Source organism: Pseudophryne corroboree, chromosome 5, assembly GCF_028390025.1.
Source record: "Pseudophryne corroboree isolate aPseCor3 chromosome 5, aPseCor3.hap2, whole genome shotgun sequence".
Classification (NCBI taxonomy): domain Eukaryota; kingdom Metazoa; phylum Chordata; class Amphibia; order Anura; family Myobatrachidae; genus Pseudophryne; species Pseudophryne corroboree.
Window position 1 is genome coordinate 529,982,354 of NC_086448.1, and position 72,089 is coordinate 530,054,442.

The 72,089-nt window shown below is 44.7% G+C and overlaps 1 protein-coding gene across 1 annotated transcript; it reads right to left on the bottom strand.

The window, feature by feature from the left end:
• Positions 1–932: 932 nt before the first annotated feature.
• On the bottom strand, positions 933–19,013 carry GCM2 (glial cells missing transcription factor 2). Its single transcript, XM_063924949.1, has 5 exons — positions 18,918–19,013; positions 12,700–12,952; positions 8,293–8,405; positions 6,935–7,060; positions 933–1,790 (listed from the first exon to the last, which is right to left on the bottom strand). The coding sequence occupies exons 1-5, from the start codon at positions 19,011–19,013 to the stop codon at positions 933–935; spliced, it is 1,446 nt and encodes a 481-aa protein (XP_063781019.1).
• Between the last annotated feature and the right edge of the window lie 53,076 nt (positions 19,014–72,089).

The following is a 72,089-nucleotide window of genomic DNA, read 5'->3' on the forward strand; positions in this document are numbered from 1 at the left end:
AGTTCAAGGAAAATCGCAAAGTCAAAATTGGCACTTAGTCAATATCTCACCATGAGTATGCACCTTGAGCCCTAGCCAATACCCCTGGTGTCTTAAGGCCCGTACACACTGGTCGATGTATCGGCCGTTCTCTTGAACGGCCGATACATCGCGGGACCGTCGGCCAGTGTGCACGGGCGATACGTCTGTGAACTCCGTCGTTCACAGACGTATCGCGTCGGCCGCGCAGCACAGCCGACAGCCAATATATCTAACGATATATTGGCCCGTCGCTGTGTGTGTACGGGGCGGTCGTCCGACCGCCCGTACACATGCTGCGGCGGCCGGCGGTGATTGACAGGTGAACTGGGCGGGCGCGAGCGCCCGCCCGCCCAGTTCATGACGTCAGTCCCCCGACGGATCGGGCTGTGTGTATGCACAGCACACTGCCCGATCCGTACATAGATATATCTGCAGATCAATTGATCTGCAGATATATCTAATAGTGTGTACCCACCTTTAGCCTTAGTAACCACCCCCACTATCTTACCCATAGCCGCCACTCCAGGTGGGTTAGGGCAGGGGGCAGGGGAGGGGTAAAATAATTACCCGGTCCCCTGTTGGCATTCTAAGGATCATGATCCTACTCACAGAGGAGAAATCCATTTGTAGACTGGACTAATGGTGAACCTATCTATTCTTGCGATGTCAACGGTGCCTACTGAAGTAATAGACTGAATATTGGTTCAGCCACAAAAATGACTGCTATCACTGTCTGTAGACAAATTCTAGGTATGCTTTAGTTACACACATCATTGGTTTGTATTGACTCAGAGCAACCCAAGATTATGCAAATTGATCTGATTAATGTTGAGATATCTGAAGGTTTCATATTTAGCGAAATGTTATATACATTTTAGTGGCCCTGTAATGTGTTTCCATTACCTTTCATTTTAATAGTCATTTTCATATCTATTAGACTGTCCGGAAAAGCTGTTACTCATACATGGACCATATCGATAAAAGTCTAGGTTGTCTCCTCGCTCAGACTTTGAGGGAATTTGATCCTGGTAGCCCAATGCCGTTTTGATGACAGTGAAATCATCTGTTGCTTTTACATCAGGAAAAACAGCGTCTGATAGGCTATCTTGCACATGTGGATAGTTTTGCAGAGCTTTCACGTCACATCGGTTGTCATTGTACTTTACCACAGGAGGTTTGTAGGCTTGGTATGAAACTTTGGTGGTTGTTGTAATAACAGTCTGTAAAGCTGGTGAAGGAGATCTGGCATATCGGCATGGGTACTCTGCATTATAATAAGCATGACCACTATTTGTCTGAATTTGGCCATAGTCATTTCTGTCCACATATCCTGTTTTCGCAAGTATCTGCTTCCAGCCGTGATGTTTAGCACCACCATCATAACTCCTTTCATGGGAGTTCAGCATGCCAAGGTTTGGTTGAGGCCCAGTTAACTGAACTCTATCACTTTCTGGCAGACTTCCTACTGAGTCCTTGTAAAGTGGTGGATATAAATTGGAGTTCATGTAGCCAGGGACATGCAAATCATAACTACATTGTGTTCTGGGCACAAAAATTCTATTAGGACATTTTGAAAAAGGTGTGACAGAGTCGCCCTGGTATACTACCGGATCATAGTTCGATTTGAAAGAGTCTGCATTCTGAAATGAAGAGTAGTGTTGAGATGGGAGTGGAAAACTTCCATCTGCAACAAGACTGAAGCGTTCTGGTCCTTCTAGGCAAGATATAGGATGAGGAAAATGCCCACCGCTATCATTGTATCTTCCCACCTGAAATGGAAGATTGCACATTTACTTTATAATCACTTTTCATGGATTGCAAAAAAAATACTGTATACAATGTATTATTGTATAGTTATATGTTTACTATATTTCCCTATTTTGCTAAATTCTCATTTCTGGGACCATTAATTAGAGCATCCATATTTTGATCATTGGAGCCAAATATATATTATATTTGATCGACAGACAGACTGATTGACTTAAGTCTGAAAAACAGGCAAAAATGGGTAATCAGACAAATTGGTTAAATCCATTTGATTTAACCAATTTGTCTGAATGACCGTGTTTGTCAGTTTTCCGGCATTTTGGAGCAAATGGTCAATTGTCATTTGCTCCCATCCATTACCAGATTTTTGTTCCAACCAGCAGATCGGACAATAAATCTTTAGGTGTGTGGGCAGCTTTTAGAAATATCTATAACTTAAAATGTAACAAATGGACAATTTTCTTTGTATTTAATAATAGCAGCCATTTACACGGGTTGGGTACTATATTCCGGCACTCAGCATGCACACAATCAGTATCCCAGCAGCGAGATCCCTACATTCAAAATCCCAATGGGTTTTGGTATTCTAACCCTAAGCCTAACTTCCCACAGCCTAACCCTAACAGTCCTTTCCCGCGGCCTGACCCTACTCGTCCCTTCCCGCAGCCTAACCCTAACAATCCCCTCCGGCAGCCTAACCCTAACTGTCCCCTGCTGCAGCCTAACCCTAACATTCCCCTCTCACAGTCTGACCCCAACCTGCCCTTCCGGCAGCCTAACTCTAACCATCCCCCTGGTGTAGCGAGAGCCATCCGAGCTGCATGCAGAGAAAGAAAGACCCGAATGCGGCTCGGTCGGCTCCCGCCTCCCACTGCCCGACAGCCCGGCACACTTCAGTGCCAGCCAGTGAGCCAATCAGTGCTCGCAGACCGGCAGCTCCTAATTGGCTGCGGGACGTGAGCTTTGATTGGCTCACAGACCGTGCCTAATTGGAGATAACTTGACACCGCCGCTGGAGACTGAGGGGCAGGAGAGGCGCACGCTGCACTCTCCTTCCCGCCCTCACAAACAGCGGCAGCACGGTGAGCAGCACTCAGGAGAGGTGGGGGGGTGGCACTGTTGGGACATGTGTATCTGGCCCGGGGGCATATCTGGCACTGTGGGGACATGTGTATCTGGCACTGGGGGCATATCTGGCACTGTGGGGACATATGTATCTAGCACTGTGGGGACATGTGTATCTGGCACTGTGGGGACATGTGTATCTGGCACTGGGGGGCATATATGTATCTGGCACTGTGGGGCATATATGTATCTGGCATTGTGGGGCATATGTATTCCTGGCACTGTGGGGCATACATGTATCTGGCACTGTGGGTAAATGTGTATCTGGCACTGTGGGGCATATATGTATGTGGCACTGTGGGGCAAATATGTAACTGGCACTGTGGGGACATGTGTATCTGGCACTGTGGGGCATATATGTATCTGGCACTGTGGGGACATGTGTATCTGGCATTGGGGGCATATATGTATCTGGCAGTGTGGGGGCATGTGTATCTGGCACTGGGGGCATATATGTATCTGGAACTGGGGGGGACATCTGTGTATCTGGCACTGTGGAGGCACCCATTTTTCAATGTTTTTATATGTATGTGGCACTGTACTGGGGCATTATATGTATGTGGCACTGTACAACATGACTAAAAACGTGGTTATGACACAAGGTCATACTCCTGCAAACGTCATACCAAAAGGTGTGCGCGCAAAAATGGGGTGTGGTTTTGTGACAACTAGGCCATGCCCCCATTTTTGCACTCACGTCTTATGATAGTGGCTCTTACCCTTGAGTACAGATCTTTTCTGGCTCTTCGCCTCTGACTGGTTGGCCACCCCTGACCTAGTGCCTATCTGTCTGGATTTTGAGCATCGGGATTCTGCTGCTGGGATTCTGACTATCGACATGCTGAGCACCGGGATATTGACCCCATCCCATTTACAATTATTGTTGCCAACTGTCCCTAAATTTCAGGAATAATCTCAGGTTTAAAAACATTTCACTAGCTATTTCTGCCTTTGTGTTTCCTTCTTTTTGATTAACTATCAATGTGATTTCTCATAATCTGTATGTAAGATGCAATTTTCCTATTCACAGACTGTTGTAAAGGAATATTTATTAATGGTAAACATTTATCATTTTAAAGCTGAAGATTACAAATATGTCACATGAATGGAATACTGGAGGCTGTAGCTTCACAAGATCAGATCAGACTGACTGTGTATGTTACTGTTTACACATACTGGACCAACAATCACATAACAAGTTCTGGAAATTATATTTGAGATGCTATTAATATATTTGTAATTAGAAAAAGTTATTTTTAATTGTGCTTATGTCCTATAATACACCCCTCAACAGCAGAAATAATAGGCAAGTGCTTGCTCCCACCCAAACTAGAGAGATCCAAAGTATCTAGAGGCAGCTCTATCGGCTAGAGTCTTCAAGTACCCGGAACAGGTCATGATTTCAGGTTTTTACCCAGAGACAACCTTAAACACAAGCTAATGAAAGTACTTGAGGAAGTTCCTCTGACTTATCTATATATAACTAGCTTGCGTTGCCATTTTAGAATATTGTAACCATTGTCTCCAAATCTCGGGGAAGCACTGTCTGGACTGCACTTACTTCCATTTCTTCTTTAGTAAAATCTCTTTTGCTCCCTCATTGGGGTAAATCCAAATTGGGTGCGAGTTTGCAAAAGTGAGTTTGTTTAAAGCAATGCACATACATAGTAAATATGTCCGGTTAAAAAAACTCACATACAGTACATAGCACATTGCCTGCACACAAGAAATGTGAGATCCATTAGGAAATGCCAATTCTACAAAGTGCAACCTTGAAGAAGTGCAGGAAAAAGTGTGGAAACCATCCTACACCGCAACTGAGATAGCAGTCCCATATAGAAGGCTGTTAGTGGCCATAAGGAAAGCAATGGAGCTTTTTAAAATGTGTCAAATGGCTGATTACTGCACTTTTTGTTAATGGTTGAAAAATGATAGCAAGCAAATGTTTTTCATCAAATTAAAGTGTTTAGAGCATTTTAGGGGAACAGAAAATTATGTATAGTAATTTTTCAGTGTTTTCATACAAGTTCGTAAAAAAAACGAATAAACGGTTATACCGCTAATATGCAAGTTGAAAGACGCCTTTCCTACAAGACAACGGCCCTCATTCCGAGTTGATCGCTTGCTAGCAGTTTTTAGCAGCCGTGCAAACGCATAGTCGCCGCCCCGCAGAAGTGCGAACGCCTGTGCAGCGGAGCGTCTGCAAAAATATTTTGTGCAAAACAAGACCAGCCCTGGACTTACTCTTCGTGTGCGTTGATTCTAACATTGGAGGGTTGGTTTTGACGTCACACACCCACCCAGCGAACGCCCAGCCACGCCTGCATTTTCCCTGGCACACCTGCGTTTTTCTAAGCACTCCCTGAAAACGGTCAGTTGACACCCAGAAATGCCCTCTTCCTGTCAATCTTCTTGCGGCCGCCTGTGCGAATGAAAACATCGCTAGAACCTGTGCAAAACCATAAAGGACTTTGTACTCGTACATCGCGCATGTGCATTGCGGTGACTACGCATGCGCAGAAATGCAGATTTTTAGCCTGATCGCTGCACTGCGAACAACGGCAGCTAGTGATCAACTCGGAATGACCCCCAACATCTCCACATAAGTGTGACACATCCATTTTACCCATTATTGAACTTTTTAGAGAAATTCATCTGAAAACTGACATGTCTTTATTGCCCAAATTATGTTATTTAAACCCCTCCAAGCGCATAATTAGGCATTAGGAGGGATGTACAGTACTAGAGGTTCTGCACTGTCTCCCAACATTTAGACCTTAAAATAAAAATATTTCCCCTACCCTTTCTCCTGCTCAGGAAGGTGCGCACAAAAAATATCACATTTCATTTTCAAAAGCAATGTAAGATTGGAATTAGATTGCAAATGCAATCTGCAGTATAAATTCACCGTGAGAACAACTTGCAGGACCCAACTCGCACCTACTTGGATTGACCTTCATGTTTCACATATTCCTTTATCCTGTAGAGCAGGCATTCCCAACCACGGTCCTCAAGGCACACCAACAGTGCAGGTTTTAGTGATATTCAGGCTTCAGCACAGATGGTTAAATAAAAATAACTGAGCTACTAATTAAGTCACCTGTGCTGAAGCCTGGAAATCACTAAATCCTGCACTGTTAGTGTGCCTTGAGGACCGTGGTTGGGAATGCCTGCTGTAGAGTGTAAGCTCATATGAGCAGAAATCACTAAGACTTATGTTTTAGTGTTTGTTTATTATTTTTATTTCATTGCAACGAAGATTTTTATAATACATATTTTTATAAATAAATATATATATATATATATATATATATATAATTCAGAACTCTTAATTTTAAATATATAAACACTATGGGCCAGTTTCAATTGTGTTTACCCCCCTCCCAGCCGCGATGGCAGCCGCCGGCAGTATTCTAATGCTACTGCCGACGAGCGCAACAAGTTAATTTCAGCTTGCTGAAATGCGCCTAAAAAGACCCGTTTGGGCGCCCAAATGGGTCTCTTCATGATCGCGCCCATTAGTTTAGTCGGGTTTAGATGCTTTTCACACCTAAACCCAACTGTACTGGGTGGGATCAGCGCGATAACTGGGGCCATTTGAATATCGCACCTCTACCTCCCGTCACTTTAGACGGGAGATAGGGGGCACGTGAACATTTAAATCCCCTCTATTAATAATATATAGCTAAGTGCGCCTACTACTTTTATACTGAAGAATTCTGTAACCATGCAAAGACACAGCTGAGACCACAAACTGGTCATGGAACTCCCAGATGAATTCCAACATATGAATGGAATGGTGTGTTATTCAACATAATATATGTGTTTTCCTAATAAACACTGATGTGATAACCTCAGTACTATTTACAGAGATGTATACAAATATTAGCATTGTTTTGTTCTAATAATAATAATAATAATAATAATAATAATAATTTCATGACAGACAGCATTAGAGAGACATCAGTCAGCTGCTGTACAGGAAGTAAAACCTGAGTGCAACTCAGAGGTTAGTCCTTACCTCAGATTCCAGAAGCTTCTTTTTCTGAGACAGGTGAGACGATGACATCTGTCTTTTGACAGCACTTCTCCGAGCTTCTGTCTCAGATTTACTTTCAGGTCTTGGATGATCATGAACTCCCTTTGCCTTAAAATAAATCAGAAAATTGTTATTATTGAGCAGATTCACTATAGATTAATGGTTACACTAGAAAATCAGGATGTTCCGTATGTCTTGCTTGACTGATTAGCCTGCGTGTTTGTGTTTGTAGTCTATGCTCTTCTGCATTCTTTTTGCTCAGGGAAGCTACAGCACAAGGCCGGATAAACTACTTTAGTTAAGTGATTACAAACGTACCTTTAATTATCCTAGAGGGAAGTGTGGGGGGCGTGGGGGTTGGGGCAAAGATGATGCAATTCGCCACTCATCATGTCATCAAGCCCACTGACTGGCCATGTTTCTTGAGAAGCTGGTGTGATCCTGGAGGCTGGTCTGTTCTTCAAGCTCCCTGGAAATCAGATGTCTCCAAGACATTTCGGGAGGGTATGCAAGTATGCTAATGTACACATATATTTATCTATAAATTGTTATTTTTTTATGATTTAGTATGTTTTATGTTGATTTTATGTTTTTTTGCTAAACTTCATAATACTTGAAATGACCAAAACTACAATCAGATCTACAAGCTTCAATATAAGTGTGGTTTTAAATGATGGTTATCCACAGCAAATCTCAGCTAAATGTGACTGTAGCAGAGCAAAAGCCCCAATGCCCTGGCCTGACAGTGTATCTTACAGCCCGGGGCACTAAAGGGGTAAAGGGGGCTAAAACAATGTACTGGGAACTGGGTCTGCCAAAAGGTACAGCCCTGCCGACCCACCAAAAAGGTGTGGGCACAAAGAGGGGGCCTGATATTCACACCATGACCATGCTCCTGCCTTAGTAATATTATTATTATTATTAGTAGTAGTAGTAGTAGTAGTAGTAGTAGAAGTAGTAACAGTTTCTTATATAGCACAGCAAATTCCGTTTACAATTGGAAACAACTGTGATAAAACCAAAGTGGGTAATAAGAGACAGTCACAGAGGTAGGAGGGCCCTGCTTGCAAACTTACACTCTATAGGACAGTGGCCAGTAATATCTCAGGGGCCCTTCTTACAGCCCCTGCCAAGTAAAAATAGTTTGGCATGTGAGATCAGCAATTACAATCACAAAGTGCAAATCAGGAGATTGAAATGTAAAGTTGGTGAGCAATCCTGATTTTCTGTATTACACAACTGGCAGATCCTCAGCCAAAACAGATACCGGCTAGGGTGATGGGCACTTTAGTAACATCTTCTACCTAGGTGGTTGTGCAGATTCACTCTCATAAACTTACCTGGAAGAAGATGGCTTTCCCATCTAGACGCCAAAAATTAGTGACAGGATAACCACTGTGACCTCGACACGGAATCAGCTCCAGAGCAGAGTTACAGTTACTGCACAGCTTTTCTGCAATGTAAACATAAAACTCATATTCAGCTTTCATTTCTATGGGAATTCATACATAGGGGGGTATCCAGTTACCCGCGGTTGATGATTGCGGGTAATTATATAGCCGGGGGCTATCCTATTAGCCCCTATGCGGCGTGCTGCTCATCCTGATGGTGGCACTTACCACGGATTATGCCCGAAGCATAATCCATGATAAGCGGCTGCCAGAGCCGCGATAACACATGGGATTGGGGATTTATCACCGATCCCATGTGTTATTGCGCAATCGCTGTCTGTTTTTGCCCAATAAAAATGACCTGTAGTAGGATACCGCAATAATGACCATCACCAATCATTAATCACGATATCCTGCCATTTTTACCAGGCAAAAATGGATCGTGGATAACTGGATACCCCCATAGAGATTTTGGAAAGACATTTAGAAAGCAGAGATTGCTGTCCCTTGCTTTATCTTCTTATGCAATTATGTTTTTCATGCTTTCACAATTTCTCATTAGTGCTTCATAATTTTATTGGATTCAGGTCATATGAATACTAATGCTGGGGCAGGGGCGCTGGTGTGTTGTTGTTGTTGTTGTTGTTGTTGTTGTTGTTGTTGTTGTTGTTGTTGCTGTTATACAATTACTTGCTCCCACATGCAAAAATCCAATACTGCTTAAAATATAGATAGGATGTATTGATCAGAGCCATAACTAGACTTTTTGGTGCCCTGTGCCAGAAAGAGAATTCGCACCAATAGGGACATAAGGCGCATGCCTCGCAGGGAGGGGGCATGATATAAATACACACATTTATAGAACAATGCAAGAAAATTGATTTGGACCCAAATCCGCTTTATACCACATTCATGCACTCAACCCGAGAGCTTGCCGCCATTCATCCAAAAATACCCCTCATTAAATAACACATTTCAATATACTGCCACACCCAGTACTCAAACCCACAACCTGCTGCATCTCAGCCAAACAACCCACCCACCAACCCACTTGATCCTGCATAAAAACTATAAGATTTATAACTATATGAAGCTACCTGTACCCCGTAAAAAAAATAACCAGCACCATAATCTAGCAGACCCATGCAGTGTGCAGTCACGCATCCAATCCCTTGCAGCTGCATACTACATACATTTGCCCAGTCATAATGCTGATCACTTCACAAAGTACATGCAGTATAGATATTAGTGACAAAAGGGGTGGGGGTAGGAGAAAGGGGCGGTCAGGAGAAAGGGGCTTCAAAATGGGGGGAAGCTGCAAGTGAAAGTAATTAGATAATTCATAATTGACAAGTGCTGCCAACAGCGCCGCCTACCCTGCAGCGCTATGTGCGGAGCACACTCTGCACATACCTAGTTACGACCCTGGTATTGATTTCTGGTTATGGCAGATCTCTAAATTAATTATTTTTGCTGTTGTCATTCATTTTTATAAGACAGTGTTTCTTTATGTAAAATATATATTTGTGCATAAAATATAAATACTATTTTACATATCATTTATATTTTTATCCTAACCCTGGAGTTCTTAATAGTATACATTAAATAGCATATGTTAATGATAGATAGATAGATAGATAGATAGATAGATAGATAGATAGATAGATAGATAGATAGATAGATAGATAGAAAGATAGACACCATTCTAAATAGTATACCTATATTTTCTACTAATCAGAATGCTGCAATATTATCACACTGAGTACTACATAGGACAGCACTCATTATACTCACTGTTTTCTAAAACTAATGGAAGTAACACCCCAATTTGGAGTCTTTGCCAAAATACCTTATCCCCATAGGGGTTACCTTTTTATAGATATCACAAGTAACATCAGTGATCTGTGCTTACTAATTAAATTCTCAGCTTAAAGCTTTGTGGCTTTAAATGATCATAGAATGGCTTAATCATATCTAACAGGGTCACGCAGCACATTGGATACTGCTATGCATGTGGTGGTTGTTTAAGTTTTGGTGATAGTGAGCTTCAGCAGCCAATAGGAATTTACTAAAGATAAAGCAAACACAGCACTAATAGCTAATGATGGAGTTGAATGTTAGATGCTTCTACAGAACAGTGTAGTAATGGGTCTATTCTAAATACTTGCATAAGGAAGTCCTCTGCTTTGTACACGTGCCACCTCGGTGTAGCTCTGTATTGTGCACTGGTCAGCAAAAGGCTTTTCTTTACTTTCTTGTAAAAAAAATGGGTCTCTCAATTTCTTACTGGTCACCATGAAAGGTTTTGTCTTTTTATGCTTGTCACCATACTGGGGTCTGCATTCATGGATGGTCATGCTCGCTACTAGAGTGGGCTCTGATTTGTACATCAGCCATTACTTATGGGGTTTACTTTCTAGACCAGTAGTTCTCAAACTGAGAGCCTTGGCACACTGGGTTGCTGCATGGCATTTGCAGGTGTGCCACTGGTTGGTGGTCCAGGACCAAATCAAATTATTTATGGTCATTGTAATAGGCAAATCCAGCGCTTGTGGCTGCAAATTATAAAATAAGAGGACAAACAGAAGCACAACCCTGTCCACCACCAAATAACTGACCTTAAGGATGACAGGTAATCAGTGGTGTCGGAACTGGGGGGGGGGGGGGGCAAGGGTGCAGCATGCCCCCCAAACATGTCAGAGATGCAGGCACTATGGAGGGGAAGCTCTTACCTTGGGAACCCTGCGGAGACTCCTACTTTAAAAAGTGTGCTCTGTGCTGCAGCAGCGTGCTGACCCCTGTCCTGTCCTAGTCGGCTCTTCACTGATGCATTACTGGGAGGAGGCGTGGCCATGCTGAGCCTGCTGGGACATCCCCGCCTCCACTCCTCTTACCCATGGTAAGCGCTCCCCGCACGGGTTATAATCGGGGGAGCACCAGAATGTATTTTTTTCATGCCCCCCCAACCACAAAACATTCTGGCGTCCCTGCAGGTAAGCACACTAAACCTAACTTAATATTTTGTTCTGAACGACTCTGTAATAAACTTTTGCCTAGTGGTGCTGCGACAAATAAAAATGATGATATTCAAGGATATCCTGATTCAAAAAAGTTTGGGAACCACTGTTCTAGAAGCTACATCAGAGGATTCTGTTTAACCATAGTGAGATCCCCTTTATTAATTGTGTGTGGTGGTCTGAGTTTACATTGATAAAGTCTTATTAAGTACACCAAACTAATTGTATTTTACTACATAACCATTCTGAACAGTATATGCATGTACTATTAAATTTTGGGCGGGATTCAAATGTTTTATTGCCCCCAATCTCCCATCTAAAGTGACGGAAGATTGCAGCGCAATATTCTAATGACCCCGATTATCGCTCTGATCGCACCTATAAGAGACTGGTTTAGCCATGTAAAGCAGCTAAACCCAACTAAAGACATGGGCACGATCATGAAAAGTCTTGTTTGGGCATCCAAACTGGTCCCTTTTCGCACATTTCAGCTCACCACCCCTGGGGGGTGGTGAGCTGAAATGCTGATATTGCACCTATCGGCAGCAACATTTGAATACTGCCGATGGGCGCGATGGGGGCAGGAGGGGGGGACAGTAGATTTGAATCCCACCCTTTGTGTGTAGTATATGTTGCTGTCAGTGTATATGTCTGTTGCTGGATCGGTAGTTTTTGGAAAGCCTGGCGAATAGGAAGAATTATAGATGGTGTATTTAGAATAAAGTGGGTATTATGTAGTTTGCTGGTTTTGGCTAGGTGTTGGTGCATTCACTGCATAGTTGCCTACCCTCCCGCATTCTGCAGGAGACTCCCTGAAATAGTAGCAATCTCCCTGACTCCCTGAATAGACCAGCAATCTCCCTGATTGCATCTTATCCCCATTATACAGCTGTTACATTATTGGGGGGGGAAATAAATCAGAGATACATACTGCACATTCAAATGGGCTCATCAGCCCCATGTCCCTGCATTGGTTATAAGGCCCAATGATCCCTATGGCTACATGCATTTCAAATAAGGTTTTTTGTGGCCACTTACAGTGTATGGAACTCTTGTAAAACACAATGTACGAACAAATTCTGCAAAATATAAGTCTTTTCTTCAACAAGTAAATCTTACTAACTTTGGGGCTCATTTACATTTGTCATGTCAGCGCTGATAAGTGTCACTTTCACAATCTCCCTGAAATGCTTTTTCAAAAATAGGCAAGTATGATTCATTATATCCCATCTAAGCTGTAATGTCTAATATACAGATGGTGTATTCTGCTTTACTGAGTATATAATTAGCTACTGTATAATATCTAGTATTGGCAGTATTGTGTTAAAGCATTACTTACTTTGCTGTTTTTGCCGTGCTTTATCGCAGATTGCTGGTCTGAGCTGCAATTTACCACCATCAGACAGTGTACAATTTCGGCTACACACCACCACACCCAGGCAAGACTTCTTCAAGATCTGACAGTTGTGGTTGTTGGTGTTCCTCATGGCCCATCCACTGAGGTGACGCTGAGCATTTTTGTCTTCTCCACCATATACAAATCGAACATAGCCGTCTGTCCACTCCTGGAAGGTGTCAAACTGCTTCAGATCCTGCAATATGAAAAATGATTACTTTCCCCAAAACTGTAATATATGTTTTAATAGTTTCCTTCAAGAAAGAAACTTAAATGTGAAGCTGGAAGCTGCTATTATAGCAACAGTTTACAATATGCCTCCTGTGTACAGTAATGTGATTATTTTGAATTAGTTCTAAATAAAAAAAAACGTCATCAATCAGAAAGTATAAAAAACAAACACTGACAACAAAGGGGGGGGTATCCAATTACAGGCAGTAAGTTTGCGGTGGGTGAAAACGGGCGGACATTGCGATTAATGGCGATAATCATTATCGCTACATCCTATTACAGGCCATTTTCATTGGCTGAAAACTGTCCAGCGATCGCGCAAAAACACATGGGATCAGGGATAAGTACCTGATAATTGTATATCCCCTAAAGGCTTGTTCATTGTGGGACTTCATACCCACTCACTGAAAGACATGGTTTTGTGTCTTTCCTACAGGTCATGAAAATCTGTTGCAAATCATATAGGTATAATACACAATAATGATATAATTTCAAGGCCTTATGTCTTATAACATTCTTTTTTCTTAAAACGTGCTATAATGATAGTTTACTTGATTTCCAAGTAATACAATATTACACATAATATAGGATATTTATGAAAATGGGGGACAACATGCTGAAATTTGTAAAAGTTGGTGACACAGTATATGTGTATGGATCTATTTTATAGAACTCTTCCTTTGCCCATTTATTAGTTCTCTTAGGACAGTGGTTCCCAAACTAGGTCCTCAAGGAGCTCTAATGGTTCAGGTTTTAAGCATATCCATGGCTCAACACAGATGGCTAAATCATATTGACTGTGGTACTAATTAAGTCACCTGCAGCCAAGCGTGGATATACTTAAAACCTGGACTGTTAGTGCTCCTTGAAGACTGAGTTCAGGAACCACAGTCTTAGGGTAATGCATAAGGGATGAAAACCAGAAATATACATACAGTATACTGTATACATACAGTATTATTAATTGCAATAAAGTTAAACGAAGGCTTACAATGTAAAGTCCACACAAAGAAACCTTTGAAAATCTTTACAGCGCCGTTAGAATCAGCTCCACATTACAACATCAGGAAACTTTTCATGAGACAAATTAATTAAAATGACTCTATAGTTAAATCAGGCCTGGTACCTCTTAATTTCATGTATAATTTCAAGAAACAAAGCTTAAAATTTCCACACTGTCCTCCAGAGGAAACTTCCGTAAGACAGGTCACACAATCTTAAACACGGTATCACCTTTTATTTCAGTTCCGAGTAAAGCAAATTTCCATCTCTCCAAGTCCAAAGAAAATTAAAAGTTTATTTATAATCCAAAGTTAAGAACATATAAAACTCTCTCTGGATTGCAGGCAGTAATAAGCGCTTACAGTTCGGTAATAAACTTATGATCTCACCGGACCTCCAGGCATGGCCGTCTTTTCGTATGGGCTCAATGGGCTCTTGCCCAAGGGCCCCAGGAGTAAAAGGGTCCGAGGCTGATAGCTGAGGGTCCCCTCTTTCCAGGGGTACCAGATTTTTGAAAATCGGCCTTGGGGAACCAGAGATATCCGACTTCAAAGCAGTGGTCCCCATCCAAGCCTATTAATTGTTATTCCCAGCCAGATATCTCGGGTTCTGTCTGACTTCGAGTTTTTCTGAGGATATTCTCCAAAAGCTGGGACTCTCTCCTTTTGCTGGACACTGGCAGCTTGTCTCTACTATGTCCAGAACCAGAGATATCATCCTTCAAGCAGCTGGTACCTGCTATAGCTCCACACGCTTAAGATGCAGTTTTATATTTTTGTTGGTGGATTGCTCTGGCTCCTGAACTCTGGTCCCCAAGTCCCCAGTACCTCGTGAAAGGTGGGACTCTCTAGTTTTTTTTTTATCCCATTAAAGCTAAGAAATCTATTTCCAGGAACTGGAGATATCTGCAGTAAAGCAAGCTGCCCTGGCCCCCAGAAAATGATGAATATTAAGCCCACTCCACTTTCCACCCCTCCTCTGTGTATTAAACACCCCCTACCACCATGGAAGTCATGTACCAGGGACCCTTCATTCAGCACAATGTCCCCTTCTACAGTTTAGTGTTCTCCTTCCTGTCCCATTTGTGCAGTAAAGGAGTAATTAGCAGAACTGATTTCTCCTGGTCCTATATGCTGAGCGAAAGATAGAACATTTGCAGAGAGTTGGATTTCGGTGGGTTATTTTATTTATGTGCAAAGTAAATACTGGCTGCTTTATTTTTACACTGCAATTTAGATTTCAGTTTGAACACATCCCACCAAGTCTAACTCTCTGCACATGTTACATCTGCCCCACCTGCAGTGCACATGGTTTTGCCCAACTGCTAACAAATCTGCTACTACGATCAGGTCTGAATTAGGCCCTAGGTCACTAAGCTATACAGTAATGAAAACGTGATCCAAATCCATCCAGTAGTTTTTGTGTGAAGGCAGAATGAACAGGCAGAGAAACAGAAAAAAAATCAGATTTTTTTTTCGTCTCCATGGTTCATAAACAGTCCCTAGAGTATATTTCTCAACAAAAAAAAATGCTATGTACAGACACAACCTTTACAGTTTTATAATATGTAGACATAAAAATTAGGGTGCGTAGGGTGTGAGTAAGCTGGTAATGTTGGAGCCTATAGATGTACAGCCACGATTTGGCCAGGCATGATATACTGTACAATAATAGGATTTTACACATAGAAAGAATAGGAAAGCAACTTTTTAAAAGACAATAGCACAATAGCACACAGCAAGGGACATGAGGGGTAAGACGAACATTACCTTTATATGAGATCCTATATACTGTTGGAAATGAGAGCTAGTACCCCAGACTCATCAAAACACAAGAAATACACATACACGCACATTCATTGCCTGCAGCTGAGTATTTCAAACTAATTACAATCATCATTAACAAATTACTAGTCTCATTAATTACAATTCTGTATAGCAGAGGTTCTCAACCTGGGGTTACTAGTGCTGCCAGGGGTAATCGCTGTGAAGGCAGGGGTATATGTTCTGTAATGGCAGCGCAGCACATAGTCAGTGTCTTGGGGCCTCTAGCGCCATGTATCACAGTACTTCACCGTATGACCCTGATAACACGAATTACTCTATCCCTGTATTGTTTATTTGAACTTTTTCATGAATTGTAATATGTGAGAAAATGATTGCGAACCATTGTTATATGGAAAACGGATCGTACATCAATAGTGCCACAGCATCGTTTGCTAATTTCAAGTAGCAACATATCTAGTGAAACCACAACGATAATTACATCTATAACCAACTCACAAGTTACTTTATATTCACAAAATGATTTCTACAGTCTTCTTCCTAATTTCTTGATGCGAAATAAGGCAAAAATAATACATTTATCCATGTTACTCATTGTAGGACTTGTGAATATATGTGTTTTGAGATGAGACTGTGTTTTGTAATAGATTAAGACAAAAGGCGCCTCACAATTGAGAATTAACAGTCTAGTAACAGCGATGACATTTTGTATTGATAGCACAGAATATTATGTTTGCAGATACTTTCATTGTGTATAGATAGACTGGAATTGGGAGAGGGTGCTTCACAAGTACTTACTGTCAGCTGATGTGCACTGCGCATCACTTACTGGTCCCGAATATGCGAATCAGTAGCGTTAGGCGATGAAACCATCATCAGCGACTGACTGTAATAATGTGTTTATATAACTAGTTCTACCAGAGCCTCAACCGTAGCATCAGTAAATGCACATAGCGTAAAAATCACATTACACAACGCCGTTACAGTAATAACAATAATAATATATTTTGCAATGAATTACAATAGTACTGTATGTACAAAAAGTGTACATCAAGGGGATATTTGACTGAGATCCTAATAACAAAATATGTATACAATATTATCTCTCTCTCTCTTTCCCTCTCTCTGTATGTGTGTGTGTGTGTGTGTGTGTGTGTGTGTGTGTGTGTGTGTGTGTGTGTGTGTGTGTGTGTGTCTCTATATGTATATATATATATATATATATATATATATATATATTAAGATCATTAGAGCACACAAAAGTAAAAGGTTAATGTAAATGAGAGCGGTTGTAGTTTAGGGACGTTTGATCTTGTCACAGTTAATGACTGAAGTACAGTATTTTGTTTTTGTAGGATATGATTACTGTTTGCTGATTTTTTCAGACAATACTAATAATAGGGCCGCTGATACATAAATGGTTACTTGTGCCTTATGCTAAAGGAAAACAAATATTCCGTATCGTTATTTTTCATTACAATTACTATAATATCCCATATCTTATCAAATCAATATAAATATCACTTTTACTTTTGCGTAGTGTGTGAATAAATTCTATTTTAAATAATATCATTATTTCTATATTGACTTTTTAATGTGTCCCTTTAATTTAACCTAAACTAATATTGTTAATAAAATCCCACGGCGGCAGATCCGGTTATTTAAATAATAATTTACAATTACTAGAAGATGACTGTTGCGCTGTGTTAGTACTATTGGTTCTACTTTATTGCAAGATTGTTATATTTGTCACCTAAACTATATCAGCTCTTTTGTCACAAAGACACAACTTATGCCTAGATGTTCCTGAGATTCCGATGTGTTATGTTTATTTACATTAAATGCCGTAAATTGCTGAGAAATGAACACACACAGTTACTATAGAAGAATTACACTAGTTGATGAGTTGTATTTAAATTAATTATCATACAATATATATATATATATATATATATATATATATATATTTATGTATTTGCAGTGCATGTTTTACTGTCCAGTAAATAGATATTGGCTACATATACAGCATTAGAAAGTTGTGCCGATATACTTTTTACATATTAGGTGTCTGTCTGTCTGTCTGTCTGTCTGTCTGTCTGTCTGTCAGACATTGCCTGGGGCTTTCCAGTGATGTCTGCTCCGCTCACCAATTACGATGCCATTGTCACCATTGTACACGTTTCTATAATTGTTCTATTCCTCTTGACAGCACACTGACTAGTCCATCATACACTGTATTTTAGATACTGACTTCCATTTTTCAAAATGAAATGTCCCATCAAAGAGAACTGTTGTTTTATTCACTTTAAATAACATGAAATAAAATGTATATACGTAAAATGTTGACTATTATTCTCTTTTTGACACTTTTATGGCCATAGAATATATGGAAAATATGCATTACTCTTTATCATTACATATTATTAATTATACTGTATACTATATTATTTGAGTAAGTTTGCAATGTAACCGGGATTACAAAGCTCACTTTAATATATATACATTATATTTGCTACTATACATTATATTTGCTACACTATTTAACGTCCTTCCTTCAAAGTTATTTTCGTTCTAACTTGTTTTTACATAGTTGACCTTGATATGCAATATCCGTCGGTAATTGCCGAATACAGAATGTGAGACATCAATATAATACTGTACATTGCACGCATTGGATAACTTAGGCTCAATTAGGATTGCATTATTTTGTACATTAGTACAATATACTATTCCAAACCCTTGACACTTGTCTATACTTAACATACAATTGTAACCTGCACATTATATATATAAGTTCCCTTTAATGCTGATCCCTATTAGCTGTATAAGTTTAGAATAATGCATTATTGTGTTTATATCCCTGTCCCCAGGTGTACTTTTGATCTGATGCATATTGCTGTGATGTTTTGTTTCTAGTCTGTAGATCAGGCATAATTACCTGTACTCCATGCATGCAGTGTGAAAGTTTTTGTTCGGCTCTGCTTATCCCAAAAGAACCTGACTCTTTGATCTTAAATACACATGTGCTGCGGTCTCATCTCAGTGGTGTTGCTTTAGCACACCACAAAAAAAGCAGGTGACTGCAGAAAGCAGTAAGTGTCAAATATTGGTGGCAGCGGGTGAGGCTGAAAGCACTGTGCTCACCTGCGGCAGTTTGGGGTCATTGATGTCCCAGGTTAGCTTCATTCCATAGGAACAAACACAGTCAGAGTCATCGTACATGTCACCAGCCTTAGACATAGTCAGTACCGGTACTGTGACAGAGAGAATGACAGTGTCAGCAAATCACATATATGTTACACACTTACCTACTCCTTAAACGAGATATACAGTAGATGCTTCTGCTTATGTTCTATATGTGCCAAATGCAGAATACCCCGAGGCACAGCAGAGTATCTAGCAGGCTGCAAGCACTGTTATCTGTGAAATAAGCCTCTACTTCCCTATACGCAGATACAAGTAGGGCAGCAGCAGATGTGACCTACCTGTGTGCAGCCTGGCAGTGTGTGCTGAGCCCGGTATCCGCAGCAAGTGTCAGGTAGAGTCCGGCACTTCCCCAGTTCCTCCTCCTCCCCCCTGCCTTATGTAGATGAAAGGGGCAGGTTCTGCACTACCTGCTGCTGTCTGTTCTGCAAGACCCACTAGTGACTGACCCCTCCTTCCTCACACATCTGACACAAGTGGGAGAAAGACACCGGCAGATCTCTGGGGCCCATTCATTCAGGGGTAAAAACAGCAACATCCAGGTGACAAGTGTAAAGAGGACTTTATACGGAGGTGACAAGTAGAGAGAGATCTGTAGCAGATAACTTCCACATTAATGGGTCAAGTGCTTCACCTAATCTGAGCAGTGGACAGCACAAAGGCAGCCAGTGATAAGTAACGGGTGGTCTTCTGTTTGCCGGCGGTCGGGCTCCCGGCGCTCAGTATACCGGCGCCGGGAGCCCGACAGCCGGCATACCGACACTTATTTTCCCTCGTGGACTGCAGAACATAGATTTGCAAGCGAGAAAGAAAAATGATGTTACATTATAGGGTGGTCATAAATTCATTTTAAGGTTTTTGATAATCCCCTGGATTTAATTTGAATTGAAGTACACACTTAAGGCTACGGGTTTTCACCAGGAAGCACCACTGTCTGTAGTCATGTAATACTGTATGTGTTCTCTGCCTGCACACACATATTAATATTAGTTTTCTAGCAATATAACAAACCATTATCATCACTACTGCAACTACCACTACTATCTGTATGATAAATTATTAATAGGAAAATATGCGATCGGTGCTAAAGATAAACATAATATAATGTAATATAATAATGTAATAATTATTATTAATAATAATAATAATATAATGTAATATAAGTCTATAGATACCTTCCATTAATTATTTCGTAGCTCATTGATTTGTAATTAATTAGCAACCTCCGTTAAGTCGGCCAAATAACCCGTCTGCCGATATAGGAAAACACGCAGAAACATTTTAACACCCCAATATATTATAATTCGTATTTATTAAATAATATATAAATATATGTATTTTTGTATATTTGTACATCTGTGGTGCGTTTCTTCTTGTATGGTGTACTGTATACGAATTATTATTATTATTATTATTATTATTATTATTATTATTATTAATAGTATTATTATTATTATTATTATTATTATTATTATTATTATTATTATTATTATTCATAAAAATAATAATAATAATAATAATAATAATAATAATAACAGCAACAAAAATAATAATAATAATAATAATAATAATGTACATTGCATAATAAATACATTATCGACGCTGTGTAAACATACAACATCACTGTTATGAAGAGTTGACATTATAAAACAATAGTAAATAGACGAACCTATCGTGTAGCTCACTACTGGTACCAGCTCCGGTTATCAGGTGTATTCCTGGGCTTGTCATTTACTATACAGCAGGTTTATGTAACATGCTGATCTTCGGCTGTAGTGGAGTTATAGTAGGAGGCTGCAGAACGTGCTGAGACTTGTAGTCCCACAAAATCTTACTTGACGTAACCTGAGTCCATTTATTTTAGACTCACATTTCTGTTTATAAGAAAATTATATTGTTTCTCAAATATTTGCAAATTTGAATTGATGTAAATGTAGTTTTTGAAACAAAGTGCGCTGCAGGGCGAGTTATATGTCCCTATCTGAATTTCAAGCAGCACAAAAGGGAGATGAAAATAATTAACTCACATTTAGTGTTGACAAATAATAAACTCATAATACAAATATGATGTAATATTAAAAGTAAACACTCAAGTATTATTTCATATTTATAAAAGCATATCAGCGTTCTGTCTTTTGAATACATATAAATGCTCCATATTATGTAGTAGAACAGGATCACATTCACTCTTTCTATCCTTTACACTTATAATCTAAATTACAGTATTGTTTCATTGATGCATTTTACATTTCCTTTATTGTGTCTGAGTTATTACTGTATCTTCTTTGTGGGGTAATGTTAACCATACACAGAGTATGAAGAAATAACTGACTGCTGTACTGTACATATTATTTTCATTTTCAATTCACATATATTACTGGCTGGAGTTGTGATATGTATGATTAGCTGGTGGACGGGATGCTGGCTGTCATGATCCCGAAAGCAGGATCCTGTCCGCCAGAATGCCAGCAAAAGGGCGAGCGCTAGAAAGCCCCTTGTGGGCTCACTGTGCTCGCTATGCTACCGGCATGGTGGCTCGTTGCATATGGCGCAGGTTATATTCTCCTTCTATGGGTTTTGTGGACACCCACAGAGGGAGAATAGTCTGTGTCGCCGGTATTTCACCTGTGTTATTTCACCCCATCGGGATTCCGTCGTCGGTATTGTGACCACCGGGATCCTGACTGGTGGTATTTTCAGTGGCGGAACAAGCAAGCGGTGGGCCCAGGTGCAACAAAATGCTTTGGGCCCCCCCCCCCCCCCATCCCATCCAAGTCCACCCCATGGGCAGTGCGCGCCGTAGGCGCGCGCAAAAATACATAGTGGCGTGGCTTCGTGGGGAAGGGGTGTGTCCACAAAATAATACCAATTCATAAAACGGTGCACAGTAGTCTCCATTCTTCAAATTACGCCGCACAGTAGCACCACTACACCAGGTAGAGACCCTTTTACTCCTTACAGCGAACAGATTCCCCTTTTTACACATAACGGCAGACAGTGTGCACTTTTTACACATAACGGCAGACAGCGTGCCCTCGTTACACATAGCGGCAGACAGCATACACTTTTTACACAATGGCAGACAGCGTGCCCTCGTTACACATAGCGGCAGACAGCGTGCCCTCGTTACACATAGCGGCAGACAGCGTGCACTTTTTACACATTACGGCAGACAGCGTCCCCATTTTACACATTACGGCAGACAGCGTCCCCATTTTACACATTACGGCAGACACCATACACTTTTACACATAACGGCAGATAGCGTGCCCTTTTTACACATTACGGCAGGCAGATTCTACCTTTTTACACATAGCGGCAGGCAGATTCCCCATTTTTATACATAGCGGCAGGCAGATTCCCCATTTTTATACATAGCGGCAGGCAGATTCCCCATTTTTACACATTGCGGCAGGCAGATTCCCCATTTTTACATTGCGGCAGGCAGATTCCCCATTTTTATACATAGCGGCAGGCAGTCCCCCCTTTTTACACATTGCGGCAGGCAGTCCCAACAAATAAAAAAAGAAAGAGACAGAAAGAAAGAAAGAAAGAAAGAAAGAAAGAAAGAAAGAAAGAAAGAAAGAAAGAAAGAAAGAAGAATTATACTTACCCTCTCTGTTGGCTCAGGCTCCTCGGTCACGGTGCAGCTTCCCGGGCAGTAGAGAAGAAGGAGGAGGGAGGTGAAGGAGGGAGCCGCAGCAGCGCTGTGTTACTGGTGGAGGCGCTGCTGCTGCTGCCCCTCTGCTTCCCTATAGGCTGTTCTCAGAGACAGCCTATAGTGAAGCAGAGGAGCAGCAGCAGCAGCGCCTCCACCAGTAACAAAGCGCTGCTGCGGCTCTCTCCTTCACTGAGAGACTGTGACCTGTTTGTATATGAGGGAGGGAGGGACGGACCCTCCTCCCTCCTTCGTGTGCGGGTGGCCAGAATCGTTCCTTATGACGGGCGGGTCACGGGAGCGCTGGTGTGCGGCTGCGGCATGACATACAATGAGTCATTGTGACTCATTCATGTAATGCCGGCCGGCGGCTGTGGGCCCTTGAGTGCGGCGGGGCCCCAGTGCAATGCACTGCCTGCCCCGCCAGTAGTTCCGCCCCTGGGTATTTTAACAGCTTCCCCTGGAAGAACCTACAGTAATTACTGATGTACACATACTGGGGGTAATTCCGAGTTGATCGCAGCAGCAAGTTTGTTAGCAGTTGGGCAAAACCATGTGCACTGCAGGTGGGGCAGATATAACATGTGTAGAGAGAGTTAAATTTGGGTGGGTTATTTTGTTTCTGTGCAGGGTAAATACTGGCTGCTTTATTTTTACACTGCAATTTAGATTTCAGTTTGAACACAACCCACCCAAATCTAACTCTCTCTGTACATGTTATATCAGCCCCACCCCCACCCCCCCCTGCACTGCACATGGTTTTGCCCAACTGCTAACAAATTTGCTGCTGCGATCAACTCGGAGTTAGGCCCACTGTACTGTAACTTTCAGAAATACATAGCAGTTTTTAATTATTGCAGTAAGTGATAGTGATACCTAAATGATAGTGTTCTTTCTTCACCTGCCCTAATGGTTTGTCACCTTTGTGTTACACAAATTGCCATTTGATTTGTTCAATCTGGGCTTAGATAGCCCCCAAAGGGGTTATTCAGCATCAGTAGCATAATCACAAAACTGCTACTGGTAAAAATTGCATGTTGCTGGCAGCTCAGCAGAGGGCAAGGCCGCCCAGTATGTGAAGCATCGCCCTGGGATGCAATCACATTTGAAATGCGATCACGTCACAGAAATTGAGAAACAGCGGGGATTACCAGTTGCCCCCAGTATATGCAGCCAGGCTGCATATGTAGGTGCACCTGCGCCATGTTTCCCTTCACAGGAAATTCAGGTGACGTCACCTGGTTGCCCTGAAAATGGCCATGGCGTGCCTGCGTTTCCTGTACCACTCCTCACCAACACTGCGTCGCTGCCCCGGATGCCCACCACCTGTCAATCACTATACAATCACATCATGCTGGGATGCGATTGCATTGTGAAACCCTGTGCACGCGCGATGTTGATGCAACGCATATGCAAACTGCTGATAATCGGCCAATCTGCGATTTTGGTAATTTGCATGTGATGCTGAATAGTCCCCAAAGTGCATACAGTAGGCTTGCGGAAGCCAAGGAAATAGTGCGGGCATTCCTTGCACAGTGCTGAATAGAGACATTGTTGCATTTTGTTCACAGAGCAGTTGAAAATGAAATTTATTTTGCATGGTCACTTTCACCAGAACAGAACAGAACAGAGCTGGCGCTCTTCAGATCTTGACCTATAATTTCAATGAAAATTGATAATTATTCAGTCAGATACAAGGACATTTGCAATTTAAAAAAAATGCATCTTTGTAACCTATTCTGAGACAGTCACATTTGCAAATATCAAGCTGTGACTTCCTCCCATTGTTGTATCTGGCTGAGGTGAGACTATGTTGCAACTGTGGGTTGCAATCACTGACAGTCCAGAAAATGGTGATAACCGCAGCACAAAATGGAAATATATTGCAGGTAATTGCAGGAGTGTGAAGATAATAAGTACTGAATGGGTTGGGTACAAAATCCTGACGCTCAGTATGCCGACGGCGGCATCCCGACAGTCAAAATCTTGTTGGATACTGTGTGTATTTAAATCCTACCCCTAACACATCCTTACCGCAGCGTAACGCTAGCTGTTCCCTCTTGCATGCTAACGCTAACCCCCTGTACATAACGGCAGGAATCTGACTATGGGGATCCCGACACATCTCCTGCAGGCTTCCTCTTCCACAATTATGCATGATTCATTTTTGTTTTTTTTTGTTTTTTTGAAAAATGAAGGTTTATTGCAATTTAAAGTGTCTTTTTAAAAACTGCCTCTGCTGTTTTCCTGTATTTCCTGTAAGTGGGTGTGTTATTCACATTGATGCCCAATCACATGGAGTCCTTATTAGCAGCTTCACAGTGATAATTATCAACTTTACACATAGACCAGGGCCTGAGTTGACAGAAGTCAGACCCCTTCAGGAGGCTACATATGTGGCTTTTTTTGGTGGTTACATGTCCAGAACACACCTTTGGTGTACTTTAGTTGCCGCTGCATGCGCACTGCAGTTGCATTCACACCCACTTACTGCGATTCATTCCATGCACATTCCAGTCCAATTCTCTGTCCCCTAAAATCTGAGAATGAAAAAGTCACATTTGAGACCTAAAAAGTTGTGCATTGCAAAAAGTCACACATGCACACTGGATTAAAAAATATCAAAACATAAAAAAAAATCTGAAATTGAGTTTCAGATTGACTTTGAATAAGGCTCTCTGTGTCTGCAAGTTTCCAAGTTGAAATGGAAGGCTAATTAAGTGAAGAAAGCATGATATACTGTACAGTACACCACAAGTGAGACCACAGTGGACTGTGGAGACCTCAGAATAATCTACTACTGGGTTTACAAGCAAAAAAGGAAAGAGAGCGCAAATAGACTTGAATTATTCCATATTTATTATATCTAAAATTGCACATACACCAAAATTAGTTTAAACTATACCAATTGGCAACTGGATTTAAAACAACTTAGTACTTTAAAAATATATTTCATAGCATAGGATCCCTAACACTCGAATATCCTTATGGTTCCACTCAAGTAATACCCTACTGATTACCAGATAATTTTCACAGGTGTCCTTTAGTGAAATCAATGTAGAAAGAGTCCAAGAATGGTGAAAGACCCTTATTTATATCCACCAGTCACGTCCTGTGTGATAATACATGTATTTATACCGTAATCATGGTTATTGTTTCTTTTAAGAAAGAATTGAAACAGTTAATGTAGCAAATATACTGATGCTTCAGGTAGCTAAAAGTCAGTTTGTAAAGCAGGCTTTATCTCATATTGCAGCCTCTCTAGAGCGTCTCCGTCTGCCGCTCTCTACCTTAATCACTTATTGTGTTCAGAGCGGTTAGGCTTCCCGCTTCCCGAGAGTTTTGGTCCACGGCGCCGGGTTTGCGCGCACCGCCTGGTGTGTCCAAGGTGATTGTATCTGCTGCGCCTGTGTTCACCTCTCAGTGCCCGACTGGACCGCTGGCTCCAGGCACGTGATCGGCAGCCACGGTCCCTGCTTTGCAAAGGGACCAATGCAGGTGGCTCCAAACCCAGGACCGGACTGTCCAATAAAGTGATTGATGCTGAAATCGGTGGCAACCAAATCCGTGAAGAGTGTTTGGATCCTAAAACACCCTGACGCGTTTCTCGACCGTTATAAGCTGGTCGTTTCTTGGACCAAAACTCTCGGGAAGCGGTAAGCCTAACCGCTCTGAACACAATAAGTGATTAAGGTAGAGAGCAGCAGACGGAGACGCTCTAGAGAGGCTGCAATATGAGATAAAGCCTGCTTTACAAACTGACTTTTAGCTACCTGAAGCATCAGTATATTTGCTACATTAACTGTTTCAATTCTTTCTTAAAAGAAACAATAACCATGATTACGGTATAAATACATGTATTATCACACAGGACGTGACTGGTGGATATAAATAAGGGTCTTTCACCATTCTTGGACTCTTTCTACATTGATTTCACTAAAGGACACCCGTGAAAATTATCTGGTAATCAGTAGGGTATTACTTGAGTGGAACCATAAGGATATTCGAGTGTTAGGGATCCTATGCTATGAAATATATTTTTAAAGTACTAAGTTGTTTTAAATCCAGTTGCCAATTGGTATAGTTTAAACTAATTTTGGTGTATGTGCAATTTTAGATATAATAAATATGGAATAATTCAAGTCTATTTGCGCGCTCTTTCCTTTTTTGCTTGTTTACTCTATATAGGGACGCTAATACCCTATTCTGAGAGCAGCAAATAGCATCTCAACACAGGTTCTATCACAGGCGCCTTTCCTTTTTTAGTGGATTGTACTACTGGGTTTAGCTGAAGGAATTCCTGAAAGAACAGGAATCTCATGGTAGGGATACACACTTATATGAAGTTACCTATAGATGTGCCATACTAGAAGGAAAACTATAACATATGAGGTCAATCCAATAAGCCATGAAGGGTGTGATGTGCCATTTCCATGGTGCTTCAATGCTGGCAGGCACCCGATCTCACACCCTTTGCGGGCTGAAATCAGCCCCAATTTTCACCAAATTGTTCAGAGCAGTTTTGTGCGAATTCGGGCCACTTGCAAGATCATAGCGGCTAATTGGATTGAACCCATAGTATGAAAATGTATTCTCAGGATGCAGTCATAATATCGCCACCACAATGTCAAGACCCGCTGTTCAAAGTAAGTCACCACTAGACCACCAGGGATATTTTGTCAACATTCTAATCATGTCAACATTTCATCAGTGTTGACACAACAAATGTCGATATGGTCGGTGTTAACATGTCAAGCATGTTGACATGCTGCATAATGACATTACGACCATGCTTTCATTCTTGTGTCAACATTATTCATGTCAACAAGATGAATGTCGACAACATATATCACACCCCTTGCAAACAGATGAATGGAACAAAGACAATGGTAGGTTTTTTCAGTGCACAAAACACAGGAGCCTGAAGAATGGAGACCTGGAAGGTGGTTCCCCACACTTCACATCAACATGCAGGTAACAAAGCCCTTTACTTACGGGCTCTGATGATTCCATCTTAGTGCTTACAGAATGTGAAGTTTTAGATTGTCTGCGACTAGTGGATTCTAAGAAATCTGCTGGTCCTGATGGGATCCCTGCTATGGTCCTTAGGGGATGCGCTATTCAGTTAAGCTGGATACTGACTTTATTATTTAAACTCTCTCTGACAAATTGTAGTGTCCCTACGTGTTTAAAGACCACCACAATTGTCCCTATTCCCAAGAAAGGCCCAGCGAAATGCTGTAACGATTATCGGCCCATTGTACTGACCTCTCTTATTATGAAATGCTTAGATCGTCTTGTATTGAAGCATATTAAGTCCTTTATCCCTAGGACATTCGACCCCTTTCAATTTGATTATCATGAAAACCGATGTACTGAGGATGCAGTTCTTACAGTTTTACACTCATCTCTCAGTCATCTGGAGCAGCGAGGGTGTTATATAAGGATTCTTTTTATCGATTTTAGCTCAGCTTTTAATACTGTAATTCCCTGCTCACTTATAGGTAAGCTATCTGATTTAGGTATTGGTACACCCACTTGTAATTGGTTACTACTAGATTTTTTTTATCAAGTAGACCTCAGTAGGTGAAATTAGGAAGCCTTTTGTCTAAGATTGTAACTGTCAGTACAGGTGTACCACAAGGTTGTGTACTAAGTCCTCTTTACTCGCTATTTACCCATGATTGCGTGTCTTCCTCTGACAGTGTGCAGATTATAAAATTTGTGGATGACAAAGCAGTCATTGGATTAATTTCTGGTGAGAATCAGGTGACTTATCGTAGAGAAATTGAGAATTTGGTGGCCTGGAGTGAGGTTAATCATCTTCAATTAAATGTGGATAAAACCAAGGAACTGGTGATGGATGTTAGGTGTAGTTGTGATTTCTCACTACTCCCAGTATTTATAAACAGGTTAAATATTGAGGTTGTTCATTCTTTTACATTTTTAGGCATCCTTTAGGTGGTTAATACTCAGGCAATAGTTAAAAAGATACACCAACGCTTATTTTTCCTTCGCAGTCTTAAGGTTGTAGGTGTGGGCGTTGGTATGTTGATGAATTTTTATAGATGTGCTATTGAGAGTGTTTTAACTTATGGAATCATAGTTTGGTACGGAAACTGTATATCCACGAGCAAGGAGAGTTGGAGCACTTGGTTCGCTCAGCTGGTAAAATTATTGGGGTCCAGCTGCAGACTGTTAAAGATCTCTTTGCAGCAAGATTGATAAATAGAGCTTGGAGTATACTGTCTGATTCTAGCCACCCGTCTGCATATCTTTTTACTAAGTTGCCCTCTGGTAAGCGTTGTAGATCCTTGATGGCACGCACAAATCGTCTACAGAACAGCTTCTTTCCAACTGCCGTGCGCATGCTAAACACTCATTGTGAATAATGTGTCATCTCTGTAATGACGATCCCCCAACTGTGAAGTTCAGATATATTTCTAATAAATATTTAAAATGCCAGTGTTAATATATATACTGCGGACGCAAGGTGCATCTTATTACCATATACTATAAAAGTGCGCTGTACGTCGCAAACACTATATCCCTTAAGAGACAACAAGCACTCGCACACATTGTCTGAGTTCCAATGCTCAGTGATGTATATATTTGATATTAAAAGGATATGTATACAATATATCACGTACAGTATATATCATTCAGTTATAATGTTACAATTACACAAAAAGCAGATGGTTACAAAAGAATCCATTACAGTTACAGCCAGCATACATACATTACCCTTTCCCATAGAATATTTCCTCCATTTCTCCCTCTCTCCGTCTCTCTCAATGCTCAATGAACAGTCGTCTCCATCTTTAGATCTCCCTCTACAGCAAACAAACAGCAACTGGAACAGCAACCAGCAAAACAGAGCTTCTGTGTCTGTAGTCACCTATACACTGTGTATATTGGGGGAGTACAGGTCTGGGACTGAGTCTTCTGTTATTGGTCCAGGGGAAGGAAACTTTCTCTTTTTTTTAACAACATTTTTTTATTGAGATATCATGAAAATCACAACACAAGGTGGGATGTACATGGATCGTAAAGTAATAATACACAGATATTAAAATCAAAAGGTGTACATCACTTTTTTTAGTATTTTTTTCTAACAAAGACATTTGCTTTTCAAGAGTTCAACAATTATTACGCTGATGTTATTGTACATAGTATAGGCAACCAAGAGGGAGACCGCCACAGCCGCCCGCTCCTAGACCAAAGATATAGGTTGGTCTTGTGCAGCCAATCTAGTCCGGTACCATGTGGTGTTCTTGAGGCTGTTGTGAATGTGTAGACGTGTAGTAAGGGGCAAAGTGGAGATATAGGATTCCCAAAGATTAAAGAATTGATCCACTTGTTTACCTTTATCTACAATGGCCTCCACCCAGTCCATCCTAAAAATATGATTTAGCTTATTTAAAAATAATGGTATCTGTGGTGGTGTACTATTTATCCATTCCTGCAGTATCGTCTTTTTCCCCGCCGCACTTAAGGCTATCAGTAGTTTTTTACATTCCGATGGCATGCGGAGGGAAGGGTCAATGATGCCCAGAACTGCCCATTTGGGGGTAAAGGGCACATAGGTTATTAGGTTAGCCTCCGCATATCTCCGAACTAGATGCCAAAAATATTGCACAATCGGACACGTCCATAGACAATGAAAGGTATCCGCCTCATTCTGATGGCATTTTGGACAAGAATGTGAGTCAGTCGCTCCCATATGGAAGCGCCGCAATGGGGATAGGTAAGTGTTATGATATACATTAAGAAACAATTCAGTGTACATGCTTGCTGGGAGAACTTTTCGGGAGTAAAGTAGTGATTTTTCCATAATTGATATGGTCAGATTAGGAAAGTGAGCCAACCATGTGGACATACCACCCTTCACAGTAGCGTGATCTATTATTTTCCTCAAAAAAGTGTAGTGGATGGAAATGGCCTTATGACTCGGTACAGGGTGTGTTAAGAGGTTATCCAGAGGGTTGGTACAGTCCCCATCCGCAAAGTGTGCAAGAACATGCCTAACATAGAATTGTGTTTGTAGAAATGGAAGGGGAGACGAAGCAATCACATCGTGCCTCGTTGAAACCTCTGAAAGGGTAAGCAGACGGTGGTCTTCCACAGACACCAGTGAACGAATTGACGTTATACCATCCTCCCTCCACATTTTGAAGGGATGGGCAGCCATGCCGTCTAAAAAGTCTGGGTTTTTAATTAGGGGTAAGTGTAAGGAGTGATACGGGTTCAATTTCGCGTCATGTCGCAGTTTGTGCCACATTTTCCTAGTAGACCATAGAAGAGGGTTAGACCGAATATGATCTGGTATTTCCCAGTCGTGCTGATGGAGGAAACATGTCAATGATACAGTCGGTAGGAAGCACTGTTCAAGGGATGTATTCGTATAGATAGAGTTGTTCTGCCGCCAGTCTCTTAAATGTCTCAAAAGAGCAGCATGATTATAAACCACTACATATGGAAAATTGATACCCCCATTGGATTTAGGTTGAGCAAGTTTACGGAAAGCAATACGTGCTCGGCCTCCCTTCCATATGAAGGTTCTAATAAGTTTATTAATTTGTTGTGAGTCCTGCTTTGTCAACAATATGGGAAGCGTTTGCAAGGGGTACAGTATGCGTGGTATAGCCACCATTTTTAAAAAGTTAGCCCTACCAAGATATGACAATGGAAGACGCTCCCATCCCTTAATATCATCAGTTAGGGTGTGTATTACCTTATGTATGTTGAGCTTGTATAGTTCTGAAATATAGTGTGGCACCTTAATACCCAAGTATATAATATATGTGGACACCCAGTGTAAGGGGAAACGTGTGGCCCAAGTCGGACACGTCACATTGCAACACAACAACAAGGCTTTAGATTTGTCCATATTAATACTAAAACCCGAAATGTGGCCAAATAATTTAATCTTGTCTAAAATCTGAGTAAGGGAATGTTCGAGGTCTGATATATAAAGAAGGATATCGTCAGTGAAAGCTGAAAGTTTAATTTCCTGACTACCCACTTTTATACCTCTAAAAACAGACCAATCCTGCAATGTCCTAAGCAACGGGTCGAGGGCCAAGTTAAATAGCAGAGGCGATAGAGGGCATCCTTGACGGGTTCCCCTTTCCAAAAAGAATCGTTGGCCTCTGATCCCATTAATTAATAGAGAGGCAAATGGAGCGTTGTAGATATATCGTATATAGTTAATAAACTTTGTGTCAAACCCCCTTCTCTCCAATACAGCAAACAAATGTGGCCATAGTACCATATCAAAGGCCTTATTGGCATAGAGGCTAAGAAGCATGTTTGAGTCTGTGCACGGAGACTGGGACGCCGCTACCGCCGCCAGAGCCATGCGGATTGCCTTGACCGCATGTCTGCCAGTTACAAAACCCATTTGTGTCGTGGTGAGGATATCAGGAAGAATGGATTGAAGTTGCGTCGCCATTATCTTGGCTAATAGTTTGTAGTCTACATTTAAGAGACTAATTGGTCTGTAGGAGGAAAGGAAATTGGTGTCCCTACCAGGTTTAGGGATAAGTGTAATAAAGGCTTCATTAAAGAGCGGGGATGGGGAGCTCCTCACGTGTATTGCGTGAAACAATTCCAGTAAGGAAGGGACAATTTGGGCCTGTAACATGCGGTAATAATCGCCCGACCAGCCATCTGGGCCTGGAGACTTACCATGGGGCAAATTGGAGATAGCGGTGTTAATTTCCTCCGCCGTTATATGACCCATAAGGGCTTCTCTCTGGTCTATGGTCAGGGGGGGCAATACATCATCTGTGAGCAACTGTGTTTGTATATCAGTATCTATTTGTGTCGATTGAAACAAGGACTGAAAGTAGGATTGAAAATGTTCTACTATTTCCTGAGACTTAGTGATAACCCGGCCGGACCTTGGGTGGTGTATGGTGGTTATAACATGCCGTTTTTGGGGGGGTCTAGAAATGACCGCCAATAACCTACCAGCCTTATTGCCCCATCTATAAAATTTATTTTTGGTGAAATCTAAGGAATGTTTTGCTTGGGTAGCTAAGTAAGTTTCAAGCAGGCATCTAGCCTGTTTGTATTCGTCAAGGGTAGTCTCCGTTGGGTTAGAAGTATATGTTCGGAAGGTCCTGGACATCGTTGCTTTTAACTTAGTGTATTCCAATTTGGAATCTCTTTTTTTCCAGGCGACATAACTAATAATGTGACCCCTCATCACTGCCTTTGAGGCATTCCAAAAGATTTCGGGTTTGTCCCAATATTCTATGTTGTCATCAACGTAATTGGTCCAATGATATGTTAGGTATAGTTTAAAGTCCTCCGAATTTGCCAGGTATTGTGGGAATCGCCAAATACGATATGTTGAATGCATTTGGGGATGGGCCAGCGCTAGCGTGACGGGGGCATGATCAGAGATCAATATGTCGAGTATATCTACCCCAGCAGTCTGGGACATTAAGTCATCGGCAATTAGGAACCTGTCAATATGAGACAAAGTTCTATGTGCCAACGATAAATGGGTGTGCGTCCTGTCAGTTGGGTGTAGCAATCTCCATGGGTCAGAGAGGTCTAAGGAGTCTCAAATGCCAACAGGTGTCTGCTCTGGGAGTCAGTGGTTCTCGACACAATTGGTGATCTGTCAACCGTAGGATCGTCCACCATGTTATAATCCCCACCCACTATTAGGGAGAAGTTAGTTCTGCTTAGAAGAATGTGGGCAATGTCCTGAATAAATGTGTGTGTATTGACATTCAGGGCATACAAGTTGACAAGGGTATATTTGGTGTGAAAAAGCTCTATGTCCATAATGATATATCTGCCTTCAGGATCAATGATTTCTGTCAAAACAGTAACAGGAAGGTTTTTTTGAAAAAGTATGGCTTTTGTGCGAAAGGGAGCAGCGATACAGGGACCAAGCCATGGTGCTTTTAATACATTTTCCTCACCCGCCAGCCAGTGTGTTTCCTGTAAGAAAATCACATCCGGGTGGAAACGTTTAAGGTACGTGACCACACGTTGTCGTTTGACTGGGGAATTAAGTCCTCCTACATTCCAAGTAATGAATTGTATCGGTTTCGGGGGTAGTACCTCAGATGAGGAAGAAACTACAGACGGCATGGCTACCCAATCCCCCCAGGGCAGTGAAAAACTTGACAGGTGAGCAATAAATTCAAGCAGACAGTGGCGGCCCCCCTCCCAACCCAAGGCCGCCAGGACAGCAGTGATTTCAACAGCATAAACATCAGCACAACATGAAATATGTAGCACAGTCTTAATATGTGAAATAACAAAGGTGAACCATAATGACTCAAAACTCTATTTTCTAACATTTTCCTAACAACCAAAACCATGGTGGGCACCAACTAGGTCTAGTGGTGCGTACACAAAATACTAACAAAGTAATCACTAAATTAGTAAAAGTAGATACTTATGGTAAATTAATGTATGAACTATAGAAAAAGAAAAAAATAAAGAAAAAACAAATAATTGGCAAACACACATCCGCCCGAGGCGATAGTACCCAATGTGATCAACCCATAGCACCTCACCGACAGATACCCTAATTAACAGGCGACTTTGATGGGGATGTGCGAGTCAGAAAGTGAGATCTCGCCACTTCCGGGTCTGTGTAAAACATTTGACTACCACTCTCTGAGACCTGCAGCTTAGCTGGATACAACAAAGCAAACCTGATATTTTTACTATGTAAATGGGAACAAACGTCAGAGAATTCCTTTCTTTTCTGAGCCACTGCAGCCGAGAAGTCTTGAAATATCAAGATCTTGTGACCCTTAACTAGCAATTCTCTAGTTTTACGATAAGCTGTGAGAATCTGTTCTTTGGCCTTATAGTCGAGGTAGCGAGCAATGACCGGGCATGAGCGCTTCCGCGCTCCTTCCTGCATCGCCCCCAGCCTATGAACTCTCTCGAGATGTGGGATTTCCATATCGTCTATGATTCCCAACGAGTTTGGGAGGTCTATAGAAAGATAGGAGGAGAGGGCTTGGCCCATCAAGGACTCTGGAATGCCTATAAATCAGTGGTTCCCAAACTGTGTGCCGTGGCACCCTGGGGTGCCTCGGGACACTTGCAGGGGTGCCTCGGGGTGATGGTCCAGAACCAATTCAAATTCTGCATGGTCAATGTAAAAAGCAAAACCAGTGTTAATGGCTGCCAATCATAAAAGATAAAAATACAATCAAAAGCAAATCTTGTCCCTCACCACATAAGTTACCCTAAGGATGACATAGAAAGACAATTTACTTAATTTTATATTTCTTTCTAAATTTTTCAATAAGAAACTATTGGCTTAGGGGTGCCGTGAAAAAAATTCTGATACTCTAGGGTGCCGTGATTCAAAAAAGTTTGGGAACCACTGCTATAAATCGAAAGTTATTCCTGCGAGATCTATTTTCCAGGTCCTCAACTTTGTCCTGCAGTTGTTGTATGTATTTATATTGGGATGATATCCCCTCCTGACAGGATTGGACCAAGTCCTCAGTGTCACCCAGTCTCGTTTCCAACGCAGTAAGACGCGTCGCATGAGAGTCTATGCGAGCCAAACCCGTTTCTAAGCGGGCCTGTAGGTCGTCAAATCGCTTATCAAGCAAGGACATAAGGAAATCTGAAATCTCTTTAGCCGTTAGGGGAGGGGTTTTGTCACTAGGTGAGCTAGGTGATTCCAACCCATGTCCAACCGGGGAGGGTGTGCCTGATTTAGGGGGGGTTCTTTCCCCTTCCCTGCTTTGTAAGAGGTGTTGGATTGTTTCGGGGGCATGGTCTTGTCGAGGTATTTGTCCATACCCCAGAGAATGAAACGTGGAACAATCAACGTCTCCTACAAATAGTGTTCCCCCAGATATAGACAATGGCAGAAAAACAGAGGTGATTACATATAAAGCTCGGGCAGAGGTGTTAAGCCAAACCTATTATCTAGAGCATACCGCAACCTGCAAGAGAGCCCATGAAACAGCCCCAGCAACAAACTACGGCAATTCTCGGCTGGGGTGAAAAGATATATCTAGAAACAATATGATATGTATCTAGGAACAATATGATATGTCAAGCAATACGGAATAGAGTATCTGAATGAAAATAACAAACGTCACATGATAGTATAAGAAAAATAATAAATGGTACATAAAGGTTGCCTCAGGAGCCAGCAGAGCTGAATATGTGGCTAAAGCAATCAAAGAGATATAGAGGAGGAATGCAATCTCTCTGTGAGTCTCTTAACAAAGAATTACCGGGTGGCACTATTCCCTCTGTTGCAGAGCAGGGAAATATTATACAGAGTCCTCTTCTGGATATAGCACCAGCCAGTGCTATACAGCGTTAGACGAGGCAGTAGGCACCCGGACAGGAACCGCGGCAACACAGTCCATAAAGAGTGTCAGTACTCCCCTATTGCGACACCATGGGGAACAGGAATCCGTAAAAGCCCAGATAGGGGGCCAGTCTCTTCCAGAAACAAGCAAGAGGCTCTTATGCATAAAGGAGAAAGAGAGAGGGAAGCAAGTGAGGGTAGGTTTGATTAGGGAGGAGAGGAATGTTTTGTGAGGGGGGGAAATGGCTCACACATGAGGGGGTGTGGTACCAAGTATGGGGTAATGTGAAAGAAGCAAGGGGAGGTCGTTAGTGAAAGGCAGTAGGGGAGACAAACAATGTTAGTACCTTTGGCAGGCGCAAGGCCCTGCAAGCGAGAAATGGCCTTGACAGCAAAGTCCAAGCTCCGATCCCCAACACCCAGACGGCAACAGGCGCTGTCATCTCAGGGGCCGTGCAGACACGAGTCGCCAGTCACCACCTCCGTCCTCAGGAACAGCAGTGTGTCCATCCCAGAGAGTCGGGCAATGCGCCCGCCGGTGTAGGGCCAAAGATCCTCCCCGCAGCTAGCGTTCGTTCCTGGCACAATCCAACCGCCCGGCCAGGAGAAGCAGGACTTGCAACAGGGTCGTGAGCCTCCGGCAGGGTATAAAGGGTCCTCGGCAATAGTGGATCCCACACACTCCGACAACATCCCTTAACGTCAGGGACACCCAGCAGCAGTTCTTGGGTATGGCGCCAGCCACCAGAACGCGGGAGCACCGGGGTCTGGGCAGAGAATGCGCAGGGTCCACGCTGGGAAGTCAGTGCAGAGGGCAAGATTCCGAACGGATATCTCAGTTCAAGCGCCCAGCTAGCAGAAGTAAGCTCACAGGAATAGGGCTAGTTTCCCCGCCGCAACACTGTGTGGGATCCCCCCCTGAGAGCGACCATGCTGGCTCAGCTCCCGGCGCCGTTCAGCAGCTCGGGCCGGGGGACACCGACCCGCCGTCCAAGTTCCGCAGCTGCGTCTTACCGGTCAGGCAGGATGGGGGGACGAGGGAATCCTCTTCATCGCAGCGGCCTCTCGCCCGCAGGTTCCGGACCAAGAGGCGCTCAGCTCCCAGCGCGGCTCAGCAGCTAGGGCCAGGGGAAGCTGATCCGTTGTCAGGGTTGCGTAGCCACGCTAGATTCGCCGGACAGGATGGGGCAGAGAGGGTCTCCTCTTCGCCGCAGCCACTACTCTGCACGATCGACGGCCCCCTCTCACCATTCGGCAGCAGGATCCGGGCCAGAGAATGAGTAGAGTCTCGAGCCCCGAGGCCCCCCGAGCGGCACCCAGGTAAGTCACCCTCGCGGGTCCCTCAAAGGTCCGGTCCTCCAGTAAACTGTTCCTCTCCGCACCAGACAGCTGGTATCTGCCGGGCTCCAGTGAAGCAGACAGAAATAGGGTGAGCCCGCTACAGGCCCGTCACCGCCATCTTGTTCGCGCCAAAATCGGCGTTCATGCGGTCCATCACAAATTTGTGGCCAGACTCCAGTGGATAAAACGAATCCCGGGGAGATATAGGGGTCATCCAACTCAGCAGCACTTCAAGAGTCCGTTGAAGTGTTTAGTGTCCCCAATATGTGCCATAGAGTGAGGGATGCAGGCAGATCATAAATATCTAACCCGGGAGAGAAGTTAAAAAGCGGCCATACTCGATGTCCCGCCCACCGGAAGTGGAGGGAACTTTCTCATTCATGATGTGTTATTGGTCAGTTCATATGCAAGTAACGACCATCCTTGAAGATGCAGGAATGTCTTTTGTTCTCATTTGAACTGTGGCTTCATATTCATACATTCAATCATAACTACTCATTGCAATGTGCTACAATCTAATTACAGGTATCAAATTAACACACTCATTCCCATGATTATTTTGACACCAAAAATGACATGTTTATCTTGTTCTGTTCCATTAATACATATACATGATGTTATACTCCATTATATAATTTAAAACATTATAATGTCTAGTGCTTGACATGTTTAATTTATGTGTGGTATGAAATATGTGTTGAATATATCCTTGTGGCTTGTCTGTATGTATGCATATGCTACCATATATCGCTGTGCACGCTGCGTGTATTCGTACGCACTGCGACTCATCAGTGTGGAGTTTACATGTGCTGTGTGTAATATTTTTGACTTCGACAGTGTGTTATTGTGTACTTTTTTTATATATATGTACTTTTTTTTATCATTGTTTGGTGTGTTGTACGAATTGAATTTCTTTGTCAACTTTGTTTGATAATGACAATAAATGTATAGGTATCAGTAAAAATGGAAACCTTTCCACTGGCACTCTCTATTGTATATAAAATAATGTAAAAGAAAGAAACAACTATCTAATATATAAAAATGAAAATTTGTCCTTCTATACAAATCCACAGTTTACAAACGAAGATCATGAAATTTTACATACAAGCATATTAAAACAAGGCGGAGGCAACTAAAACAATTAGAAATCCCTAGCACCCCTAGGGGGGCAAACAGAGTATATCAGGAGACCGCATAACTCCGGAATTGCTGGAGCAATGTACTCAAAAATTGGTACACATATGCCTTACAATCTGGCAACAAACACTGTGGGGGGAAGACACCCCTAGCACCCCTAGGGGTGAGGCAGGAGCACTGAGTATTTCAGCAGACAGCATAACTCTGAATGCCTGCAGCAATTTACAACAAACTTGGTACACATATGACTTACACTCGGGGAACAAGCTCTGTGGGGTTAGACACCCCTAGCACCCCTAGGGGTGGGAATGCAGCACAGAGTATTTCAGAAGACAGCATAACTCCCAAATGCCTGCACCAATTTGCAACAAACTTGGTACACATATGACTTACAAGCTGGGAACAAACACTGTGGGGGTAAGACACCCCTAGCACCCCTAGGGGTGAGGCAGCAGCACAGAGTTTTTCAGCAGACAGCATAACTCTGGAATGCCTGAAGCAATTTACACCAAACTTGCTACACATATGACTTACACTCTGGGAACAAACACTGTGGAGGTAACAACACGCCACTAGCACCTCTAGGGGGGGCCAGCAGCACAGACTATATCAGGACATGCATGATATGTCAGTGATGACAGGGCTGCATGTGACAGGGCCAGTGACATGATGTGTGGAGGGGAATGCAGGTAGCACAAACCCACACACTGACAGTTATATAGTGAAAGTAGCATGGTCACCCAGCAGCACAGTATATCAGGAGATACATAATGTGCTACGCTATATAAGAAACTGTAAAAAAAAACGATAATTTCACAGGGTCACTGACATGATGCGAGGAGGGGAATGGAGGCAGCAAGAAGCCACAGACTGAGAGTTGTATAGTGGGAAGAGCAGGGTCCCTTGGGGGACCAAAAAGGGGTCCGGCCACTACACAAAGTGTGTCAGGGAAGCAAGATATGCTTATATACTAGATCTCCAACCTACGTAAATTAACGAACAACTATCATTCTAATTTACCATCCTCAGCCCGTAGCGAAGCACGGGTATTCAGCTATCTACAATGTTATTTATACTGTGTGTCTAATATTTACATTTATTTTGTAAACAGACATTCTTAAAATCCCGAGCAACGCCAGGTACTCCAGCTAGTCCCTTATAAATGTGGAATAAAGCGTCCTCCTCCTCATTTCTTTTCCTTTGCATGTATCTTTCACATCTCCTAGGTTAGTGGTACTCAATTAGCATGTGCATGTACTCAAAACAACGGGGAAAGGTATAGAATGTAAAACTTTTAATAGAACATGAAACATCATAAAATTTCGTAAAATGATCCACATATGCAGATAATAGAAACTCTACATTAATGTGTCCCCTCAATGGCAGAAGTGAAACAGTTACCGGCTGTTTGAGAAGAACTGGCAACAGACAGTTTTTCTGCTCAATGTGGTGGTAGCCACTACTGGAGTCAGGGGTCTATTTTCTAAGCCATGGAGAGAGATAAAGTACCAACCAATCAGTTCCTAACTGCCATGTTACAGGCTGTTTGAAAAATGGCATTTAGGAGCTGGTTGGTTGGTACTTTATCTCTCTTCAAGGCTTAGTAAATAGACCCTTCAGTCCTGGGTCATCTACTGGCTGCGCCTCAAGCCTCCATCGGACCATACACAGCAACCACCACTGGACACCCCACAATGCAACAATGCATTATGACACGCCCACTGGTCTGTGGTCAGCAGTACTGTAGTTACCCACTTTAAAGCTGTGATGCTTTTATTTATTTGTTATGGAAAATGGTGGTCATGCTCAATCAGTTTTACTTTTTGAGGAAGCTGTGAAGTCAATATTAGAAGAGTGCATTTTAATTCCATACTTCACATGTGCATCATGCAAGTGACATTGTGTGACAGAAATGTTACTGTATATAAAGGCTGTAGATAGTTCCACTGTTACTTCATCAATAATATAAATAAGAAAAAGAAAATGTTCTTGCATTATTGTCAAAAGTTGGCTGTGGATCTTTTGAGAAGCTAGCAAATTCCTTAGCACAATACAATGGCCAGGATGTAATGGGAGCCGATAACAGCAAAATGTCTGATGTTTGCGGCTATAGTGTCCTTTAGAAGCAAAATGATGAGAATATGAGGCATAAGCAGCTCCTGCTGTTTAAAATGATATGCAGCATGCCTATATTATGTGTGTAACAGCAGCTGTATCTGCATACAAAATGTTATGCTACAGTGTATTCCAGCCAAACACTGGAAGCCTTGGATGGAGATAAAGTCGCTGGAGATAAAGTACCAGCCAATCGGCTCCTATTTGTCATTTTTTAAACACAGCCTGTGGCATAGCAGTTAGAAGCTGATTGGCTGGTACTTTATCTCCAGCGACTTTATCTCCATCCAAGGCTTAGTAAATAGACCCCATAATTAGGTATGCTGATACATCCTCAATTACACACACACTATAGCCATGCCACATATCCTTTAAATCAGCATAAGCTGCATGTGCGTCCTGGAAGACTGGGTATTACTTAGGGTGTGTGTTGCTTTTATCATGGGACTTTTCGGGGACAGTGGGTGACTTTCTCTGACACTGTGGTCCTCCTATACTAAAATACGCATTTTGGTTGGTCCAAAAATGTCGGATGCTTTCTAGTCTAAATACCGTGACACCTCGGATCCAATATGCTGAAGACGGGAAGTAGACGCACACCATTACATTGCCCGAGTTCTAGGAAATAGACACACATTTGTAATGTCCGATGTGGTGTGATAATTTCCAGAGCGGCATTATGTACTCCCATTACATCCCGGCCAATATGTACTGTAAGAGTTCTGAGCTTGGTATAAGTTCTGTTTATTTTAGATTTTAGTTTTATGATCTTAAATTTCAAAACTAAAATCACTTTAACTGGCTATTTTTTTTTAAACTACTCAGAAATGTATTTATTTAAAAAAATTTAATTAAGTTTAGAACATATCTGTAAAAACTATTTAAATATTTTAGTGAAAAAAAAGTCAAAGGGGTGTCTCGCACCCCCATGTCCATAGTACCACATTGTAAAATGATTTCCCCCCAGCGTCAATAAATCCCCCAGCAGCAACAGATCACTTAACGCCCCTCCCTAGGGGTGGTAGACCCCTTTTGGCATCCCCCTATGCTCCATGGCGCACATGAGACAAACGCTGGGCACAACAGTCTCTTTTCCTCAGGATCCCACTGAAGAGCACGGCCAGGCATCTGAGGGGCTGCTGTGTGAGGGTGTGATGCTGCAGCTAGCATGCGGGACCAGGGACAACAGCAACAACAACAACAGGTCAGTGCTCAGTCCAGTGTCCCTGTCCCCCACCATTACTGACTCCCCCATCCCTGTGTCTCCCTTCCATCCCCTACCAGCCCACTGCAGCCATCTCACTACCCCATGACCCCCTCCAGGAGGGACAGAATGCTCTGCCCCTGGACTTCCCTCTTAATCTATGATTGCCATCACCTGTGGTGAAACACCTTTCTTATCCATTAACCTGTTCAACACAGGTGCTGGTAATCATAAATGATGAGAAAAGTTCAGAAGCAGAGCATTGTGTCTCTCCTGGAGGGGGTCATATTGGGAGGTATGCTACCCCTACTTCCAGAAACCCTCAGCCAGTACAGTCACAGTGTCCCCCCTCATTCAGCTCAGAGTCCCCCTTCTCCAGCCTAGTGTGTCCCCCTCCAATCACCATCTCACTGCCCCCCTCTCCGATCCAGCCCAGTGTCCTCCCATTCAGCCCATTGCCCCCCTGTATCTGTGTCATAAGTATCTTCTTTATTTTATTCTAATAATTTGAGGTCCCTAAAGTACTTTGGGAGGCACTGATAGCAGTGCCTCCCGTGGATAATGGGAACGGGGACAGAGCGGGGGTCGGGGGCAAGCACTGGGCTGTAAAAGCCCATTAAAAAAGACAGGGAAAGCGGCACTTGAACAAGTGCCTCGCTGACAGGGACACCACCCCCATGTCAGCGAGGCACCTGTGATTGGACAGCGGATCCAGGGCTGGATCCGCTTGTCCAATCACCCACACACGGCGCTGGAGGCAGTGAGTGGCGTTGGAGGTAGCGGGAAGCAGCGGTGGGCCTGCAGTGTGTGCGGCTCTCCCCCCCCCATCCTCCTCCGCCGGCTCCGTCCTCCTGCTCACCTGACACCCAGCAGCAGTGGGCCTGCAGTACATGCGTCTCTCCCCCGTCCTTCTCTGCCGCCTCAGTCCTCCAGCAGCAGGTTAGTTTGTGTGACTCTCTCTCTCTCTCTTTCTCTCTCTCTCTCTCTCTCTCTCTCTCTCTCTCCCCCGTGGATGTGTAAGTATAATGTTCATTTTTACAGGTCCCCCTACCCTATTGGATTCTACTGGACAAGTGGACGTGACCGGCGTGGGATGTAGGTAAGTAATCTGTCTCTCATTTTTACAGGTACCCCTATTGGATTCTACTGGACAAGTGGACGTGATCGGCGTGGGATGTAGGTAGGGAGGCCAATCCCGGGATCGGAATCGGCAGGATCCCGGGATTTGGGCCCAAAAATGCCGGGATTTGAATCCCGGGATTGGAGCATCCAATCCCGGAATTCACGGGATTATACTGCGCATGCGCGGCGGCGGGAGGGTGGTTGTGTAAGTAATAGTACTTACTAATATTAGGCGGGCGGCAGCCATGAACAAGTTGAACGCGGCGGCATTTCAATTGTTGCGCTTGCCGCCAGCTAATCAGAGCTGGCGGACCGGCAGCCAATCAGGGAAGCTGCAGCGGCAGCCAATCAGGAGCGACTGCTGCGGCCGCTTCCCTGATTGGCTGCCGGTCCGCCAGCTCTGGTTGACTGGCGGCCGGCGCTTCATTTGAAATGCCGCCGCGTTCAGTGTGTTAATGGTTGCCCCCCGTCTAATAGTAAGTACTATTACTTACACCCACCCTCTCTCCCTCCGTGCAGTCAGTGCTCCCTATACAGCCTTCCTCCCTCCCGCATCGCTACCAACCCTCCCTGCAGCGACCTACACCCTCCCTCCTGAGTCCTGCACCGCTACCTACACTCTTCCTTCCTCCCGCACCGCTACCTACACCCTCCCTACCTCCCGCACCGCTACAAACACCCTCCCTCCAGCGCTGCTCCCTACAACTTTCTCTGATCCCTACTGCAATCCCGGGATCCCGGGAATCCCGGGATTGACCGTTTTTCAATCCCGAATCCCGGGATTGAAAAAACGGCCTGGGATTGGCCTCCCTAGATGTAGGTAAGTATGTGTGAGTGTGTTAGTGTGTTATAATAAAATTTTACTTTCACGGTGTGTGTTTTGTGTCTTTATTTGGGTATTTTTGTTGTTGTAGAACTACAGGTACCAGCGAGCCCGTTATTCCCCACATGCTGGTACTTGAGGTTCTCCAAGTACCAGCAAGCGGGGGAGGCTTTCTGGGCCTTGTAGTTCCACAACAAAAAACAATATTCTTTTTTTACACACATGGCTATCAGCCTGGCACCAACCGCCCAGGGGTGCTGGGGACAGCCTCGGGCTTCACCCCTGGCCCTTGGGTGCCTGGAGGGGGGGACCCCTTGATTTAAGGGGTCCCCACTCATCCAGGAAACCCCGGCCAGAGGTGACTAGTTGGGGGGGTAATGCCACGGCCGCAGGGACCTACATAAAAGTGTCCCCCGGCTGTGGCATTATGTCCCTGGCTAGTGGAGCCTGGTGCTGGTTGTCTAAATATGGGGAACCCCTGTCCAATTTTTTCACCAGTATTTAAACAACCAGGACCGGCTCAAAGAGTCCGAGGCTGGTTATACTTAGGAGGGGGGACCCCACGCATTTATTTTTTTAACCCATTCAGACCCTTCTCCATTAAGTTAATGGAAGCCCTGGACAACAAAATTGCATTCATGTCCTTCTCCCACTCCCTTCCCAGTCCCAAACACTCATTTGTATTTTTTTCCAATAAAAATGTACAGTATATCACAAGTATGATGGGCAGGCAGCGAGCATTGGCGGCATCAGAGTGAGATGCAAATTAGTGGCGGAGGGCTGGGTCAGTTGATGGTGGGCGAGTTTGTAAGCCATTGGCGGTGGCAGCGGGCATCGGCTCAGAGGCAGTAGCGGGCATTGGCTCTGCGGCGGTAGTTGTCATCACCAGGATTCAGCAGACATTATGGCTGTAGTGCCTCACCAGCCACTGACCTCACCGCACGCCACTGGCGCACACACACACACACACACACACACACACTCCTGTGGCATTGCCCCCACCCCCTCCCCACGAATGCTAATCATCAGTCCTCCTTCCTGCAGCTGATAGCACAATATAAAGATCAGCAGCCAAATAGTGGCCGGGGAAACTAAGTTACTCTCCTAATAATTTAAGTTTTCATATCATGCGCCACAGAGTGCCACTCGCACATCATTCTGGGGGCAATTTTGCCAGTCACTGACTGCTGCATCACTGCCGGGGGGCTGGAGCAGCAGGAGTAAATCCGTTCTGCACATCTACACATATTTTCTATTCACAGCCAGTGGATGGATGCTGATGGCACACACACATGGGATGTTACCATGTCAGCAAAAGCCCAGCTGGCTGTGATCACATCCCATGCATCCGTGCCAGCAGGAGCATCTCTTGCCGCGGGCAAGCAGGATTCTTGCCCGGGGTGCCGCTCCCTGAAGGGCACCGCCGCTGCGTTACCTACCCTCCCGAGTCCAGTTTGTATGCTCCCCCTCCTCCCTGTCATTACTACTCCGCTCGGGGCGTAGTTTTGTGCAATGATGCGTTTGCATCGTGAAGTCACAACTCAAATGTGTCATTACACAAAACTCCGCCCCCGAGTGGAGTACTGACGATGGGGAGGATGGGGAGCCACCCGGGAAGCCAGCAAGCAAAGCTAGTAGGACAGGCATGTCCAAACTGCGGCCCTCCAGCTGTTGTGAAACTAAATATCCCAGCATGCCCTAACACAGTTTTGCTGTCAGTGAATGCTAAAGCTGTGTCAGGGCATGCTGGGAAGTGTAGTTTCTCAACAGCTGGAGCGCCGCAGTTTGGACATGCCTGTAGTAGGAGGAAGGAGAGGAGGGCCTGCGCGGGCCGGAGAGCGGGAAGCGGGATGGAAGAGGACCACTGCAAATGTAAGTATAACTTTTTCCCTCTCACGCACTCTGTCTTGCTTTGTAGAAGGGGATTCTGCCTGCTATAATGTGTAAAATGGGGACACCTGCCTGCCGTAATGTGTAAAATGGGGACACTTGCCTGCCGTAATGTATAAAATGGGGACACTTGCCTGCCGTAATGTGTAAAATGGGGACACTTGCCTGCAGTAATGTGTAAAATGGGGACTCTTGCCTGCTGTAATGTGTAAAATGGGGACTCTTGCCTGCCGTAATGTGTAAAATGGGGACACTTGCCTGCCGTAATGTATAAAATGGGGACACTTGCCTGCCGTAATGTGTAAAATGGGGAGACTTGCCTGCAGTAATGTGTAAAATGGGGTCTCTTGCCTGCCGTAATGTGTAAAATGGGAATACTTGCCTGCCGTAATGTGTAAAATGGGGATACTTGCCTGCCGCAATGTGTAAAATGGGGATACTTGCCTGCTGTAATGTGTAAAATGGGGACTCTTGCCTGCCGTAATGTGTAAAATGGGGACACTTGCCTGCCGTAACGTGTAAAATGGGGACACTTGCCTGCCGTAATGTGTAAAATGGGGACACTTGCCTGCCGTAATGTGTAAAATGGGAATTTCATGTATCAAAGGCATTGCGGTGTGTGGCATAACATGGTGCAGGGGGCATTACTGTGTGGGGCTTAATATGGTAAAAAAAATTTTTTTCCTGTGGTGGACGTGATCTGTTAGTGCAGGGTCAAAAAATAAGATTTTACTCACCGGTAAATCTATTTCTCGTAGTCCGTAGTGGATGCTGGGAACTCCGTAAGGACCATGGGGAATAGACGGGCTCCGCAGGAGACTGGGCACTCTAAAAGAAAGATTAGGTACTATCTGGTGTGCACTGGCTCCTCGCTCTATGCCCCTCCTCCAGATCTCAGTTAGGATACTGTGCCCGGAAGAGCTGACACAATAAGGAAGGATTTTGAATCCCGGGTAAGACTCATACCAGCCACACCAATCACACCGTATAACTCGTGATACTATACCCAGTTAACAGTATGAAATATAACTGAGCCTCTCAACAGATGGCTCAACAATAACCCTTTAGTTAGGCAATAACTATATACAAGTATTGCAGACAATCCGCACTTGGGATGGGCGCCCAGCATCCACTACGGACTACGAGAAATAGATTTACCGGTGAGTAAAATCTTATTTTCTCTGACGTCCTAGTGGATGCTGGGAACTCCGTAAGGACCATGGGGATTATACCAAAGCTCCCAAACGGGCAGGAGAGTGCGGATGACTCTGCAGCACCGAATGAGAGAACTCAAGGTCCTCCTCAGCCAGGGTATCAAATTTGTAGAATTTAGCAAACGTGTTTGCCCCTGACCAAGTTGCAGCTCGGCAAAGTTGTAAAGCCGAGACCCCTCGGGCAGCCGCCCAAGATGAGCCCACTTTCCTCGTGGAATGGGCTGTTACTGATTTAGGATGCGGCAATCCAGCCGCAGAATGCTCCAGCTGAATTGTGCTACAAATTCAGCGAGCAATAGTCTGCTTAGAAGCAGGAGCACCTATTTGTTGGGTGCCTACAGGATAAAAAACGAGTCAGTTTTCCTGACTCCAGCCGTCCTGGAAATATAAATTTTTAAGGCCCTGACTACGTCCAGTAACTTGGAATCTTCCAAGTCCCTAGTAGCCGCAGGCACTACAATAGGTTGGTTCAAGTGAAAAGCTGATACCACCTTAGGGAGAAACTGGGGACGAGTCCTCAATTCTGCCCTATCCATATGGAAAATCAGATAAGGGCTTTTACATGACAAAGCCGCCAATTCTGACACACGCCTGGCCGAAGCCAAGGCCAATAACATGACCACTTTCCACGTGAGATATTTGAAATCCACAGTTTTAAGTGGCTCAAACCAATGTGATTTTAAGAAACTCAACACCACGTTGAGATCCCAAGGTGCCACAGAAGGCACAAAAAAGGGGCTGAATATGTAGCACTCCCTTTACAAATGTCTGAACTCCAGGCAGTGAAGCCAGTTCTTTCTGGAAGAAAATCGACAGAGACGAAATCTGGACCTTAATGGAACCCAAATTTAGGCCCATAGTCACTCCTAGGAAGTGCAGAAAACGACCCAGCTGAAATTCCTCTGTTGGGGCCTTCCTGGCCTCACACCACGCAACATATTTTCGCCAAATACGGTGATAATGGTTTGCGGTTACTTCTTTCCTGGCTTTTATCAGCGTAGGAATGACTTCCTCCGGAATGCCCTTTTGCTTTAGGATCTGGAATTCAACCGCCATGCCGTCCAACGCAGCCGCGGTAAGTCTTGGAACAGACAGGGCCCCTGCTGTAGCAGATCCTGTCTGAGCGGTAGAGGCCATGGGTCCTCTGATATTATTTCTTGAAGTTCTGGGTACCAAGCTCTTCTCGGCCCATCCGGAACCACGAGTATCGTTCTTACTCCTCGTTTTCTTATTATTCTCAGTACCTTTGGTATGAGAGGCAGAGGAGGGAATACATAAACCGACTGGTACACCCATGGTGTCACTAGAGCGTCCACAGCTATTGCCTGAGGGTCCCTTGACCTGGTGCAATATCTAGTTTTTTGTTTAGGCGGGACGCCATCATGTCCACCTGTGGCCTTTCCCAGCGGTTTACCAACAGTTGGAAGACTTCTGGATGAAGTCCCCATTCTCCCGTGTGTCGGTCGTGTCTACTGAGCAAGTCTGCTTCCCAGTTGTCCACTCCCGGAATGAATACTGCTGACAGTGCTAAGACGTGATTTTCCGCCCATCGGAGAATCCTTGTGGCTTCTGCCACCGCCATCCTGCTTCTTGTGCCGCCCTGTCGGTTTACATGGGTGACTGCCGTGATGTTGTCTGATTGGATCAGTGCCGGCTGGTTTTGAAGCAGAAGCCTTGCCAGACTTAGGGCATTGTAAATGGCCCTCAGTTCCAGAATATTTATGTGTAGGGACGACTCCTGACTTGACCAAAGTCCTTGGAAATTTCTTCCCTGTGTGACTGCCCCCCAGCCTCGAAGGCTGGCATCCGTGGTTACCAGGACCCAGTCCTGTATGCCGAATCTGCGGCCCTCTTGAAGATGAGCACTCTGCAGCCACCACAGTAGAGATACCCTGGTCCTTGGAGACAGGGTTATCAGCCGATGCATCTGAAGATGCGATTCCGACCACTTGTCCAAGAGGTCCCACTGAAAGGTTCTTGCATGGAACCTGCCGAATGGAATTTTGCTTCGTAAGAAGCTACCATTTTTCCCAGGACTCGTGTGCAGTGATGCACCGATACCTGTTTTGGTTTCAGGAGGTCTCTGACTAGAGATGACAGCTCCTTGGCTTTCTCCTGCGGGAGAAACACTTTTTTCTGCTCTGTGTCCAGAACCATCCCCAGGAACAGCAGGCGTGTGGTAGGAACCAGCTGTGACTTTGGAATGTATAGAATCCATCCGTGCTGTTGTAGCACTTCCCGAGATAGTGCTACCCCGACCAATAACTGCTCCATGGACGTCGCCTTTATAAGGAGATCGTCCAAGTACGGGATAATTAATAAAAACTCCCTTTTTTCGAAGGAGTATCATCATTTCTGCCATTACCTTGGTAAAGACCCTCGGTGCTGTGGACAGTCCAAACGGCAGTGTTTGGAATTGGTAATGGCAATCCTGTACCACAAATCTGAGGTACTCCTGTTGAGGATGGTAAATGGGGACATGTAGGTAAGCATCCTTGATGTCCAGGGATACCATGTAATCCCCCTCCTCCAGGCTTGTAATAACCGCCCTGAGCGATTCCATCTTGAACTTGAATTTTTTTATGTTCAAGGACTTCAAATTTAAAATGGGTCTCACCGAACCGTCCGGTTTCGGTACCACAAACAGTGTGGAATAGTAACCCCATCCTTGTTGAAGTAGGGGCACCTTGACTATCACCTGCTGGGAATACAGCTTGTGAATTGCCTCTAGCACAGCCTTCCTGCCTGAGGGAGTTGTCGGCAAGGCAGATTTGAGGAAACGGCGGGGGGGAGACGCCTCGAATTCCAGCCTGTACCCCTGAGATACTACTTGAAGGATCCAGGGATCCACCTGTGAGCGAGCCCACTGATCGCTGAAATTTTTGAGGCGGCCCCCCACCGTACCTGGCTACGCCTGTGGAGCCCCCGCGTCATGCGGTGGACTCAGAGGAAGCGGGGGAAGAATTTTGATTCTGGGAACTGGCTGAGTGGTGCAGCTTTTTCCCTCTTGCCTCGTCTCTGTGCAGAAAGGAAGCGCCTTTGACCCGCTTGCTTTTCTGAAGCCGAAAAGACTGTACCTGATAATACAGTGCTTTCTTAGGCTGTGAGGAAACCTGAGGTAAAAAAAAAAAATTCCCAGCTGTTGCTGTGGATACGAGGTCCCAGAGACCATCCCCAAACAATTCCTCACCCTTATAAGGCTCTATGTGCCTTTTAAAGTCAGCATCACCTGTCCAGTGTCGGGTCTCTAATACCCTCCTGACAGAATGGACATTGCATTAATTCTGGATGCCAGCCGGCAAAATATCCCTCTGTGCATCCCTCATATATAAGACGACGACTTATGTTCGCAAAATAGTATCCCTGTTTGACAGGGTTACAGACCACGCTGCAGCAGCACTATCTGCAGGTCTCAGTCTAGTACCTGAGTGTGTAAATACAGACTTCAGGATAACCTCCTGCTTTTTATCAGCAGGTACCTTCAAAGTGACCGTATCCTAAGACGGCAGTGCCACCTTTCTTGACAAACGTGTGAGCGCCTTATCCACCCTAGGGGATATCTCCCAGCGTAACTTATCCTCTGGCGGGAAAAGGTACGCCATCAGTAACTTTTTAGAAATTACCAGTTTCTTATCGGGGGAACCCACGCTTTTTCACACTTCATTCACTCATTTGATGGGGGAACAAAACACTGCCTGCTTTTTCTCCCCAAACATAAAACCCTTTTTTAGTGGTACTTGGGTTAATGTCAGAAATGTGTAACACATTTTTTATTGCCGAGATCATGTAACGGATGTTCCTAGTGGATTGTGTATATGTCTCAACCTCGTCGACACTGGAGTCAGACTCCGTGTCGACATCTGTGTCTGCCATCTGAGGGAGCGGGCGTTTTTGAGCCCCTGATGGCCTTTGAGACGCCTGGGCAGGCGCGAGCTGAGAAGCCGGCTGTCCCATAGCTGTTACGTCATCCAGCCTTTTATGTAAGGAGTTGACACTGTCGGTTAATACCTTCCACCTATCCATCCACTCTGGTGTCGGCCCACAGGGGGCGACATCCCATTTATCGGCATCTGCTCCGCCTCCACATAAGCCTCCTCATCAAACATGTCGACACAGCCGTACCGACACACCGCACACACACAGGGAATGCTCTGACTGAGGACAGGACCCCACACAGCCCTTTGGGGAGACAGAGAGAGAGTATGCCAGCACACACCAGAGCGCTATATAATGTAGGGATAAACACTATCACTGAGTGAATTTTCCCCAATAGCTGCTTGTATAAACAATATTGCGCCTAAATTTAGTGCCCCCCCTCTCTTTTTAACCCTTTGAGCCTGAAAACTACAGAGGAGAGCCTGGGGAGCTGTCTTCCAGCTACACTGTGAAGAGAAAATGGCGCCAGTGTGCCGAGGGAGATAGCTCCGCCCCTTTTCCGCTGACTTTTCTCCCGCTTTTTTATGGATTCTGGCAGGGGTAATTATCACATATATAGCCTCTGGGGCTATATATTGTGATTATTTTGCCAGCCAAGGTGTTTTTATTGCTGCTCAGGGCGCCCCCCCTCAGCGCCCTGCACCCTCAGTGACCGGAGTGTGAAGTGTGTATGAGGAGCAATGGCGCACAGCTGCAGTGCTGTGCGCTACCTTGGTGAAGACTGAAGTCTTCTGCCGCCGATTTTCCGGACCATCTTCATGCTTCTGGCTCTGTAAGGGGGACGGCGGCGCGGCTCCGGGAACGAACACCAAGGACGGGTCCTGCGGTCGATCCCTCTGGAGCTAATGGTGTCCAGTAGCCTAAGAAGCCCAAGCTAGCTGCAAGCAGGTAGGTTCGCTTCTTCTCCCCTTAGTCCCTCGTTGCAGTGAGCCTGTTGCCAGCAGGTCTCACTGTAAAATATAAAACCTAAAATATACTTTCTTTTCTAGGAGCTCAGGAGAGCCCCTAGTGTGCATCCAGCTCGGCCGGGCACAGAAATCTAACTGAGGTCTGGAGGAGGGGCATAGAGGGAAGAGCCAGTGCACACCAGATAGTACCTAATCTTTCTTTTAGAGTGCCCAGTCTCCTGCGGAGCCCGTCTATTCCCCATGGTCCTTACAGAGTTCCCAGCATCCACTAGGACGTCAGAGAAACTGGGGTGTAAGGTAGTCCTTTTAGACGAGGCAACACCCATTTTAACAAGGCCACGCCCCTTGCTGGGAGCGTGCACGCATTTTTTTTTAAATATCTATATGGGGGGGGGGGGCAAAGGAAACTTTCGCCCTGGGCGCCATAAGGTCTAGAACCGGCCCTGCGTGCCAGGTAAGGGATTTAGAAAACCGGTGTTGGGTGGTCTTTAAGATATTTGACGGATTATGTGTAGTTGGATTTACATAAATTGATTCGCACTGTAGCATAGAGGTTTAAGCGGGGTACACACTAGAGCAATGTCGGCACAATATGCCGTTTAGTAATGACATATTGCCTACATCACTAAGTGTGTACAAGGGATTGCGCGCTCCAGTGGTTAGATGTGCTGCACGTCCAACCAAGCGTTGTTGCTAGCATCCTGTAGTATGCTAATGAAGGACGGAACATGTTTGTTCCAACTTTCATTACACAGTACACACGATCTAGGGCTGACGGGGATTTGTTCAGACATCAGAACAAATCCCCATCACTCTAGTGTGTACCTGGCATTAGTATTACAGAAAGACAAAGATAGAAAATAAATGAACGTAATGGGCACAATGAACAGGGTTGGAGGAGCCATTTTGGGAAATGAACTCCATAGGTTACATATCCTACCTACAAAAGGTACCAGGCAAGGAGCCCTTTTGGGTGTGCTACATTGGTTACCCTGGTTGGAATAGGCAATGCCTAAAAGAGATTACACAAAATAAGGAAATTGCAGCATACAAAGGGTATAAGATGAGCCCTTACATGACCATCAGATAAATGTATTTTTCAGGCAGCCATCTTGGGCACATTAGAAATGTTACAATGTGTGAGAATAAGTTATATAATCAACTAAGACATATATGGGTGACTGAAATGTGTGTAATATGATATGCACTGAATGAATAGATCCATCTATTGTTCATCCGGGTATGTCATGGTATGCCGGTGGCTGGGATCCTGGCGGTCAGCATACCGATGCTGGGATCCCAGTTGCCAGAATGCCAGCAGGGGGTCGAGCACAACAATGCCCCTTGTGGGCTCGCTGCGGGCTAGGTGGCTCGCTGTGCTTGCCACAGGTTCTATTACCACTCTATGGGTGTAGTGGACACCCACGAGTAGGAATAGCCCCTGCTAGCTGTGATTACGGCTGTCGGCATTGTCAGGCGTCGGTATCCTGACTGCCGGGATCCTGACTGCTGGCAATGTAACCGAATCCCGTTCATCCTGCCACAGAAAGAACCTTGATAGTAGTTAAAACAATAGTATAGTTGTATTAAAACGTCTAAAAAGTGGACAAGCTCCTTGCTAGTTTTTATCAACTGCATTCTATAAAGTGAGAGGTAGACAATGATTGGTTGCTATTGGCTATTCTTCACTTGTCCACTCTTTGGAAACTTTTATACATTTACCCTTAAATTATATAAAGTTGCTAGTGTATAGTTGCATCACTCAAACTACATTTCCATTTGACATTTGATTTTTTAATGGGCTACTGAACATATGTGGTGGTATATGTATTACATTACATTTTATATTGAAAACAAACTTTCATTAATGTCTGGCAAGATAATATGGTGTATTTTGACATGACATATATATTATACTACCTCCGTGCTTAGCTACAGAATTTCAAGTATTTCCGTGCGTATAACTTTTATTTTGAAAGACTTCCTGGTAACGTAATTAGACTTACAACAGGACATGCTCCGCCCACCGCTGCCAATCTTTGTCAGGCCGCCCCGAAAACGATGGATTTGATACTAATGTCGGTCATTTTGGACATTTTATTTTTCACCCCTTCTCACCCCCCATGCTGATAGAGGCTGAACTTGGACTTAAACGGCTGCGGGAGTGTCATTATTCAACTCCGCGACCCCGAAAACTATGGATTTTTACGTGTCACCCCCTTCCCACCCCTAGGGATGCTAGGGGTGTCTTACCCCCACAGTATGTTTTTTTCCAGATTGAAAGTCATATGTGTACCAAGTTTGGTGTAAATTGGTCCAGGCATTCCAGAATTATGTATTTTTGTGAGAGAGCGCTAATGATACAACTAGTATATTATGTGTTGTGTAGCGGCATCTGTTGGAAAAAGGTTTAGTTATTTTTAAAATGTTAACGCTCTTTTGAGTGAATTTAGGGTAGCTTGCAACACGTCTAGAAGATGTTTTATACAGCCGGTGCCTCACCCTACCTGTCCCTGCACTGTTGTTGTTGGAGCCGCTGGCATATTTTGAAACTGGATGAGACGTTAAAATACATAATACCAGACCAACCCAAAATCATTTACCGACGAGCACAATCTCTCACACAGACCATCACAAAAAGTAATTTACATCAACAAGGAAATAATTAATGCAACTCAATCAACAAAGGATACAGACATGTCTAAATTGTAAAGCTTGCACTATAAGTGATAAGACAACGAAAAAAATAACCAACTTTTCATCCACAGCAACTGGAAAAACATATCATATCAATCAAGTTCTCAGCTGTGACACAGAAGGGGTAATCTACCTTCTACAATGTCCATGTAATTTACAGTACGTCGGCCAAACCAAAAGAAAAGCAAAAGTGAGATTTTCTGAACACATTAACAACATAAAGAAAGGACTGTTAACACATAGGGGTATATTTACTAAGCTCACGATTTTGACCGATTTGATGTTTTTTCATCAAAGTGTCATCTCGGGAATTTGATAAACTGAAATCTCGGCAGTGATGAGGGCATTCCTCATTTTTTGAAAGTCAAAGATAAAAAATACGAATGAATACACCATCGGTCAAACGCGGCTGTTTAGGTATAGAACTCGGTAATTTACTAAAAATTCACAAACACTGCTGCAATAGCCAAACACTGCCGTGAAAAAATACAAATCGTAAAAAAAAGCAGTTTTAAAACAGACCTGCTTTTTTTTACTGTGTTCTGATAGTCATGCACGGATCCATGAGATCCGTGCATGTTTATCAGTGGGAAGGGGTGGGAAAGTGTTAAAAAGTAGAAAAAAAATTGCGTGGGGTCCCCCCTCCTAAGCATAACCAGCCTCTGGCTCTTTGAGCCGGTCCTGGTTGTAAAAATATGGGGGAAAAATTGACAGGGGTTCCCCCATATTTTTTTTTAACAACCAGCACCGGGCTCTGCGCCTGGTCCTGGTGCAAAAAATACGGGGGACAAAAAGCGTAGGGGTCCCCCGTATTTTTTGAATCAGCACCGGGCTCCACTAGTCAGAGAGATAATGCCACAGCCGGGAGACACTTTTATCTTGGTCCCTGCGGCCCTGGCATTGAATCACTAACTAGTCACCCCTGGCCGGGGTACCCCATAACGTGTCAAAACACTATTCAGTAGCACATAATAAAAAATCCAATTGGAACAAAATTTATGGTCATTAAAAAAATACAACAAAATTGGAGAGGTGGAAATATATCTGAAGAATTAAAAAAGGTGGAAACAAAATGGATTTTTGAACTAAAAACACTGACACCGAGAGGTCTAAATATAGATATTTAGCTAAATCCATTCCTTCGATTATAACATTCTAATAAGTACTAGATATTATTTTAATTGTAACACTCCAATAAACATCACATATTTAGATTAATGGAATTAGTGGCACCTGAGATATTTTATAATATATTTTAATAATTTTTTTTTTTTAAATTTGTAGGACAAGTGTAAAACCAAACATATGGTTCCCACAAAAAATGAGGTCATTTCCGGCCGGAAGTTCTGGTATTTTTTTTGAATAAAGTTTGATCAAAATAAAGGATCTTTTAATAAGTATTCTTCCTCGAAAAAGTGCGCTTGGATCGCATGAAACGCGTTGCATACTCTGTACACAAAAGGGAAAAGCTATCTGCACAGCCCCAGCATCGGCCGCATCACGCACAGCAGTAGTAGCCACGTCCAGAGCCTGAAGTGATGTCACACCGCCCGCTGGACGCAGCGAGACTCAGAGCGCTGTCAGCCCCGCCAGCCGCCGCACAGGAACGAAGATCAGAGCCGCAATACACGGACATCAGCGTCTCCAACAACAACAGTGCAGGGACAGGTAGGGTGAGGCACCGGCTGTATAAAACATCTACTGGACGTGTTGCAGGCTACCCTAAATTCACTCAAAAGAGTGTAAACATTTTAAAAATAACTAAACCTTTTTCCAACAGGTGCCGCTACACAACACATAACATACTAGTTGTATCATTAGCGCTCTCTCACAAAAATACAAAATTCAATTCTTTAAGAGAGCTGCTTTTATTCAAGCGCAGAAAATTAATTATTTTTCACATTCCAGAATTATGCTGGAACATACATACACAGATCCATTTTTATATATATAGATAGATAAAATGGAATATAGCGCTACAGACACAATGCTGCATGTTTTACTGATAAATAGGATCATAGTGGGATAAAGGGCTTTATGTTCCAGCTCATGGACCATCTGGGGAGGCATAAAATACAGAATATTAGGGTAGAAGCACCCTCTGGCTGGCCAGGGACCCTCCACTACACTGAGGCTACCACCACGGCCACAGCCAAGGGGAGAGAAATACAATGGGGTACGTACCGGGCTCGAACTCGGGAATCCGGGCCTGGAAGTCTGCTCCCACCTTCATGCCCACAACTGCAAAGGAAAACAGGAGACAGCTATAGCGGAGAAGGCTGGCCAGACCCGGCCACACACTCACACTCAGGTGGGCGAGAGATCACGGGGGAGGCTCATTCACTCAGTCCGAGGCTACCACCATGCTCATCGTCGCTGCTGCTCTCCTCCAAGCAGTGTCCATTGGAGACGCTGGACGGGCTCTTGCTGTTGGAGTGGCTCTTGGCCAGAAAGTCGGTGCTCCTGTCCATCATGCCCAGCATCGCGGCTCCTGGGGTAGTCGTCGGGGACTCCTTGGTAGTAGGTAGATGGAGGCTCCAGGCTGCCAACAGCACACTCACACGCAGCTTCAGCACTCCGCCAAGTGAGGGGTATCACTGTGCTGGCCAAGCAGGTCCTGCCTACACCTCACACGGGCAGACTGGCGTGATCGGAGGGGGGAGTGGGGTTACAAGAGGCCGCGAGCTGTGGCCGTGTGACAGGCAGCGATGCTGGCCTTGCCTGGGCTTATTCATCTCCGCGACCCAGACAACTATGGATTTTTACATGTCACTCCCTTCCCACCCCCACCCCTAGGGGTGCTAATGGTGTCTTACCCCCACAGTATTTGTTTCCAGATTGTAAGTCATATGTGTACCAAGTTTGGTGTAAATTGCTCCAGGCATTCCAGAGTTATGCTGGAACATACATACACACACACACACATACATACATTTTTATATATATAGATTATGTTTATGACACCACTAGTACTGTGAAGCCACATCTCTAGTGGTTGGACTGTGTATACTTATGTTTGGCACAAATACTGATGTGGACAACTGAACACATATACTGTATTTTATATATATATATATATATAGACTTCCAAAGGTAGAGATGGCACTCAGAGACTTAAATATATAAATGCAACAAGCTGTATTTGAGATTCAACGTTTCGGGGTGCAACCCCCTTTCTCAAGAATACATACAGCACAAAACAGATACAATATATATATCGATTTTCTTTCTTGCGTCTCCTACACTTCCATGAGCAAGTGTGTCCATTATTAAATAAGCGCCATAATATTTGTTCTTAAAAAATGTCTATAGCCTGCATATTAATATGATTTGCATATGGAAGGGGGGGGGGGAGTTGTCTCCTATATACATTACAACTTTAATCATAATATTATCTGCCTAAATTCTTAAATTTACACTTAAAATAATTGTTTTAAAAAAAAATATAACTATTTCATGCAATACAATAACAAGTAACTTTTACAAATTGAGATAAAACTATATTGTGACATACACAATGCATTAATAATAGTTAGTTATTAATGGCTTCTGTCAGTGAAGGACTAAAGTGATCTCTGCCGCAGGGCTTCAAAGTGATGATGGGTTAATGGTCCAGTAGGTGGAGCTGGTTGATCAGTAAGCCAAGGTAGATTTGTACTTGGGAATGCAGCTTTCCAGACTGGTTCTACAACCATTGTTGCCAACATGATTGATGTGTTTCCCTGTGTATGCTAGGAGATCCAAGCACTTGTGTCATCAGGATAGCTGTAATGCCCCTTCCTCTTCAGCACCTGGACACAGTCTCTAGAAAGTAGACGGAGCACAATGTAACGTCATCTTGTCTCTTGTTATGTCCGGGAGCTGTACATGTACAACATACATGTTCAGTGCGACATTAGCCAACATTATGAATGCATGTATTAACAACTCATTGACTAGATATATAAAAAATGTTTAGCTCCTAGAAACGTGGGATAAAACAGAGATGTCACAACTGAGGGCCTGAGCTGACGGGAGGCAGCCTCAGTTGTAGGGGCTGAGATGTACCGGAACCTGGGAGGTTGTATCAGACCCCTGGACATGTAAGTAACATGAATAATAACTGCCCGAAGGCGTGACCACGACAACTTGGATAAAAGTCAATGATGTTTATTATGACAACTCCGCAACACAGCAGCAGTAAAAGAAAACGTAAAAGTCAGCAAAGAATAAATACAGTTCCTGGGTATTACAGGATGGCAGGAGCCACAGGGCACTGGTAGTGTGAGATAGTTCTTATGATCTTCTAGATGGAAAGTCCTTACCAGGCCCGACTGTAGCAATGGAGATAACCCAGGATTGTGCCAGCTGGTGTTCCAGGAAAAGCTGGGTTGCTGAAGATAAAACAGCTGCTGTGGATACTGGCTGGAACCAGACTGTTGTTAGCACGGAGTGGATACTGGCTGGAACCAGTTAAATAATAAATGAACTTGGGAGTGATGAAATATGAACTGAAATGTAGAACTTGAGAGCGGAGAAATAATAATACCGGTGGAGAGTGGTAAAGTGTAGAAAGGACACCGGCCCTTTAAGGGAAGCTGTACTCTGCTGGAAGCTGAGCTGGAAGCAGGTAATGTTGTAGCTGGAAACAGATGAATCCACAATGGATTGGAGAGTCAGGCTACACCGCAGGTGGAATGCTGGTGCGGGTCTCTATGGTGGAAGTCTTGAGACAGGAGCTGGAACCTGGAAGACAATCACAGGAGAGAGACAAACAGGAACTAGGTTTGACAACCAAAGCACTGACGCCTTCCTTGCTCAGGCACAGTGTATTTATACCTGCAGCAAGGAAGGGATTGGCTAGGCAATTATGCAGATTATCAATACTGATAACAGATTGGTGGAAATGATCAGCTGACAGAATCCAAGATGGCTGCGCCCATGCAGACACTTGGAGGGAAGTTTGGTTTGTAATCCATGTGGTAATGAAAACAGTAATGGCGGCGCCGGCCACCGGAGACAGGAGGCGCCAGGCTGACAGATGCACATCCAACCACGAGGACACAGCGGAGGCCGCGGCTGACGTAATCGCCACTCAGACACTCTGCATGCAGAAGTTCAGGGACGGCGGCGGAGGCCGCGGGAGACGCCATGCCAGGTGTAATATGGCGTTTACTGTGACAGCGTCCCAGAGTGACAGGAGAGGATACAGGAATGTACACATCAGGATAACAGATGGGATCCGGTCCTGGAGCGCTGAGCCAGCCTTAGGAGGCATCTGATGGGTAAGAAATGGCGTCCAGATACCCGGATCGTGACAGCACCCCCCCCTTTAGGAGTGGCCCCAGGACACTTCTTTGGCTTTTGAGGAAACTTGGAATGGAATCTCCGGACCAAGGCAGGAGCATGGACATCAGAAGCATTGGTCCATGAACGTTCCTCAGGACCATAACCCTTCCAGTCAATAAGATATTGTAGTTGACCGTAACGGTGACGTGAGTCCAGGATCTTGGCCACTTCATACTCAACGCCTCGTTGAGTTTGGACTTTCGGAGTTGGAGGAAGTGAGGAATGAAACCGATTCAAGATCAGCGGTTTCAACAGGGAAACATGGAATGTCCTGGGTATTTTTAAGAAGGGAGGCAACTGGAGTCTGTAAGCAACAGGATTGATGACTTGTTCAATCTTGAAAGGACCGATATAGCGAGGTGCAAACTTCATACTGGGAACTCTTAACCTCAAATTCTTCGTGGATAACCATACCCGATCACCCACCTTGAGAGCAGGAACTGCTCGACGCTTCTTATCCGCAAACTTCTTGTACCTGAACGATGCCTTGAGCAGAGCTGATCGTACGCTCTTCCAGATATTGGCAAACTGATGCAAGGTGATATCCACTGCGGGAACAGAAGTTGCTGGAAGCGGTTGGAACTCAGGGACTTTAGGGTGGAATCCAAAGTTAGTGAAGAATGGTGTTGAAGCAGATGAAGAATGATACTGGTTGTTATGACAGAACTCGGCCCAGGGAAGTAATTGAACCCAGTCATCTTGAGAGGAGGACACATAGATGCGGAGGAAGGCCTCCAAGTCCTGATTCACCCTCTCGGTTTGACCATTGGTCTGAGGATGGTAACCTGTGGAAAACTTTAGCTTGACTTGGAGGACTTGACATAAACTTCGCCAGAATTTGGCTGTGAATTGAACTCCTCGATCTGAGATAATTTCTTCAGGAAGACCGTGGAGTCGGAAGATCTCTTGTATGAATACTTGAGCCAACTTGGAAGCTGACGGAAGACCGGTGAGAGGAATGAAGTGTGCCATCTTGGTGAACCGGTCAACTACCACCCAGATGGTATTGAACTTGTTGCACATGGGTAAGTCTGTAATGAAATCCATCGACAAGTGGGTCCATGGTCGACGGGGAACGGATAGTGGAACCAGTTGCCCCGCAGGCGACTGGCGGGATACTTTATGTTGGGCACACTTTGGGCAAGATGCAATAAACTCCAAGACGTCCTTTTTCAGAGTTGGCCACCAATAGGACCTAGAGATAAACTCCAGGGTTTTTTGGATACCTGTATGTCCGGCAAAACGGGAAGCATGGGCCCAATGCATGAGCTTCTTCCTTAGCATCGGCTTCACAAAACTTTTCCCTGATGGGGGCGTAGAGTCCATCCCTACCGTGGAGAATGCCAACGGATTTATAATAGGATGCTTGTCTGAAGACTCTGACTCATTTTCTTGCTCCCATGAGCGGGAAAGGGCATCGGCCTTGCGATTCTGAGAGCCCGGACAGAACTGGAGTTTAAAGTCGAACCTGGAAAAGAAAAGTGCCCATCTGGCCTGACGAGGGTTGAGACATTGTGCGCCCTTCAGGTATAAAAGGTTCTTGTGGTCTGTAAGTATGGTGATTGAATGAGAAGCTCCCTCCAACAGATACCTCCACTCTTCTAGAGCGAGCTTGATGGCTAGCAACTCCTGGTCGCCAATGGCATAGTTGCGCTCAGCTGGGGAGAACTTCCGGGAGAAGAAACTGCAAGGGTGTAAATGGCCATCTTTAGCCCTCTGAGATAACACCGCTCCTACTCCAACGGAGGAGGCATCCACCTCTAAGATGAAAGGAGAGTCGATGTCAGGCTGTTTCAGAACAGGCGCAGAGATGAACCTTTGTTTTAAAAGATGAAATGCTTGCATGGCTTCTTCAGACCACTTGGACGGGTTAGCACCCTTCTTAGTGAAAGCAGTAATAGGCGCCACAATGGTGGAAAAGTCTCGTATAAACTTTCGGTAATAGTTGGCGAACCCTAAGAACCTCTGGACCCCTTTGAGGGTTAAGGGTACCGGCCAATTTTGGATTGCATGTAGTTTCTCAGGATCCATCTCTAGTCCGGAACCGGACACAATGTACCCTAGAAACGGAATGGACTTGACTTCAAAGACGCATTTTTCTAATTTGCAATAGAGATGATTGACACAGAGACGGGACAGAACCTCTTTAACCCAAAAACGATGTTCCTCTAAATCGTTGGCAAAAATGAGGATATCGTCTAGATAGACCACGACATGACGGTATAGAATGTCTCTGAAGATCTCATTGACAAAATGCTGGAAGACAGCTGGAGCATTGCTCAATCCGAAGGGCATGACGAGGTACTCATAATGTCCGTCACGGGTGTTAAAGGCGGTCTTCCACTCGTCACCCTCACGGATCCGGATGAGATTGTATGCACCTCGCAAGTCCAGCTTTGTAAAGATGGTAGCTCCGCTAACTCTGTCAAAGAGCTCAGTAATCAGGGGTAAAGGATAACGGTTCTTGATGGTAATGTCGTTCAAACCTCTGTAGTCGATGCACGGCCGCAGACCACCATCTTTCTTTTTTACAAAAAAGAAGCCTGCGCCGGCTGGAGAAGAAGAAGGTCGAATGAACCCCTTTGCTAGGTTCTCTTTAATATATTCCTCCATAGAATGCGTCTCAGGCAGAGACAACGGATAAGTTCGGCCTCGAGGTGGAACCTTCCCTGGAACGAGATCAATCGGACAGTCCCATTCTCTATGAGGAGGAAGGATATCAGCAGAAGCTTTACTGAACACATTCGTGAAATCTTGATATGGAGGAGGTGGAACATCAGACGACCTGGGGGAGGAAGAACAGACAGGCAATACTTTAAACAAACATGTCTCAGCACAGGAGGAACCCCATGCCAGGATTTGCGTAGTCGTCCAATCAATTGTAGGATTGTGAAGACGGAGCCATGGAAGGCCCAGGACCACAGGATGTGTGGCTCTTGGAATCACTAAAAAAGAAATAAGTTCGGAATGAAGAACTCCCACTCTCAGACGAACTGGTAGAGTCCTTAAAGAAATAACTGCATCAAAAATTTTGCTGCCATCCACGGCAGTTAAAGAAATGGACGAAGGAAGTCTCTCGGTGGGTAGGGACCACCGTTTAACATAGGCTTCGGTAATAAAGTTCCCAGCTGCTCCGGAATCAAGGAGGGCAATGACGTTCCGATAACGTTGAGCAACTTGAAGCGAGACTGGGAGATTACAATCTTGAGGAGATGGAGAGGAGATCATTACTCCTAGCCGGCCCTCTCCTTGGCGAGCTAGGATTTGGAGTTTCCCGGACGTTTGGGACAGGCATTAATGGTGTGAGACGGAGCTGCACAATAGAGACAGAGAGACTCGGAGAGACGTCTTCGGCGCTCAGCAGGAGTTAAACGGGAACGGCCAAGTTGCATGGGCTCATCTTTAGATGGTGACAGTTGACGAGGAGGAGGAGCAGAAGATTTTGGAGCAGATGATCTTCCACGCTCAGTTGCTCTCTCTCTGAAACGTAAATCAACTTTCGTGCAGAGTGAGATTAGCTCATCTAACTTAGAAGGTAAGTCTCTGGTAGCTAACTCATCTTTAATACGCTCAGATAAGCCATGCCAGAATGCAGCATACAGGGCCTCGTCGTTCCATGCCAGTTCGGATGCCAGGATCTGGAACTGTATCAGATATTGTCCTACAGTACGTGACCCCTGGCGTAAACGGAGAATCTCGGATGAAGCTGAGGTTACCCGGCCTGGCTCGTCGAAGATGCGCCTGAATGTTGACACGAAGGCAGTGTAGGAAGATAGCAGGGTGTCGGACCTCTCCCATAACGGCGATGCCCAATCAAGGGCTGAGCCACTGAGAAGAGAAATAATGTAGGCAATTTTTGTACGGTCACTGGGAAAATTGCCAGGTTGTAGCTCAAACTGAATCTCACACTGGTTGAGAAATCCCCAGCAGAATCTTGGAGATCCGTCAAATTTTGCTGGCGTTGGAAGATGAAGACGTGGAGCAGAAATGGGTAAGGTGGGTGGGGTTATAGCTGGAGTCACTGTGGTTGACGCACCAGACGCGCCTGATCCACGGAGAGTTGTCTGAATCCCATCCAGCCGAGTAGAGAGATCCTGGAGACAGCAGATGATGTGGCCCTGTGCAGCCTCCTGATGTTCTAGTCGGGCTGCCAGTTCTTGCATCGGCCTGGCCGCTTGATCCTGGTCTCCGGCTGGATTCATTAGGTCAGTGCTTACTGTCACAACTGAGGGCCTGAGCTGACGGGAGGCAGCCTCAGTTGTAGGGGCTGAGATGTACCGGAACCTGGGAGGTTGTATCAGACCCCTGGACATGTAAGTAACATGAATAATAACTGCCCGAAGGCGTGACCACGACAACTTGGATAAAAGTCAATGATGTTTATTATGACAACTCCGCAACACAGCAGCAGTAAAAGAAAACGTAAAAGTCAGCAAAGAATAAATACAGTTCCTGGGTACTACAGGATGGCAGGAGCCACAGGGCACTGTGTTAGGCGCCGGGGTCCGCTCGTCGGTGCGGCCCGGCACCTAGCAACCAGGGACGCCGTGCGCGTTCAGCCGCCGGCTCCCTGGCAACGCTGGACGCCGGGCGCACGGAGCCGCTCAGACCCTAGCAACGGGGACGCCACGTTCGGGCCGCGTTCCCCGTTGCTGGGTCTTTTCTAATTTTATAATGGTGTGCTGGCCGTGCAGCATGCAAGCTGCACGGCATTACTTGTGATTACCCAGTCTGGCTCCTGATTGGGGAGCTCACAGTTATAAGCACCCTTTGGACTTCTCACAGACGCCGGTGATAGCTTCCTGTTTGCCTGTGTCGGTTACAGAGAGTTTCCAGTCCTGCTCAATCCGGTTGTTCCTGTCCTCAGTGATCCTGTACTCGGAAGTTGTCATCTGTTCCTGGAGTCTGACCGAGCACCTTTAACATCCTGTGGTGTTCGTGAGTCGCGGCGTAGCCGTGTGTTGCGGCTTGACCGCTTACTGTTTATTATTTTGTATCTTTGTGTTCTGGAGCTTTTGCGGAGGATTCCGCTCCCCCTGATCCACTCTGGTATCCAGCGGTGCTGGATAGGAGTTACGGATCAGTGGATCTTTGGTTGTCCTTTTCCCTGGCGGCTAGTCCGCACATACTTTTTGGTTTAGTTAGTTAGCTTGTAACCCCTGGCCTGGTTGCTTAGTCAGAGGGCCCCTTGTTATCACCCTGTCTCGGATTTCCCTTTGTCTCCCATTAAGACCTGAGGGGGCATCGGGGTTGGGCAGACATAATCCGCCCTTCGAACGCGGCTGCCATGGGCTCAAGCAACCATAGTCCTGCAGGGGATTTCTGATAACACGGGCGAGACAACGGAGTTAGGGCGCCAGGGGTTACTAGGCTCTCCTGCTCCCACAACCAGTATATCTTTCCAGTACTCAGACCTCTGCCATAAGATCTCCTCTGGTCTGGAGTACGGGAATCATAACATTATCACCGGCCAGACTAAAATTTAAAATTAAACAGGAGTTAATTTTTCCCTTGTTCAGTTGGGAGATTTGTCGGCCTCATGAATCCCACCGGTGTCGGGCCAAATCCTGGCCAGCTTCTAGTTAGCCAGATTCAAGAACTTACTCAGATGGTTCAGGATCTGTCCCTTCGGGTGAGGTCACAGGAAGATCTGTTACGGACTTCCCCGAGGGTCATTCCTGAACCAAAAATGCATCTGCCTGACCGTTTTTCTGGGGATAGAAAACAGTTTTTTAATTTTAAAGAGTCTTGTAAACTTTATTTTCGTTTGAGACCAGTCTCCTCAGGTACGGAGGCTCAGCGGGTTGGAATTATTATTTCTCTGCTTCAGGGGGATCCTCAGACCTGGGCTTTTGGTTTAAAGACAGACGATCCTGCTTTATTTTCTGTAGACGCCTTTCTAAAGTCTTTAGGGCTATTGTATGACGACCCTGATAGAGAGGCATCCGCCGAGAGTCAGTTGCGTGCTCTCAGACAGGGTAGGAATCCCGCAGAGAGTTATTGTACGGAGTTTCGCCGTTGGTCGAACGACTGTGGATGGAATGACCCAGCCCTGCGCAGTCAGTTTCGCCTCGGCTTATCAGAGTCTATAAAAGACAGTCTCCTTCAGTATCCCGCTCCTGAGACTCTCGATAAACTCATGGAGCTCTCTATTAAGATTGATCGTCGGCTCAGAGAGCGGAGGGCTGAAAAAGGAGCATCTGTCGGGTCAACTCCTTGTGTTTTTTCCATCCCTGTGGACATAGAGGAGCCTATGCAGATAGGTCTCTCCAAACTGTCTCCTGAAGAAAGAACCAGAAGGCAAAGTTCTGGTCTTTGTTTGTACTGTGGAGGTAAGGGACATTTTGCCCGTAGTTGTCCGAACAAGTCGGGAAACGTCTCGACCAAGTGAATTGTGAGGGGGTTCACTTTGGTCTGCAGCTTATCTCCTCAAATAATTCACTGTTAGTCCCAGCTAAAGTTTCCTTTGGCAGCCTCTGTTCCTCGGTCTCTGTTTTTGTGGACAGTGGAGCTGCAGGGAACTTTATGGATTTAACATGGGCCAAGACCTTAGGTATTCCTCAGTTAGCCTTGGGTAGGTGTATCACCATGCATGGTTTAGATGGGAGTCCCTTGTCCAATGGGGTTATTTCTCTCTGTACACCTCCTGTTCTACTCTCGGTAGGAGCTCTGCATTCTGAAAAAATTGAGTTTTTCCTCACCCATTGCCCAGCAGTTCCAGTGGTTCTGGGTCACCCTTGGCTGGCCTTTCATAATCCCATCATTGATTGGCAGTCGGGGGAGATCTCACAATGGGGTACCATCTGTAATAAGGAATGTATTACGCTTCCCATCAGAATAGCTGCTGCCATTCCCGCACCCATTTCTGTGGAATACCAGGATTTTGTTGATGTTTTTTCCAAGGGCAATGCGGATATTCTGCCTCCCCATAGGCCTTATGATTGTGCTATTGAGCTAATTCCTGGTGCCACTCTGCCTAAGGGAAGGTTATATGCATTGTCCGGACCTGAAACTGTGGCCATGAATGAGTATGTTAAAGAAAGCCTAGGGAAAGGATTTATCAGGCCATCTAAATCCCCTTTAAGTGCAGGCTTCTTCTTCGTAGAGAAGAAGGATGGTTCACTCAGACCCTGCATTGACTTTAGAGCCTTGAATAAAATCTCAGTAAAAAATACTTACCCTCTGCCACTGATCTCTGTCCTCTTTGATCAGCTACGTTCGGCTGTGATTTTTTTCTAAGATTGACCTGAGAGGAGCATATAACCTCATCAGAATCAAGTCAGGGGATGAGTGGAAAACGGCATTCAGTACTCAGTCAGGCCACTATGAGTTTCTGGTTATGCCATTCGGCCTGTCTAACGCTCCGGCAGTTTTCCAGGATCTCATTAACGATGTGCTCCGTGAATTTCTTGGAAAATTCGTTGTAGTCTACTTAGACGATATTTTGATTTATTCTGACTCTGTAGAACAACATGTTACCCAGGTGCGTCAGGTTCTAAAAAAATTACGTGAAAATCACCTATATGCCAAACTGGAGAAGTGTGAATTTCATGTCACGGAGGTATCCTTTTTAGGATACATTATTTCCCCTCGGGGATTCCGTATGGAACCAAAGAAGCTCCAAGCCATCCTTAGTTGGGCGCAACCCACCAACTTAAAAGCAATTCAGCGCTTTTTAGGGTTTGCGAACTACTATAGAAGATTTATTCACTCTTTCTCTGACCTAGTTGCTCCCATTGTGGCACTGACTAAGAAGGGAGCGGATCCTACCAATTGGTCACGTGAAGCCGAGCTATCTTTTCAGGCCTTGAAACAAGCCTTTGTCTCAGCCCCTGTCCTCAGACACCCCAACCCAGAATTGCCTTTCATTGTTGAGGTTGATGCCTCAGAGGTTGGAGTAGGGGCTATCCTATCTCAGAAGGATCCGGATTCCCTTGAATTACACCCTTGTGCCTTTATGTCCAGGAAATTCTCTTCTGCTGAATCCAACTACGATGTTGGTAACCGGGAATTGCTGGCTATTAAATGGGCTTTCGAGGAGTGGAGGCATTGGCTTGAGGGAGCGACTCATATCATTTCAGTTTTGACTGATCACAAAAATCTTCAATACATTGAATCAGCTAAACGACTGAATGCCCGGCAGGCTCGTTGGGCTTTATTTTTTACTCGTTTCAAATTCATTATCACCTTCAGGCCAGGTTCCAAGAATACCAAGGCAGATGCCCTGTCACGCAGTTTTCTTCCAGTTCAAGACAACAGTCCTGTTACTCCCATACTTCCGTCTTCAGTCATTCGGGCAGGCCTCACACAGGATTTATTTACCCAGTTAAAGCTGCTTCAACATCAGGCTCCTGGAAATACTCCTGCTGGTCGTCTTTTTGTCCCTGAGTTTTTGAGAGCAACTGTTTTGACGGAGTTTCATGATAGCAAAGTTGCCGGGCATCCGGGAATCGCTAAGACTTTGGAATTAGTCTCCCGCTCAGTATGGTGGCCTGGTCTTTCCAAAGACATTAAGGAGTTTGTTTTTTCGTGTCAGGTCTGTGCACAGCATAAAGTTCCCCGTTCTTTGCCTATCGGTCAGCTTATGCCCTTGAATGTTCCTCTTAGGCCATGGTCTCATATCTCCATGGATTTTGTGGTGGACCTCCCTCTGTCAGCCGGATGCCGAGTCATATGGGTGGTAGTGGACCGTTTTAGTAAGATGGCCCATTTCATTGCTCTTCCCCGATTGCCATCTGCCCAGGGATTGGCAGTCTTGTTCCTCCGCCATGTTTTCAGACTCCATGGGTTACCCACTGATATTGTTTCCGATCGGGGTCCACAATTCATTGCACAGTTTTGGAAATCTTTTTGTGTCTCATTGAAGATGAAATTATCTTTAACGTCAGGCTACCATCCCCAATCCAACGGGCAGACTGAGCGAGTTAATCAATCACTAAAACAATATTTGCGGTTGTACTCGGCCAAACTCCAAAATGACTGGTCTGAGTTTCTTCCATTGGCGGAGTTCGCTTACAATAATGCCTGTCATTCCTCCACCAATGTGTCTCCATTTTTTGCAGTTTTTGGTTTTCACCCCAGAGCTAATTCCTTTTTTCAACATTCCTCTGTCTCCTCACTGACCTTGACCTCTCATCTTAGGCTCATTTGGAGAAAAGTGCACCTGGCTCTCAGAAAAGCGGCATTTCAGGAAAAGAGATTTTCTGACAGGCTCCGGCGGCCGTGCACTTTTAAAGTAGGAGATAGGGTGTGGTTGTCGACTCGCAACATTAAACTTCGACAAACCTCAGCCAGATTGGGTCCTAAATTTATTGGACCATTTCACATTATCAAAAAAGTCAATCCAGTTGCCTTCCGGTTACGTTTACCAAAAACTTTACGGATCGGAAATACTTTCCATTGCTCATTGCTGAAACCATATGTTTCGTCCAGTAGATTTCCTCGTAAGATATCTCAGGGGAGATCACCAATAGTTGTACAGGGTCAGCAGGAGTTCTTAGTTGAGAAGGTTCTTGATTCCAAGTTGTCCCGGGGTCGGCTTTATTTTTTGGTGCATTGGAGAGGTTATGGTCCAGAAGAAAGGTCTTGGGTCCTGGATAAGGATCTCCATGCCCCGAGGCTCAAGAGGGCATTTTTTCGAAAATTTCCTCGGAAACCTGGCTTTAGGGGTTCCTTGACCCCTCCTCAAGGGGGGGGTACTGTTAGGCGCCGGGGTCCGCTCGTCGGTGCGGCCCGGCGCCTAGCAACCAGGGACGCCGTGCGCGTTCAGCCGCCGGCTCCCTGGCAACGCTGGACGCCGGGCGCACGGAGCCGCTCAGACCCTAGCAACGGGGACGCCACGTTCGGGCCGCGTTCCCCATTGCTGGGTCTTTTCTAATTTTATAATGGTGTGCTGGCCGTGCAGCATGCAAGCTGCATGGCATTACTTGTGATTACCCAGTCTGGCTCCTGATTGGGGAGCTCACAGTTATAAGCACCCTTTGGACTTCTCACAGACGCCGGTGATAGCTTCCTGTTTGCCTGTGTCGGTTACAGAGAGTTTCCAGTCCTGCTCAATCCGGTTGTTCCTGTCCTCAGTGATCCTGTACTCGGAAGTTGTCATCTGTTCCTGGAGTCTGACCGAGCACCTTTAACATCCTGTGGTGTTCGTGAGTCGCGGCGTAGCCGTGTGTTGCGGCTTGACCGCTTACTGTTTATTATTTTGTATCTTTGTGTTCTGGAGCTTTTGCGGAGGATTCCGCTCCCCCTGATCCACTCTGGTATCCAGCGGTGCTGGATAGGAGTTACGGATCAGTGGATCTTTGGTTGTCCTTTTCCCTGGCGGCTAGTCCGCACATACTTTTTGGTTTAGTTAGTTAGCTTGTAACCCCTGGCCTGGTTGCTTAGTCAGAGGGCCCCTTGTTATCACCCTGTCTCGGATTTCCCTTTGTCTCCCATTAAGACCTGAGGGGGCATCGGGGTTGGGCAGACATAATCCGCCCTTCGAACGCGGCTGCCATGGGCTCAAGCAACCATAGTCTCGCAGGGGATTTCTGATAACACGGGCGAGACAACGGAGTTAGGGCGCCAGGGGTTACTAGGCTCTCCTGCTCCCACAACCAGTATATCTTTCCAGTACTCAGACCTCTGCCATAAGATCTCCTCTGGTCTGGAGTACGGGAATCATAACACACTGGTAGTGTGAGATAGTTCTTATGATCTTCTAGATGGAAAGTCCTTACCAGGCCCGACTGTAGCAATGGAGATAACCCAGGATTGTGCCAGCTGGTGTTCCAGGAAAAGCTGGGTTGCTGAAGATAAAACAGCTGCTGTGGATACTGGCTGGAACCAGACTGTTGTTAGCACGGAGTGGATACTGGCTGGAACCAGTTAAATAATAAATGAACTTGGGAGCGATGAAATATGAACTGAAATGTAGAACTTGAGAGCGGAGAAATAATAATACCGGTGGAGAGTGGTAAAGTGTAGAAAGGACACCGGCCCTTTAAGGGAAGCTGTACTCTGCTGGAAGCTGAGCTGGAAGCAGGTAATGTTGTAGCTGGAAACAGATGAATCCACAATGGATTGGAGAGTCAGGCTACACCGCAGGTGGAATGCTGGTGCGGGTCTCTATGGTGGAAGTCTTGAGACAGGAGCTGGAACCTGGAAGACAATCACAGGAGAGAGACAAACAGGAACTAGGTTTGACAACCAAAGCACTGACGCCTTCCTTGCTCAGGCACAGTGTATTTATACCTGCAGCAAGGAAGGGATTGGCTAGGCAATTATGCAGATTATCAATACTGAGAACAGATTGGTGGAAATGATCAGCTGACAGAATCCAAGATGGCTGCGCCCATGCAGACACTTGGAGGGAAGTTTGGTTTGTAATCCATGTGGTAATGAAAACAGTAATGGCGGCGCCGGCCACCGGAGACAGGAGGCGCCAGGCTGACAGATGCACATCCAACCACGCGGACACAGCGGAGGCCGCGGCTGACGTAATCGCCACTCAGACACTCTGCATGCAGAAGTTCAGGGACGGCGGCGGAGGCCGCGGGAGACGCCATGCCAGGTGTAATATGGCGTTTACTGTGACAGCGTCCCAGAGTGACAGGAGAGGATACAGGAATGTACACATCAGGATAACAGATGGGATCCGGTCTTGGAGCGCTGAGCCAGCCTTAGGAGGCATCTGATGGGTAAGAAATGGCGTCCAGATACCCGGATCGTGACAAGAGATATACTGTATAGATCCTTACACAACATCTTACTTCCTTATGGAGTGTTTTATTCTTTAGGAAGGGTATCAATAAAGTGGTTTTAATGTGACTTTAAAACTCAACTATACATAAAACACACACACAGATTGGATATTAAAAGGTACCTGGTAATATTCACACATACAGATGTAACAGTTCCTTACACAGAGCCAAAATATACATTTTATAACCCTGGGCAAGTGGGAACACTGGCACCCCATTACTCCATTATTACACCAGGGAAGGAGTGGTCATAACTACTGTGGGAGTCTTTATAAGGGCTAGACTGCCTTACCCATAGTGTGCCAGTCTCTCTTACCTGTTGCTGTTTGGCCAGATATACAGTAGATACATTGAAGCCCTGTTTGAAATATATATGTTTTATTCACCTTCTAAAAAACACAAACAAATACACATTAAAGTAATATTTATTTTTTTCTTTTTATTAATAAATAAGACCAGTGTGGGATCCATAGTTGGGGCTACAGCGCAGTCCAAAATTTAAACAGGGGAGCCACACCACCTGCCAGTTAGACTCGGATGGCAATGTTTGGCAGGGTTTGGGGTGGTTCCCCTATTTGAATTTGGACTGCGCTGCAGCCCCACCTCTGGAGCCACCACTGAATACGACCCCTTTCTGCATCCAGACTGAAAATAAATAGCATTGATATTTA

Bases quoted from the DNA above. Each gene is read 5' to 3' on its own strand.
- GCM2 (XM_063924949.1), bottom strand. From the start codon at position 19,013: ATGTCTAAGGCTGGTGACATGTACGATGACTCTGACTGTGTTTGTTCC. The intron at 7,061-8,292 runs GTAAGTTTATGA...ATTTATTTTAAG, and splicing joins GGAAAGCCATCTTCTTCCAG to GCAAAGGGAGTTCATGATCA. The intron at 1,791-6,934 runs GTAAGGACTAAC...CTTCCATTTCAG, and splicing joins AGAAGCTTCTGGAATCTGAG to GTGGGAAGATACAATGATAG.